The 72,089-nt window shown below is 33.8% G+C and overlaps 2 long non-coding RNA genes across 2 annotated transcripts; one reads left to right on the top strand and one right to left on the bottom strand.

Annotated features, from left to right (window-relative positions):
* Positions 1–17,556: 17,556 nt before the first annotated feature.
* LOC309860907 lies at positions 17,557–58,541 on the bottom strand. Its single transcript, XR_014309700.1, has 3 exons — positions 58,459–58,541; positions 38,573–38,731; positions 17,557–17,592 (listed from the first exon to the last, which is right to left on the bottom strand). It is a non-coding gene; the product is annotated as an uncharacterized lncRNA (long non-coding RNA).
* On the top strand, positions 51,605–66,578 carry LOC309860906. The gene is made up of 3 exons (XR_014309699.1): positions 51,605–51,805; positions 56,127–56,318; positions 66,150–66,578. It is a non-coding gene; the product is annotated as an uncharacterized lncRNA (long non-coding RNA).
* The last annotated feature ends 5,511 nt before the right edge of the window (positions 66,579–72,089 follow it).

The raw sequence follows: 72,089 nt of genomic DNA, 5'->3' as shown, positions 1-72,089 counted from the left end.
TCTCTTTGTGCACATATACCCAGAACTATAGAATCGAGGTAACAGGTGACAAAATAGATGTTACTGCTACAAACTGGGTTTTCTAAGACAGCTAAAATAGGACCAGTCTTGCTAGGATTCAAAATGATGGTCACTTTCATTCCCAACTGCAAATAGGAGAAAATCTCACCGCTTGTGCTGTTGTATTTTCACCACTGCTTTTTCTGTCTCTGTATTAATAATTCAACATGAATACATTCAGTAGGATGTTTAAAATTTTGTTGCAGTCAGCAAGTGCAAAACTAAGACAAGATGAAATAATTCTCATAAGTTTCTCCTACATCTAACAATCCCTAGGCAACATTCTTCAGACATTTGACCTTATGCATTTGAAGAATATGTTTAAACTACAATTTCAGAAATTTAAAAAATTGAAAATTGTATCCTACCATTTTGTGATCATTTAGCTGCAAAACAATGGCAAACAGTTATGAATGAAGTCTTGAGTTGGTAAGAAGTTAAATTTATTTATGCAAAAGTCACTTGTGAATTATTTATGAAAAGTAGGATCAAAGAAATAGATATTTTAGTTATGACGCAGGTGCTAGAGTTCCAAGCAAGTAATTCCTAGCTAGGTGGTTAATCAAGGCGAGGTGACTAAATTATTTTAGGAGATGATTTAAAGAAAATATACCCATATGTTTACATGGACTTGAGTTTGTCCTGAATTAAAAATTACTTTGCCAAAGAAAAACCTCTATCTACATTATTGTATTAATAAAAATTGCCAATAGAACACCTTCAATTGAACTTTCAATGTGTTGTTTTCCTAATTTTGTATTCTGTATATCTCTACTGTATTTGTTGTCACTTATATATTTAAGTCAAGATTATTTCCTGGGCCTATGGCAAGAAAAGACACATACCAAATTATTGAAATTAGCTCTTAACTTTTCCACTGAATAAAGGGTTTTTTTAGGAATTATTAAATTCTCAAATTTAATAAAATAAATATATCATAAAAACAATAATTTATATGTGATTTTGATATAACTATTTCATATAATATACTTTCTAGTTATTATTACTAACTACTTGAAATATGAACTAAATTGGTCCAATGGTATGTTATGGGAGTAACCTAAAAGATCTAGAGACTAACCATAACTCAGTAACTAAGAGGTTAAGACACAAGCATGTCTCTCTAAGTAGCTCTGATAATCATATTTACTGGAAATTTCATAATTGTTTCTTACAAGAAGAGACTTTGTAAAAGATTCATAATTCTTTCCAAAGGAAAATTTTATGAAGCAAACTAGGAAATAAAAATAAAAACTATTGAGTTTTGTTTGTTTTTTGTGTTAACCTCTATAGAGTATTTCCATTTGGTACTTACTGTCTCATTCAAATACTGTTCCCTTATGAAGCTCCTGACTTCTATCTTTACCTCCTATTATGACAACTATGGCTAGAAGCAAGAATAGGAATAACAAGAGCAATACTATATATACAGATTTTATGTATATACATGGATGCATGTACACATATTTGTTCTCTATCACTACAGGTTCTATACTTTCATTTAGAAGCAATCATTTTAGATTTTAGCTGGTGTCCTTACTGAAAGTCAGATTAGGCCCTACACTGATTTGCTCTTCATTATAATATAGATTTATTATTAAAACAAGTTAAAGAAATGATATTTCTCACCAAGCTTTAAAATATTAGTTTCCATTTTGCCTCAGAATAAGATGTTTTATTCATTGGCAAAATTCCCAGTCCAATAATATAAAGGGAATAAATTATGTACATTTGGATGGCACTTTAGTGGATTCTTAATTAAGAAATGGTAACCATCATCTAAGGGGACACATTTTATTTAGCAAGTAAAAGAACACATCCATTAACCCCCATAAATTCCAATATTTAGCACTAGGGATGAATTTAAAATTAATGTTAATTTTTTCATTGTGTAAAAAAGATATAACCTTAGGATATTAAGAATAAGGAATGAATAAAGTATCCTAGCTATATAGATATAACAAACATTTTGAATAGTTAATATAACATGTAAACATAATCTTTATTTAGCATGTTTTGTTATTAAAGAAATAGTGGATTTCTAGCATTTTAAAGCAGCTTAACACACTGTAGTTGTTTAACAGAGATAGCTTCTGAATGGGCAAGAATTTCTTTAAGGACATGTGCCTCATTGTAACTATAAATTAGTTAATCGACTGGATATCAGGTGCTAAAGAAAACCTCTAAAATCAATGGAACATGTTAAAATTTTACTCCAAACATTTTTTGGGTTAGATAAAGGTATGTTTTTGAAAAAAAGGAAAACAGAGAAGTAAGGAAATATATTCTTGAACGGGGAAGGAAGGAAGCAATCAATAAAATACTCTATATTTGTTATGTATCAAGATAGAATTAAAATGAGTAGAAACTGATACTTTCCTAAAATAGTAATGGATTAAAATCTCTGTGTGTTAAACACATACATAGAAAAGATTAAAAATAATGGCAAGCATTTTTGGAAATTTCAGAAGAAAAAGCTCTTTATAAGTAATACTTTCAAATTGAAAAGCCAGGTGCGTGTTTAAGCCAGCATGTGAAATATTTATTGATTTCTGAAATTCTGGTACAAATGATTTCCTTTCATTTGTATTTGATAAAATTCATTAATATTTCCACATTTTCAAAAGATATGACAGCTATTTATTTAATAAATTGATGGTTTTAGGACAAATGGCATGGTATATTCCACAAATACCAGCCAATTATTTAAAAGCAGAGATAGTCACTTTTGATGATTTAATAGTAGTACTATCACTGTCAGGGAAAAGTAAAGAAAATGACAATAAAGATCAATTGTATGTGATTTTTTTCCTTGGTAATGAAAAGTATATTGACTTCAGAGACAAAGTATATTTTAAAAATAAAACCAGCAATACCTATATTCCCAAAACAATGTAAATTATATGTAAGCAATTTTTTTTTAAAGATTTTATTTTATTATTATTTATTTGACAGAGAGAAATCACAAGTAGGCAGAGAGGCAGGCAGAGAGAGAGAGGGAAGCAGGCTCTCTGCTGAGCAGAGAGCCCGATGCGGGACTCGATCCCAGGACTCTGAGATCATGACCTGAGCCGAAGGCAGCGGCTTAACCCACTGAGCCACCCAGGCGCCCATATGTAAGCAATTTTTATATGCATATTTGGTTAGTTAGAATAATGGGAAAGAACAAAATTGGTTCAAGCAAGCTACTTTGTTTGTATTTGCTGCATTATAATTGCCATTTTTTTTTACTTACAGTATATAAAGGCTCTCAATCTTACTGTTACTCTCGTAAATAATGTAACACTATTATAGCATCTTTTCAGATTTTCTTTTCATATCTGGTATCTTCATTTTAATCATGTTCTACTTGGTGTGAGTTTATTTTTTGTATCCAGTGAATTAATTGGATGTGAATTAATTTGAATTAATTTGAAAAAATACTCATGTTTTTCTTTTACTTAGAACATATCCTCAACTGCTATTAGCTCAAATAATTTTTTCTTTACTATTTACTTAATTATGTATGTCTGAAATAATAATGCTGATGTACATGTTTCATAATAGTTTTTGATACTTTATTGCTTTCAACTCTCTCTTTGAAGAGTCGTGGAGTCCTAAGTCCTAAATTCTCTCTCTCTGTCTCTCTCTCTGTCTTCCCCATTCCTCACTCCCCCTGTTCATTTATTCTTCTCCTTAGTTGGCTTTGTGATGGTTTCATTGAGATACTAAGACCTCATAATAGTTCACAGTTCAGATAGTCACAGCTCAGTCAACATTTACAGTGTTGACTTCTGGACCTCACACAGATCTGCCTGATTTGGATGTAATGCTCACTGTAAGGCTCAGTGGACTTCTCAATCCCTGACTATGTAATCTTACGGCAAATATGGTCACACATATTTTGAAAAGATTAAAAATATCCAATATACAGATTATTTTCACCTCCTTTGTTAAATTTATTCCTAGGAATTCAGTTCTTTTTGATGCAGTTGTAAATGGGATTTTTTTTGATTTTTTTTTTTTTTAATTTCTCTTCCTGGTAGTCTATTATTAGTGTAAAGAAACACAATATATTTATGTGTCTTGATTTCATATTCTGCAAATTTACTGAATTCACTTATTAGTTCTAATACTTTTTGCTTGAGTTTTTAGAGTTTTCCACATATAATACCATGTCATCTACAAAGAGTGACAGTTTTACTTTTTCCAGTCCAATGTGGATGCCTTTTATTTATTTATTTATTTGACATGATTGTTTTGCCTAGGACTCCAGTACTATGTTAAATAAAAGTAGCTAGTGGACATTGTTTTCTTGTTCCTGATCTTAGAGGAAAGCACTTTCTACTTCTTACTATTGAGGATGCTGTTAACTGTAGGCTTTTCATAAATGGCCTTTGTTATGTTGAGGTTGGTTCCTTCTATATTCATTTTGTTAAACTTTTATCAAAAATGGATGTTGAATTTTGTCAAAAGCATTTTCTACAATATCAAACGAAAAACTTTAAAAAGGTCTTGGGTCTTAGTTAGACTAATAATACTGACCCTCAGTTATTCTCTAGAGCGAAATGACCACCTCATGGTCCATTCTCCAACCAGAAGTAAAGAATGTTACCAATATCAGCCTGAAATTTTTACTTTGAATTTATATTTGATTTTTAGTTTATAGAGATCTGTTCCTTTGTTTTTCTTTTTTTCTTTTTTCTTTTTGACAGTGTAACTGTGGCATTTATATCTCTTGCTCTGTACTTATAATATTATGGAGAGTTAAAATAGTCAATGCCCACATTGCTAGATTACCTTTTTATAGGTATGTTTGTAATATATTTTTTGAATCGTATGTGTTCATGTATTTTTCCACTTATCAAATGTGTATATTCTTTTTTTTTTTACTTTTATCATCTTCTCTTTATATTTATTAATGTCTTGAGATTTTGTCATATTTCACAAATATTTCCAGCTGGTTTGATGCCTTCAATTATTTCTAATGTTTATGTGGAAAAGTAGGTAGGTAAAAGCACACAATAACTGATCTGCATCTTTATCTGGTTCATTTTATGCAATCCCTATATGACCTTATGTTTTATTTGTTTGCTTGTTTATTTGTTTTGCTATGTATGTATACAGGCAATATTCTCCACACTGTGTACTGTCTGGGAGTTTTGTCATTAAGACCATAGGGATAAACACTAGGGAACTATTGAACTTCTGAACAAGCAAAGGAAAAATGATCCATAAAAAATTGCATTATTATTACAATTGTAACCTCCAGATATTTTGGAGTGAAGCAGACCTTTTAAAAACAAAGTTAAAGCAATCTGTAGCATTTCCTGAGAGTCTAGGACTTTGCACCATAGTTAGTAAATTGATCCATGTTTCCTTTGTTTCTCTGGGCCAGAGAAGTCATAGAGCTTATTCTTGCCTAAGGGATAGATTTGTACTCATTTCTCCTCTGCTAAAGCACAATGAGTGATAATGACATACATTGCTCCCATGGTTCCTGCTAAAATGTCTTTAAGGTATAGTTCAAGAAAAAATGTCTTTGCCCATACTGATTTAAACTTTGTGTCACCCAGTCATTTTGAGTCATTCATGAAATTTAAACAGTTTTTATTTTCTGAAACTTAAAATTATCTTAAATTTTTAATACAGTACAATAATTAAAACCATCTATAGTAGCTCTGTTCTATTAAAATGACATTCATTTTGCATATATTTTTCACATATTTGCATCAAGCTTTACTTTTTTCTTTTTCTATTATACCTATTTTATTGACATATAATTAACATAATGTCATAGTAGCTTCAGGTGTACAATATATTCAACATTTCTATGCATTACTCAATGCTCACTACAAGTGTACTTGCCATCTGTCACTGAACAACTTTATTACAGTATTATTGACTATACTCTCTATGCACACTTCATCTCTGTGATGATTCATTTTATAACTGGAATAATATAACCTCTTAATCCTTTTTACCTATTTCACCCATACCCCCCCCCAACTCTCTAGCAACCATCGGTTTGTTCTTTGGGTGTAAGAGTCTGTTCGTCTTTTCTTTCTTTTTATTTCTTTCTTTCTCTCTTTTCTTTTGTTTTTGCTCTACTCTACCTTTTTTCAAATAATGTTAAGACAGTATGTGTGAAAAGATCAACCCCCATCAAAACTTACACCTTCAAAATAAAGCTTACCTCAGTATTTATATTTCTAATGTCTATCATGACATATTTCATGCCATAGTGGCTTCAGAGGTTATAGTATAGCTCCGTGTGAGTTTACCTTTAGCTATATTTCTATACAAAATGACTCTGATTCTCATGCAACACTTTACAGCTTCAATATGCTTCAATACTGCACTTGGCTTTTGTGAAAAATTAAAATCAAATACCTACTTCTTAAGTAAGAATAAGTTTAAGAAGCCTTTTGTTTTCTAACTTCATGAAAGAGAACGAAGATAAATTTAAGTTGTCTTATTTATGAAGCTCATATTTTTTTGCAAAGTAAATGTAAATTACACTTTGAGTTTATATATATATACATATGTGTCTGTGTGTATATATATATATATAATTTTTTGTTCTATTAGTTAAGGTAAGTGGAGTTCATGTTTAATATCTCTACCCAATACTTAGACAATTTTTCTGTGATCTAATAAATTATTGTTTAGAATATTTAGATTATCTGCTTCAGAACATAAAGATTCTTACTAACCAAAATCAAATGTTAATGAGTAAAAATTTTGCCATTACATATCTTCTAATACAATATATTATTGTATTATTGTATTATCTAATACAATATATTATTATTTTGTTGATTGAATGTATATTACTTACTTGTTTTAAAATGTGTATACTTATATATAATTCTTGTGAACACATATATTCCCATTTTTATTTAATATATATAATAAAACATTTTAATAAGTGTAATGAAAATAATTAGTATATTGATAATATTATTCAAATTTACATTTGAATTTCAAGTGTTTAATTACTGACATTTATTTATTATTTTTGTTTTTAAGATTGTTTATTTTTAAGTAATCTCTGTACCCAATGTTGGGCTTAAGCTTACAACTCTGAGATCAAGAGTTGCACGTTCTACCCATTGAACCAGCAGGCCCCCCTGACATTTGTTTTTTGTTTTCTTCCTTGGCTTAGGTGGGTTTTTTTATTTTTTATTTTTTAATTTTTACTTTCATTAACTTAACTGCTATATCAAAGAGCTATTGGTCTAAGTTCACCTGTAGAAAAGAAAATCTCCATTGTCATTGGTCACATATAATAAGATGATACACAATATTTTTTTAAATGTTTATTTTTTATCCTTTAAAAGTTTTAATTAAATGTTTTTATTTTAATTCTAGTATAGTTAACACAGAGTGTTATATTAGTTTCAGGTATTCAAAATCTGTGATTCAACAAGTCTATACTTTAGTCATTGCTCATCATGATAAATGTATTCTTTTTGTTTTGTTTTGTTTTTTTAGTTTCAAGGTTTTTTTATATTTAGATTCCAGCTAGTTAATACATAGTATAATATTAGTGTCAGGAGTGGAATGTAGTGGTTCGTCACTTACATATAACAACTGCTTGTCACAAGTGCCCTTCTTAATGCTTACCACCCATAAAACCCATTCCCCTGCCCACTTCCCTTCCAGCAACTTTCAGGTTGTTCACTATAGTTAAAAGTCAGTTTAATGGTTTGCTCTCCCCAACTTCTCTGCCATGTTCATCTGTTTCAATTCTTAAACTCTTCATATGAGAGAAATCATATGGCATTTGTCTTTCTCTGACTGACTTATTTCACTTAGCATAATACACTCTAGCTCTATCCACATCCTTGCAAATGGCAAAATTTCATTCTTTTTGGATGGCAGAATAATGGTACATTCTAAATATATACCATTTTTTCTTTAGTCATTCATCAGTTGAAGGACACTGGGGCTCTTTCCATAGTTCGGCTATTGTTGATAGCGCTGCTATACACATAAGGGTGCATGTACCCCTTCAAATCTGTATTTTTGTATCCTTTGGGTAAATACCGAGTATGGTGATTGTTGAGTTGTAGGGTAGTTCTATTTTTTTTAGCTTTTTGAGGAATGGCTGCACCAGTTTGCATTCCCACCTAGAGTATAAGAGGGTCTCCCCTTTCTCTGCATCCTCACCAACATCTGTTGTTTCTTGTGTTGTTAATTTTAACCATTCTGACAGATATGAGACAGATGTGAGGTGGTATCTCATTGTGATTTTGATTTATATTTCCCTGATGATGAGTGACGTTGAGCTTCTTTTCATATGTCTGTTAGCCATCTAGATGCCTTCTTTGGAAAAATGTGTGTTATGTCTTCTGCCCATTTCCTGACTAGATTATTTGGGTTTTGTGTGTGAGTTGGTAGGCTGTTTATAAATATTGGATACTAACCCTTTTGCAAATATGTCATTTGAAAGTATCTTCTCCTCCATTCCATATGCTGCCTTCCAGTTTTATTGGTTGTTTTCTTCTTGTGCAAACACTTTTTATTTTGATGTAGTCCCAATAGTTCATTTTTGATTTTGTTTTTCTTGCCTCCAGAGATACATCTAGTAAGAAGTTGCTATGTCTGAGGTCAAAGAGGTTGCTGCCTGTGTTCTTCTCCAGGATTTTGATGTTTTCCTGTCTCATATTGAGGTTGTTTATCCATTTTGAAGTTATTTTTGTGTATGGTGTAAAAAGTGGTCCAGTTTCATTCTGCATGTGGCTGTCCTATTTGTTGAAGAGACTGTCTTCTCTACATTGGACATTCTTTCCTGCTTTGTTGAAGATTAGTGGACCATTTAGTTGTGGGTCTATTTCTGGATTTTCTATTCTGTTCAGTTAATCTATGTGTCTGCTTTTGTGCTGATACCATCCTGTTTTTGTGACTACATCTTTGTAATACAATTTGAAGTCCAGAACTGTGATATCTCCAGCTTTGTTTTGCTTTTTCAAGATGTGGAGACAGTGTTTCTTTCCACACCTAGAGAAACTATTGTAACTATACTTTCCTAACAACAGTAAAGAAGTGTCCCAGGAAAAACAAACTTTTTGTGTGTGTGTGGGGGGGGTCTTTTGCAGCTCCATACAAATTTTAAGATTGTTTGTTCAACCTCTATGAAAGATACTTGTATTATTTTGGTAGGGATTGCATTGAATGTGTAGATCGCTTTGGGTAGTATAGACATGTTGACAATATTTGTTCTAACTGTGAGTGTAGAATGGTTTTCCATGTATTTGTGTCATCTTCAAATTTTTTCATAAGTGTTCTATAGTTTTCAGAGTACAGATCTTTTGCCTTTTTGGTTAGGTTTATTCTTAGGTATCTTAGGGTTTTGCTGCAATTGTAAATGGGATCACTTCCTTGGTTTCTCTTTTTGCTGCTTTATTATTGGTATGTAGAAATACAACAAATTTCTGTATATTGATTTCATATTTTGTGATCTTGCTAAATTTGTTTATCAGTCCTAGCAACTTTTGGTGGAATCTTTCAGATTTTCTACATACAGTATAATGTCATCTGCAAAGAGTGAATGTTTGACTTCTTCATTTCTGATTTGGATGCATTTATTTCATTTAGTTGTCTTACTGCTGAGGTTAGGACTTCAATTACTATGTTAAATAGCAATGGTGAGAGTGGACGTCCAGAACTTGTTCTTGACCATAGAAAAGTTTTCAGTTTTTCCCCATTGAAAATGATGTTAGCTGTGGGTCTTTTGTATATGACCTTTATAATGTTGAGTTATGGTCCCTTGATCCCTACTTTGTTGAGGGTTTTTATCAAGAATGTATGCTCCACTTTGTCAAATGTTTTTCTGTATCTTTTGAGAGGATCATATGGTTCTTATTCTTTCTTGTATTAATGTGTTGTATCACATTGATTGATTTATGACTATTGAATCACCCTTGCAGGCCATGAATAAATCTGTATGACCATGGTGAAATATTCCTTTAATAGCACATTAATGTGTTTATATTGATTATGAAAGCATAAACTGGAAAACTGACATGATAGTTCTAAAGGGAATAATCTATAATTCAATTTCAGGCAACAACATTTTTATTATGCTTCCTTTCAGGTTCTTTTATATTTGTATCTGCATATAAATAAGTATTCAGTGTAATCATAAAGTTCTCATATTTGTGTAACCTGCATTTTCCTTTAAGAACTTATATACTTTTCCACTATATTAAATCCCATATTTTAATTGGTTAATTTCTTATTATGTTTAAGCTGTGTTTTTGAAAATATATTGCCAAATTTTACTTCAGAAATTTTGCATAAATTTATATTTCAAATATATATGGCAGAATGGATATGTTGCTTTTTTACCAACACATTTAAAAATATATACTAGGTAGGTCATATCTTATTTGCATTTAAATGATTTTCAGCAGCCATAGGAATGGTGGCAGGAAAACAATATGAAAAATTCACAGATACCATCTATATAAGAGAAGCAGACTGAGGGGATTTAGGAAGAATACAGAGAAACACCAAATGACTATAAGGCCAAAAGTCTTTCTAAACTATAATGAATTTTCCTGTGTAATATTCAGATTCCTCACTCCCTCCCTCCTACTTCTGGTCTGACACATTCATTCTCCTAGTGCTGAAAATGTGGGCATACAAAACTCTCTGCTGAGTTACTTCCAGGCTTGGCCATGGGCTGAAGAGAGCTGCGTAGGCAATGTCATTACACCCTGCTCAGAACAACCCATGTCCAAGGACTGATTGGGTCGACAGTATAAAGGCCCAGATACCTTGCTCCAATTTGATTCCACTCTGAGTGCCATTCCAGTTCTAGTGCTCCTTTGGATGGGATCTTTGTTAGTTGAACTTCTACTACTACTCAATTCTATTTATTTACACTTACTAGAAATGTTGATTCTTACAGTGTTTGCCAGTACAATTCCTGCATGTAAATCTCCGTCTCAGAGTCCTCCTGAGAGAAACCAATTTGTGATTCTATAGTAATCCTAGCACAAATAAAGGAAATGAAAGCAATATCACCTTATTCTCTTTTCCTTAGGTGACAGTTAGGAAGACACTAATTAATCCTGAATCAGCCTTATTCTTCAGGTGTTACTAGAAAGTGGCAATTGTATAGGGAATAATATAGAAAAAGAAAACTGAGAAGTTCAGTAACTGGTAGACAGAGAAAAACAGACATTTTGCACTCTTTGAAGTTTCCCTTCTTTACTACAGATTAGCGATTTTATGTACAACAAACACTGGTGCTTTAACTAGTTCTTGGCATCAATCTGAAGTAGAAAAAGCTATTCAAAAGCTTAATATACCCTGGATAAGGATAAAATATTATCCAAATCAGAAGTGATTTGAGGATTTTTAACATAAATACGCTTTTTTTAATTAATTTTTTTATTTTTTATAAACATATATTTTTATCCCCAGGGGTACAGATCTGTGAATCACCAGGTTTACACACTTCACAAATACACTTTAAAAGATCAAACACTAGTCTATGGCAAATGCAGAATACGGAGACTAAAATTCTATAAACTTAGCCCTCATGTCTAACCTCTGGAAAGAAAAAAAGTCTCAGACAAAGTGCAATGAAGCTAGGAAGAATCAATTACATATTCTGTACGAAAAATATCTAGTTTAGGTAAGGCTGTCCATGTTAAAATTAGAAAGATGGCAAAAACTGAGGAGGAAAAAATAAAAGAAGGAAAAAAAGAAGAAATCATGACTTATTAAAAATAAAGTAAAAAACATTTTTTCACACCTAGGATAATAAAAGAAACATTAGTATCAATTAAAATAAGTTATATTTCAAATGCTTCATTAAGATAAACAAATAATGCAGAACTAAACAAACTGAGAGAAAAAGCAAAATTATAGGAACAAGTATGAGTAAAAAAATAGTATCAGTTTTCCCTTATATTAGTATCCAAATCAATAGACTAAATGAGAAACTTGAAATAATTACTGAGGAATCAGAGGTAAATTAAATAAAATTAATTAGAAAGACGATAATAATTGTGAAGTACACATTATAAGAATATTTAAGAACTACGTAATCAATTCACCTAAAGTAGATAATACAAAATATGGAAGAAAATTATTTTAAAATACAGTAGAATAAAAAATATCAAAAGTTAAGAAAAAATGGAACAGACAACTTAAGGCAAAAATTAATAGCCAATGATTAATTAAGTTATAATCAGTGCTTAATTATGTGAAATAATTATATAAAATATAATACATATATTGTGCCTATTGAAGTACTCACAGAGAGTGGATAAAATTCAAGTAGGTTAAGAGGTAAAATTAGGATGGTTTTAAAGGTCTCCCTTATAGCTTTCAGTGGCAGAAAGTCTTCAAGAATAATATTTACAGAGCAATGAAGGAAATCCAGCCAAGATGTCATACAAAATCAGAATTACACTGATCATATTCCTACTCTACCTGAGCTAACTGCTTACATGCTCACACTCGAGATTCTCAGCATTGATAACTGCCTTTTCTCTGAAATGTGTATTTTAAAAAGATTGTCCCCCAGATAACGTGTTTTATCCCCCTAGTTCACCTATTCCAAGTGCTATTTTCTGTAATCCTTTGACTCCACTGAGAACTCCTACATATCAATGTTACAGTTTTTCACTATGTATGATTCCTTATCTCTTTTTGTAACCATGGTATTGCCTAAATTCTTATGTTACTCTTCCCATCTTTCACTGCAACTGGACAAACGCATCCCATTATTAGTCCATTCTGGGTTCATACCCAACTTGGAATATTAATAGGAAAAGCACATTACAGTGTTACATGATCCCACTTTATTTATGTGCACAAATCCCAAATGGAATTACTATATGTATCTATTAACTTCTCATTCCCATGTTCCTATATAGCTTCTTTATATCTCATCTTCTTATTTAAAACTTTATCCCTTTTACACCCTGTACCCATATACTTATCAGAAAACATTCCATAACATTTCATTTGAAAAAAAAAAAATTAAAGCAGTCAGAGGAGAAAACCTCATACTTCCACAACCGGGTTTAACAATGCTCTTCATTTGAAGGTTTATATTGACTTTGTCCATATCACAAATTAAGAAATGCTCTTAAGGGTGCCTGGGCGGCTCAGTTGGTTAAAGGTCATACTCTTGATTTGGGCTCAGGCCATGATCTCATGGTCATGAGATAGGCCCTGCATTGGGCTCCACACTCAGCGGGGAGTCTGCTTGATATTCTCTTTCCCTCTCTCTCTGTTCCTCCCCCTGCTCTGTTTAAATAAATAAACAGATAAACAAATAAATAAATACCTCTTTTTAAAAAGAATAAATTCCCCCTTTTTTAAAGATTTTATTTTTTAGTAATCTCTATACTCAATAAGGGGCTTGAGTTTACAACCCTGAGATCAAGAGTCATATGCTGAGCCAGTCAGTCACCCTAAAATGCCTTTACTTTTATCTAAGTTCTTTTATTTGTGATCTGGATGCCATAACCCTCCATTAACTCCAGGATTTCAACACCAAAATCTTCCTCTCTCACCCTTTATGATCAAGAATTCTTTCTCTTGTATTTCATTGGTTTTATTCTAAAAATCCATATTAAACAAATTCTCTTGATCCAATTCCCTCTAGGAAATTCTTAGTTCTCTATTGTCTATTGTAAAAATAGTAGTCTAAAAGAAGTGTCTACATTTATATTCCTTTCTATTTCCCCACACATTCTTCTCATGTTTTTTCATGTGGACTACTATATCCACCTAGTTAAAAAAAATACTTCTAAACTAGATACTAACATATATTTGCACAACTATTTTTTAGCTGATAGTTATATATTGGATTATGTTATAAGGATTGCCACAAGTTTTCTACTCTGAAACTCTCATTTAGAGAATACAGGTAACCAGATTCTTAAAGATATGAATAAGGAAAATAAATTTTAATTGGATATCTTCATTTTTAATCTTCATAAATATAAAAGATGGAGGTACAACACACAATATTCTCAAGAGAGAATATTAATTAACCATAGAGTTTAACTATCGGTGTAACTTTGCCCTAACATCCAAGCAGGTGGAATTTGGTGAGTTCCTGTTTCCATACAAACATTTGAAAGAGATGAAGTAGTATTAGTCATAGTTTCCCATAGAAATACAATCAATAAGATGTATGTATCTGTGTCTAGAAAGAAACTTCTTCGAAAGTATTGCCTGACATGATTTTGGAGGCTGAGAAGTCTTACAATCTACCTCTGCAAGTTGGAGGCTGAGAAATGCCAGGGATGTAGTTCTAAGGCTGGAGAACCATAGAACTGATGATGTAGATTTCAGTGTAAGTCTGAACGCCTGAGAACCAGGAATTCTAAGAGAAAGAGAGAATCACTGTTCCAGGTCAATCTGTCAGGTCAATCTGTCAGAGAGAAAGCACAAATTCTCCTTTTCCCCAAATTTTTGTTCTACTCAGGCCTTCAAGGGAATGGATTATGCCCATTCACTTAGAGCAAAGAGTTGATCTTTGGATCAACTTTGGATCTTTGGATCTTTGGAGGGTAGATTCACAAACAGATTTCTAAGCAGAAGTGTTTGGTCTTTGCAGGAAGGAGCACTGCTATTCTAACACTTTCTGAAAATGGGACTGTCTCCATGTTTGCAAAGGTCTTACACTTTCTCAGTCCCAGAGACACCTATCTGTTCCTGAACTGAAGTAAATTATGTTGGGACTTAATAAAAATAGACAGTAAGAGTGTCAAATGTGACAGTAAAAGAGAGCTGGTCCATTCTTAGCACATTAGTCGTGGTTTTGAAAGACACATGCTTACAGGGTAGTACTTCCATGTTTGATAAGTTCTAATCTTTTGAAGCAGGTTTGCTTTGTTTCTTGTTACTTGTTATTAAATACTGCATTCAACGTTTCTTAGAACACTTCACCATTCTGTATATTTGTAATCAACAATTGCCAAATGTCAAAATAAATAAATAAATAAATAAATAAATAAATAAAGGGCAATCTATTTAATTCATTCTACTAGTTGAAATGCTAATCTCTTTTGGAAACATTCTCACAAACACACTCAACAATAATAACAATAAACAATCCAGATATCTGGCTATCCTATGACTCAATCAAGTTGATACATAAAAGTAATTGTCACAAAGTCTATGTTCAAATGACTGACAAGCCTTTATATATATGAGCTAATATAGGAGAAACCCATGAAGATATTAGCTACTATCTATTTCAATAATACATATACTATTTGACACATGTGAAGCATACCAAGTTATAAAATAGAGTCTTCTAACTGAAGTTTGTTCTTGGACTCTGAACCTTTTCATTCATTAAAAATAAAAATCAATAGATCTATTAATTGAATCCTAGCACAGTAGAAAGTGTTTATCTCCTGATATTTGAACATATATATTCTTCATTTGAACATATATATTCTTCCAAAAGAAGGCATATTTTTTTTTGAAAAACATCAAGACAGTTCAAGTAATTAATGTAGAGTTATCTGCCTTACAAATAAGAGACCTAGCCAATAAGGTTTACTAGAGAGTTGTTTCCGATATATTTAAAGAAATAATAGTTCTGATCTACATTATTACAGAACATAATCAAGAAAGAAACTTTAATGTGTTTACTGAGAATCTAGGGAAATTCTGATCAGAAAAAGAAACTGGCAAACAGTGTAGCAGCAGGAAAGACCAATTACACTTCTGAATATTTACTCACCATTTAAATAGTAACAAATGTAACTCAGTAACACAATAAAGAAGCAATATAACACAGCAACATTTCATCTTTGAAGTAAATCATTTTTTAATATAGGATATAAGTATATTTCATTCCACATGTTAGGGGAAAAAAAGTCATTTCCTTTAGAGATGTTGAACCCTCATTCATCTCTGTGTGTTTGTCTTGGTCACCCTACCTGTATTTGCGACCTTCCCTCCTATCCACTCTCCATTTTCCTCCCCTGGTTTATTTTTGTCTTTACCACTAAACACAATTCACCATAACACACATTTTAACTATTGATTATTTTTACCATTTTTTTATAGTCTTTCTTACCCTAGTAGAATGTAAGTCCACAGGGCAAGGAATTTTGTCTGGTTTTTTTTTTTTTTTATTGTTTTCATTTCCCCCTACAAATATAGATTTTAGTAGGCCCTTAGTAAATACTGATTGAATAAATGAGTGCATGAATCATTCCAATAGTTTTCAAAAACCATTCAATAATATTTAATATCTACTCTTCATAAAAATCCTCTGTAAAATATAATTAGATTTTCTCTTGATATGGAAGATATCTACATAACAACCTACGAGAAAAATAGAGAATACCCATGTATGTAGTGAGAGACAGACAGACAAAGAAAGGTTCTTTTTTTTTTTAAAGATTTTATTTATTTGTCAGAGCGAGCGAGAGCGAGCACAGGCAGACAGAGTGGAAGGCAGAGTCAGACGGAGAAGCAGGCTCCCGGCTGAGCAAGGAGCCCGATGTGGGACTCGATCCCAGGATGCTGGGATCATGACCTGAGCCGAAGGCAGCTGCTTAACCAACTGAGCCACCCAGGCGTCCCCAAAGAAAGGTTCTTATTCTAGTCCTACATTTGAGGGAAAATATTTTAGTAACTTTCATTCCTTTATCTTCTGCATGGGGACAATGAGGGAGCTAGGAGAAAAGGATAATTTTGGGAGACGAACAGATTGAGAGCTATAAGAGAAATTTATTACTGACACTAAATTTTTATCCTTCCTGGTAACCATGCATCCTGGCATGCGATTTTGTGTCCCTCTCACCAACAATAAATGTATGTATGTGAACCTTAACTTGGGCTTCGCCAAGTGACCTGTTTTACCAGTGATATACGTACTGAAGTGATTGTTTTGATTTTGAGCTTAGGTCTAAAAGAAACCTCACCTCTCCCGTTTGTCTTCTTGCAGCTGTCTTATCTGCAGGAGACTCTGTCCCACGTAGGTCTGTGATCTCAGAAGGAGAATGAGATCCAGCACAACATGGAGCAGTTGGTCTCCGGCTAGTTGGTAGACTATTGTGGTGAATTTTATGTGAAAATAAACTATAGAGAGATTGACTTGAAAGTCTAAGAGATCTAAAGATAGAGGGGAACAGCACATGATAATAGAATACACTTTTAATAAAGTGGAAAAATGGCTATTTAGTGACAAATGTTAGAAGGTTAGCTTTTTTTCACTTTTTTTTTTCACGTCCTTTATGATCCTCTGAAAAAAAATAAAACAAGAGGAAATCAGAGAGGAAGACAAATCATAAGAGACTCTTAATCATAGGAAACAAACTGAGGGCTGCTGGAGGGGAGGGGTGTGGGGGTACGGGGAAACTGGGTGATGAACATTAAGGAGCACATGTGATGTGATGAGCACGGGTGTTATATAAGACTGAGGAATCACAGACCTGAACCTCTGAAACCAATAATACATTATATGTTAATTAACTAAAAAAAAAAAAAAAAAAAAAGAAGGTTAGCTTTACCTGAGTGTGGGCCTTTTAAGCTGCACTTGTTGCATGCCTGGAAAAAAAAATGATGAAATTAAGTACCAAGTCCTTATCTGTGGAGTCCTCTAGACACATAGTTCTCACACTTTGGAGCAAATAAACAAGAAAATTCACCAATAGGCTTACTGGTTGTCAATTTTCTCATAGATAAGATATCATACCTGAAACATTATTTTTTTCTTGATTTCCCTAGAGTGTTGTTAAGAATCTAAAGAGTGGTCAAAAATATGAAAACCAGTGTAAGATATTTTCTCACATCCAAGCTCCACCAGACTTCCTACAGCTTTGTGAGTAACAAACGGTTCACCCTTTGTCAAGTAATAGAGAAGATTCTGGGGTTTTTTGTTTCATTTTTTTGTTCTGTTGTTTTTTGTTTTATTTTTTTCCCAACCACTGCATCCTCTGAATAGCTCTCCTTATAAAAGCTTGTTTATTACAAATCTGTTTCATATAATTCAAATGGCATATAGGGCAAATTAAAAGTGGTAGAGAAAATAATCTTTTGGTGCAGCTATTATAGTCTCATATTGATCTTTTCCAAGGCACGAATTAAATTCATAGAAAGATGCCCTGGTGAGTTTAGAACTGTGGGAGCTCTAAATCCATCGAAAGGCTATGTTGGTGGGCAATCCTTCAAGCTGCTAACATTACTGCAAAAAACTGGCATTCAGGCTGAGATGTTATATCAAACAAGCAGTATAGAGAAAAGATATTGGAGCCTATTACACATTTGGTGATGGTCTTTCTGAAGTTCACTATGCCATATATCCCTTGGACAAATCTGTACTCTCTCCTAAGAGTGTCAACTCTGTCTACTGACTGTTATCTATTTGAATGCATTCCACAATCCAACAGATTTTATGCATCATTCAACCAACTCCAAAACCACATTAGATTGTGATGTTCTCGCTGCTCATATTGGAAAGTTAAGGAAATCAAGACTTTGACTCGTAAAGACTTTTCAGTTTTTCTAAGTTAAAGTTTAATATTTTGTACCTACTCATTTTTCTTTTCATATTCTAACTTGCACATACATTTTTACACATAATATAATGACTGTGATCCAAAAAGGAAGAAAAAATTAAAAAAATAAAAACCTGAACTGTATCTATTTCAAGAACAATTAATCCAGGTAATTCAGTAACCAAGAGGGGAAGTTCATACAGGGAATATCTCTACTTTGTTGGTCTATTGCTATGTTAATGTACTAACAGTTTTATGACATGTGATCACTTAAAAACTTTCAATTAACTTGCAAAAAACAAATTTTAAGATACATAAGTTTTGTCAGAAAAGATTAAATAAATGAATTTTAAACTGTGACCTTCAAGAAGGAGTGTTATAACCAGCTGCTCTTCATTTCCACTGAGAGTTAAAGACATGGTTTTTTTTTTTTTTTTTTTTTTAAATCACAGCAGGAGTGAGTTAGATTGGACAACGGGAAAATACACTTGTCAGAAATTCATACTAGACCCTAAAAAAATATTAGCAAGGGAGATTTGTAAACTTCTTTTCCATGAAAGTCTGCAAATAAATTAGATTCTACAACCAATGTGATGACCATGAATTCTTGCAAATGAGTCAAGGTGGTGAACAGTGGAATGCTAAAGTAACAAAAAGTCTTTTACTATTCTGTATTAAGATGGTAGAAGTCAAGTAACACAAAAGTCATTTCCTTTACCCCATACATGGCTTCCTTTTTTTCTCCCTATCTCCTAAGAATTCATAATAAGTAAGTCAGTTGAAACTGATGAATTCTCTGTTCCCAACATGGTGTTTTGCTATGAACAATAAAGGCCTATCCCACAACAGAAGATACAGACACAACTAAAATTATGTCATTTTTTATTTAATTATCTCATACTTCTCTCTTCATGCTGAAAGATGCCACATATTTTCTACTGTGAATGTTATATTTTCTTGAAATTATTTATTAATGCCTGGATATCCCTTTTTATCTGTAGTTGCAAAAAAATAGAATGAATCAATAAGATCTTTGTATTCAGAAAACATTCTGCTCTATTTTTGAAAACATATTTGAATGACTTGGGAATAAAATGTCATCATGAAAAAGAAAAAGCAGTCAAAAGGGTACTCTCCTCTCATTGAAATATTCATCTAGGTTTTATTTTACAACCTAATGTACACTTAATAGAATAAAATAATTTTTTGTAACTAAATGGACCATTTAGGGGTGTCTGGGTGGCTCAATCAGTTAAGCATTTGCCTTCAGTTCAGGTCATGATCCCCAAGTCCCAGGATGAGGCCTTGTGTCCTCGGGTGGTGCTACTCCTACCCCTGGTCTTGGTCTTGTACTTGCCCCTGTACTTGGTCTCTAATAAAGAAATAAAATCTTAAGAGTAAATAAATTAACTATCTATATTCTTTTTTGTCTGAGGCATTGGGGTTGATTTTTTTTTTTAAATGGGCTCAATGATTCTTCCTAATGCTATGTTTATGTTCTTTGGCAATATCTTTGCCATTCTCCATCAAGAGGCAGGATATATTTCCTCATCCATTGAATCTGGGCTGGAAATATGACTTCCATTGACCCAGAAAATGGTTCACAGATGACATCTTGAATATTCAGGAGATGATCCAAACTAACTTCTTTCTTTCCCTCTTCAAACATTGCTCTGGGGCCACTATCTAAACCTCACTCCTTGCAAGATGAGAAACCACATGAATGAGAATTGAGGAATCATAGTCCCCATGTAGCACCCACCAACCACACGTTGGCCTTCTTCGTTGGTTCTTTATCTGTTGGCCATCTTTCAAAGCCATGAGTAAATATCATTCAGTAGGATACAGTGAAGTCAGGAGAGAAAATTAACCGAAAGTGGTTTAGTGGAGCTGTCTAGCCACCAGTGTTCTAAAGCAGTGAACATGTAGCAATACTGGCTTAAACTGTTTCTGTGGAACGAATTTTGCTGTGCCTTGTCTTTCTTAATTCCTGTGAGATTCTGGTGTTTCTGCTTTCCACTGGTTCAATGAACTTTTTGATGAACTTACGTTGCCTAATCAAAAGTGGTTTCTATTGCTTAAAGCCAAGAAGTAACAATGTCACAGTACCTGACTGACTGGAAACCACAGATTTTCACAGAAAAGGGGAAAACCTGTGGTGGACACCTAAGTTTGTCAGCACTAAAGGGAGTGAAAAATCAAGAGATGAGTATCTGGTTATGCATGGCACATAATAGGCAAAAACAGCTAAACAAATTCTTATCTCTCATCCTCTGGACAGTAGTTCTTACAATGTAAGGGGGTCTTTTAGGGTGATTAAGAAGCTACCTCTATGAAGGAAATAAAAAATTCAAGGTATATATTCCTTTTAATGGCATTGGATACTTTTTATGAAATAAAACTCAAGTACATATTAAGTATTCTACATTTTAGTCAATATAAACTATAGCTTTGTGACAAACAACTTACCAAATTTTTATTTCTTCATTCTTCCTGCCATGGCCCTTTCAATCATAGCTAAGTACCTATTCACTTAAATTAAAAGGATCCACAACTTAGTTTAAAGAATAATTTTGATTTTTTTTTCTGTATACTTCCTAATGACATCTCCATGTAAAAGTAAGTTGACCACCATCCAGGTAAGTTTATAAGAAGTTCCATAAGGTCATAATAGCCTAGCCTCTTGTATTGTTCTATAACAACAAAACAACAATAAGATGTTGCTCTTTTCAATCATCACTGTACATTCTGGTGAATTCCTGAAAAGCCTAGTTTTTAAATATCTGTTATTTCAGAGAAGTTAGAAGTGCGATTGAGAGAATGTGATAATTAAGATACTCTTAATTAGGGTGACAATATCATTTATTGTTTAAGCAGTGACAACCTTATAGTCAAATGGGCAATTATTAATAATTATGCCTGGGTAATGGACATAAATTAAACTGTTCCAGGCAAAATGGGATGTACAGTCTCCTTTCCTTACACCATATTAGGGATGCATTCCTCTGGGTTTTCTTAATTCAACTTGTGGTATTCTTTTCTTCAGTAATGTTCAGCATACTTGTAAGTATTCTTTTCAAGGTTTAATCTTACTGCCTTATTCAGCTTCTAGTGTAGTATATGGCATGTAATTCTCTCAAATATTTAATGAAGAGGTTATTAAATTCTACATTTCCAGCATTAAAGGTAGAAACAAGAAAAAGTCCAAATTAAATTGTTCCAGAAAAAAATAGTTCCTTATTTTGTGTAACCATATTATAGAAGGCATTGTCTATTATGTTATTTTAAATCTTTATTTTAGTGACAATCATTTTATAATTCTGGAATATAATCACAGAAAGTTACATTAATTGAAGAACTTAATAATTCCTCCCATCCATAATGAATGTGGTACAGCTCTTGTATTTCTAAATTGAGTTTGGATGCAAAAATAGAGAAATATCATAGGTAAATGAAAACATTAATATCAGTAATTATTTTACTATATAATTGTGTGACAACGTTTTTCTTTTCTTTTCTTTTTTTTTTTAAAGATTTTATTTATTTATTTGACAGAGAGAGATTACATGTAGGCAGAGAGGCAGGCAGAGAGAGAGGAGGAAGCAGGCTCCCTGCTGAGCAGAGAGCCCAATGTGGGACTCGATCCCAGGAGCCCGGGATCATGACCTGAGCTGAAGGCAGCGGCTTAACCCACTGAGCCACCCAGGCGCCCAACTTTTTTATTTTCAAATTATGGTTTGGGATCTATTGATTTTATGGATTTGGGGTATAAACATAATTACAACATATGTATAATTTTACAAGATTTCAGATTACCTAAAATGGTTGAGTATGAACATATATGAATTAGAAATATAATCAAATGGTAGTCATTTGTCACTCACTGTACTCCTTTTAAGTATTTTAGTCAAATATGCATTCACTGTTTCTAATGCTATATGTGATGTAAAAGTTATTCTTTCAAAGAAGAATTGTTTATAGATAGCTCAATCAGTAAATGTTTTATTTTTCACAAAAATCATGGAAGATAAATAAGTGCCTTCTTTGCTTTTTTTATTTTCACACTTTTCACTATTAAAATTCATCTATAAATTATTTTTATAGTTTTTTTTGCAACAGTTTGTGACCATGAAGTAGAATCTTAAGAAAGAAAAAAATGCAAATAAATTTTGAATTATTACTTGAAAAGGTAATATGAGAAGCTCTTATTTAAAATTCAAAGAGTTGCTTGCAATGCTATTGATATGTCAACATTTTTATGCCTTCCTCTTTTAAAACACACACACTATTACATTGTAAAAATCCCCAAATATTTTAAAGATATTTTATTAAGTAAAGAAATAGGTTAAGATAAATATGTTATAGAAGGAAGTGTATGTTTCATATTTAGAAATACGTATCCTTGCTATAGCTATGTTATCAATAATTAAATTAGAAGTTAAAATAATATGAAACATGAAATTAACTCTCCATTCTGTTCTAGTTTCTGTGATGTGGAACTTTTTTTTTTTTAATTTCATTACTTTTGAAAATACTTACACATCTTAGTCAAAATAGTATTTTAGAATCCTCACTTGCTTGGCTTCATCCAATTTAGAAAACAAATTTAATTATCAATTTTGAATTCTCAGTTTTATCAGATATAGAAGACAAATACATTTTCTAATATACATTCTGTTTTCAGCTACACAAATCTTTGACAGCATGATTGAGTGTTTTTTTTTTGACACATCCCCTACCTTGAAAAATAACCTTTACAATCTTCTTGAGTTTTGAGATAACAAGATCTTTCTGCAAAACAGACACTGAGGAAATAATCACGGTGGCTCGCTCTGCCTGGTACCCCCCGTTTTATCAGCTCCCTGCTCCTGCTGTCCTCGTTGACCTCCAGAGTAGAAGCTGAAGAGCATCTTAAGGCTTTTTTCAGAATTGATTAGAAAATAGGCAGAGGAGTAGCATGAAAATTAAAGCCTGAATGCACACTTTCCTTTCCATATATATTTAGAGTATACTTATTAATGGAATTTAATAACAAGTATGAATGCAATTATAGGCAATTTACTTGACATTTGTGTCCTCAGAGCATTTTAAATTAGAGAACAAAAAGTCAACACAAGGAGGGAATGTTATTAAAAAATAGGGTTAACTATAGAGAAGTTTACTTGGTGCTTCATAGAATATATATGTATTTTAAAGCTTAATAGATACTACTAGATGTGGTCTTTAGAAAAATAACAAGCTTACTATATAAGAGGTCTTATCAATTTCTATCTCAAAATAGGTTATGCTGTCTGTGAATTATTATTTTTTTTAATTCCAGAATTCAGTCATTTTGTAATCACTCGATAGGGAAGGTGAAGGTGAAAAAGGAAACCTATAAGTCATTTAATCTTAACTTTAAGATTTTAAAATTTGGATATAAATTATTTAAACTAAACATCGATATTTAGTTTGATTTATCAATGAGTCCTTTCAAGTGAGTGAGACAATTGTGAATCTTAAAGACAATCAAAGTACAATCAAATGCATGCGTGCACCCAATATACATTTGAAAGTGCACATACATACTTAGATGACAATTATGAATATATTGTCTCTAATACTACTGAAACTGACTTAAACTGCAAAAAGGAGTAGTCTGCAAAATTATAGAAAAACAGCCTCATTATTTAAATAAATGCAATATTTCTGGCATCTTTTTTTAATTAAAATAACCCTTAAGATCTGTTAATAATGATAGCACAGATAGGGGATATAAAATAAACTATAATTCAGAAACAACTTGTATGAAATTGCAAGAATGAGTAACACCAACACACCTCCTAGATCAGTTCCTCTGCTGTCTTCTTTCCCTCAGTTCAGATCTATTTCATTCTTTCAATTGTTATGACAAAACCAAAGTTTGTGCTGGCTGTCTCCTTTCTTGCTATCACATTTCTTATCCACATTATGACAAAACCCAGTCTGTTATGCCTTCAACAGCCAATGTTTAAATCCCTCACCACCTTGATCTAGAAATTACTTCAAGCAGGACTAACTTCTGCATGAATGACCTATGCAGTAGGTCCCTGTAAATAGAAGGACCCTAACCTTGATTTAATGCTCTGTTCTTTGTTTTCTTTAAATTCTTAATGTTTTAATTAAAATTGAACATGTGTTTTCCTAGGCATGCACATACTCCAATATAATGGATTTCAATTTTTTTTTTCATTTGTTGTTTCTAAGACTAGAGAACATATTCTTAATATGGTCGACACCCCCACCCCACAAGAGAATAAGAATAGACTCTTCAATGATAAAACAATCTCAGATATTAAAATTAGTTTTACTCCTCCAATGTTCAGCGCTACTGGTCAAAATGTTATTCTTTGGATTGGATTTCATGTAGTGGGACAGCTAAGAAATGTCTGAAAAAGGCTCCTAAGAAGGTAGATAATGATATTAAAAAAAAAAAAAGTTGAACTTTAGTCTACAATATTTTCCTACCAGATACCTTAAATTATGTTAACTTCACTTTTTTTACTCAATGGGGTCTTCCCTGACAAAGTAGCTCAATGTTCAAAATTTGCTCTCCTTTCCCCCATCTCCCAATAATTAAATTATTTCCCTATTACAGATACACATCACAATGCAATCTGTTTTATATTTTATTTATCATGTATAGTGTCAGTTTCTCTCACTGAAACATAAGTATCAATAGAGGTGAGCTTTTTGTCTGTCTTATTTGCAATTGTATCTCAGAGCCTAAAATAGAACTTTTCACACAGTATGAACTCTCTGGGCAAATCTGTGAATGAATAAGTCGAACAACTTGAAAAGAATAAACTGCCTAATGTGCAATGAGTTTATTGTAAATAGTTAACATACAGTTTGCATCAATAAATTTTATCTGTAGTCCTTTAAATATTTGGAAAAAACATGAAAATGTATTATACACAGGGATAAAGCCTCTAACTGGTAAAATATTCAAGTAAAGAATGTATTTAGTTTAAGCTCTGGCTTTCAGACAAATGACAGGAAATCAAAATATTTTGGTACAGAAACAGCAAACCTCTTCATGCTGGAAGCACTTTTCTTTTACTGACAGTATAAGATATCTTATTATACTTCAAATTCAAATCCACATAATAAAATTGTAACGTTTCATTCCAAATGAAAGTCATTATTGGATGCATAAGACTTTTATAATAGACTTGTAGGAACACAACTAGTCCATAAATATGTTTTGACTACCCTCATATTTGAAAATCAAAATACATATCGAAATCTATTAAAAATCAGAATAATAGGTAATACCAGGCTGTTCCTCCCTCATAGCAGCAATGACCTGAAGCTGAGTAGCCTCTTGAACTTTTAGAAGAATTACATGTTTCTCAGTTGACTTCAATATCTGATACTCTCTAGACAATTTTCTACCTCTGGACAACTGGTACTAACTCTCCCTCTCTCCTTGACTCTTTCATCCATCACCTTTATCATAAAGTGTTTAATATTTATCTTCAACAATTAATAGCAAAACCATTTTCTTAAAGGTATTAGTCTAAGAAAAGACTGAGAGGCACGTGAGATGTTGATTTGGAGCAAAGGTTAAGTACAAAAACCTTTCCAAAAATTTAATTAAAAAAATACAACTGTGTCCTCATATCAGGGAGATCATATTCACAGACCTGTACCCCTGGGGATAAAAATATATGTTTATAAAAAATAAAAGATTAAAAAAAAAAGTATGCATCTCTCAAAAAAAAAAATACAACTGTGCACACATATATTCTAAATCTCAGAACCACATTTTACCATATTCTTCCTCTACCTGTAAAACATGCATCTTTCACAGTTAGTAGCAATATTTATAGAAATGTTAGTATACTCATTTTTTCCTATTAATATTTGATCTCAAAAATACCTATAATCCTAATCAATTATATTTAAAAGTATCATTAACAAGTGTTTTAAAGCTACTTGCTAATAACAACAGCTTTTATATATTCTTTTAAATAATATTTTATATCCATAGGTTATTTTTCCCTTTAATTATTAATTTTGAACCAACAATATCCTGAAAGTTAATTAAAATCATAATGTTGGCTGAATGTAAGTGTAAGAAATGACTTCTCCAGAAATGTGATATCTCACTTCAAAAACTATGATATTTATATTACCCTATTAAGGTTCACAGTATATTGCCATAACATATATTTATGATATGCTTGCTGATTATTAGTAAATAGATTAATGATCATAAAAATATCCAATAATCTACTTTTCTTATTGTTTCTAGGATATTTCCAGTAAAAGTCACTTATTATAAACTAAATGTTACATATATATGCATTAAGATGCATGAATGCATATGCATACAAATAGATGATGCTTAAGATTTAAGGCTTATCCAGTGTGGTAAGTATGAATTATTTTATTTTACTTTTCAAACTGATAATTGGACATCAGAGTACCTGAATATTTTGTCTCATTTAAATGCACTGCAAATACAAAAATAGTACTTTGATAAGTAAGCCCATGGATTATAATTCATACGACAATCTCATGTAACCTAACCTGCAGGCATCTATAAGCCAATGATATTTATTTGGAAATTATTGGGAATCGGAGCAATTTAAATAAATCCAGGCAGTCTTCCAAGGCTATGTGCAAGAACAGAAGTCTTTACTTCTGTGAAAAATCATCTTCCTTGCTGCCAATTAAAATTATCAAGTATAAAGAATAACAAGACTATATTTAACTATGTCAAAAATCTTTAACTAGGTAAATGAAATTGTATGTCTTGCATATTTGTCTAAATTCTTGTTAGGAAATTCTGTATATAAATGCACATGAGTGAGAAACACTTTCTCTTGGGAGAAAAAATTCTCTGTTTTAATATTTACTTCATTTAAGTTCTACTTGATTAAAGAGCAGTTTTAAATCAAACATGTATAAAGGTGTAATCAAATCTCCTTTAACTCTCCATGTGCTTCACATAATTCCAAGTGATTTAATCAATATTTGGCTGGGTGACAGATGTTAGCATCAATGGGCCATATGGTGTTATAAGTATCTACAGACAACAAAATAATAAAAATTCTATACTGATCTCCAGTCCTTTAAATTCTAACCTTATGATTGCTGGCTTTTAAGAGAAGTTATTAAAAGTAACATTTTAAAAGAAAACTCACTATACAAAAGTGGATTTTTTTATATATATAGAATGCCTACTTTAAAAATGTTTATAAAGGGGCGCCTGGGTGGCTCAGTGGGTTAAAGCCTCTGCCTTCGGCTCAGGTCATGATCCCAGATCCTGGGATCGAGCCCCGCATGGGGCTCTTTGCTCAGCAGGGAGCCTGCTTCCTCCCCTCTCTCTCTGCCTGCCTCTCTGCCTACTTGTGATCTCTGTCTGTTAAATAAAATAAATAAAATCTTTAAAAAAAAATAAAAATGTTTATAAGCATCATGATATAAACTGTGAAATATTTCATCCTGTATTGGTGCACTCATATTGGTAATACAAAAATTTACTCTGGGGTGCCTGGGTGGCTCAGTCTTAAACAGCTGCCTTAGGCTCAGGTCATGATCCCAGGTTCCTGGGATCTGGCTCCCTGCTCAGCAGGAAGCCTGCATCTCCCTCCCATGCTCTTCCTGCTTGTGTTCCCTCTCTCTGTGTGTCTCTCTGTCAAAAAAATAAATAAGATCTTTTAAAAAAATTATTCCAAAATTCTAAAATCTTATATATGTAAAATATCTCAGTGTTTCCTTAATGCACAGAAACAAACAAACAAACAAACAAAAACTTTAATTCAATCCACTCTTTTTAGAACATCCAATGTTAGCATAAGTACCTTGAGGAAATTATCAGGGCATAAAGACACATATAATGTGTATTCTTGCACTTATTATTCCTGCCAGAATAATAATCACTGAAAACCAAACAGGAAAATATTTTGGAAAAGATTTCCTCATGTATCTGAACTAATTTATAAGTTCGAACTAGTCAATAAAGGACAGTAAGTGATTTATTTTTCCCCTCAAGCAACGTGCACCTTAAATTTTTTATTAATTTTAAATTTCCACAATTTAAGCCCATGTCCTAGAGCACAATCATCATTCTAAACACTGCCACAAATCAAATTTAATAAATCGTATTTTCTTTCCCTACCAAATTGGAAGAAATTGGAGACATGAATAACTTGATTTTCTTTCCAGTGATCTTGGAAAGTAAAGTGAGGGGAAGAAAATGTTCTTTGCTCTTTTTCTGGAATTGAAATGTCTTCTCTGTCAAACTTATACCCCATCTTTCTATGAAAGTTTTATTTACCATCTAAACACTTCACTTGAAAAGTACTTTACTATAATTTCTTTGTTTTAACTCTAAGATGTATTAATTATCAGATATTTTAATATTTATGGTGGTTATGTAAAGAACTTCCATCTTCCAAATTATATAGCAAGATATGAAGAATATTTAAGACCTAAGATCAAACTTAACCTAACATGATCCATAAAAAAAATGGAACTTGTAACCAGAAAACCCTCATACTCATTTGTCGCAAAAATTGTAATTAAACTGATGGATATGTAATGTTTTAAATAAATTAAGTACAGAGATGTTGAAAGATATACATGCCATTTAGTTATAGAGTCCAAATCACTCATACAGAATAAAATGTTAAAGGCATTACTTTAACATCTTGGATATTGGTTTCTAGGAGTTAATAAATAAAGCATAAGTTTGCTTTGAAACAATGTAATCTTATTTAGATTGTGTGTGTGTGTGTGTGTGTGTGTGTGTGTGTGTGTGTGTTCCTAAACTTTCCATTCTTCCGTATTTGTTTACTGAAGCATATGAAATCAAAATAAACTTGATAAGGTTTAGGTCATTTGCCCTACTGAAAGAATTCTCTCACCACTTCCCTTTCTTCACATGATCCTTGATGTGTCCAATTTAATAATGGTTTTCTGAGAGAATTACTGTCCAGAAGAATCTTGGAACATGTTGCCAATTATTACCACAATCTATCAGATCTTTTGTACCACATATTTGCCATCCCTGTTCTTTTTTTGTTTAGATTAACTTTTTTTGGTCTACTAAATATCTAAGAAATACTTTTAAGAAAGTTATATGTGTGGTGTATCTCCAAAATTCTTTGTATCTGAAAATTTCTTTCTGTTGTTTCAATTCATGAAAGAAAAAGCATCCTAATTTTATATTCTTGGGCTTCATATTTTTCTTCAAACTCTGTAGGTGTTACTACAACTGCCTTCTCACATTTAATATAGGACAGAAACAGACCTACATCCTAATAAGTTTACTTTTGTTCATATTTTTCTTCAAACTCTGTAGGTGTTACTCCAACTGCCTTCTCGCATTTAATATAGGACAGAAATAGACCTACATCCTAATAAGTTTACTTTTGTTCCCTCTTAACCACTTCTAGATAATTGTACCAGGATACTTAAAGAATTATATTTCCAGGGGCGCCTGGGTGGCTCAGTGGGTTAAAGCCTCTGTCTTTGATTCAGGTCCTGATTTGATCTCAGGGTCCTGGGATCGAGTCCTGCATCAGGCTCTCTGCTTAGCAGGGAGCCTGCTTCCCTCTCTCTCTCTGCCTGCCTCTCTGCCTACTTGTGATCTCTCTCTGTCAAATAAATAAAATCTTAAAAAAAAAAAAGAATTACATTTCCAGCTTTAATTGTCACAAAATTTATGACAAAGACAAAAAAATCTCCTAGTGAGAAACGCAATGTTCTGTTTTACTTCCTACTCGAAGACTTCTCACAGGCTACCACTTTTGAACACTTTCTCCTCTACTTGTTCTTTTCGTTACTCTGTGTAACATAATTATGGTATTATGTGTGTATTATGTGTGTATAGATATGAGACATTATCTACTGACCACCCTTGAGGCATATAATAATTTAGAATATCCTACAACTTACTGCCAACACTTCAAAATTTTTGATATATAATTAAATAGTGATGGTGATTGTTGTATCTTTAAGTAGCATGTGCCAAGAATATGAAGGGTCTGGATTTTTAGCTTACTTGCAAACTAATATGTTAGCTTGCAATAAATTCATAGAAAACTTTGCCAGAGACAAAGGGAAATGTATTAGTCGATGTGATAGCGATAACTCCAGACACATCATTGGGTTGTTCCCCGAACTGCAATTTTTATAAGTTAACACAGTGGGGATCAGATGATGCCTGGACGTGCAGGAGGGGCCTTTTAAAGAAGAGGAGGCCTGACATGAGGAAGCCCCATTCTGTGAAAGGAGCTACCAGCAAACCTGTCCAATCTTTGTCTCTGTGAGAATTATTATCTTTACTATCTTAGAGAGTAAAATCTGCTCAAAGGGAGACATTATCTTCCAAGGCTGCTTTCTACAAAAACATCTTTGAAAAGATAGTTCAAAGCAAAAATTAATAGTAATGATAATGCCTTTATTTCAAAGTTATGCAAAAACACGAGAGACTCAGGAAAATTTTCTCCCTACGTATACACTTAAAAGTCTGTTTCTTGTTCAAGCAAATTGGAACATCTTCTGGTTAGCACAGTTAAATGAAGCAGTTGGCACCCTTATACATCTTCCACCATTCCTCCTTTCTCATATGTTCTGTCACTTTTATTTTTCCTGCCATATTATAAAGATTTATTTTACAGTCCCTTCTTCAACTATATTTAAGTGTGTTATGATTTTGTTAACAATTCAAGAAAATTTAGAGATTTCAAGAAAATTTAGAGATAATAAACTAAACGTTTTGCTTGTCTCCATTTCCTTGCGACACCTCATTAGAATGGTAGAACTAAATCTCTTAATAGTTAAGAGGCTCCAAAGCATTTCTAGGAGAAACAAAAGTAAATGAAAACCTATTGGTGGCTAAAACGAAGCAAGTCATCAGCAGCCAAGATGATATGGGATTTGTAACTAAAGAAAAACCCAGAAACATAACTGCAGTCTAGACAAGTTCAGGAATGGAAGGGGTCCAAAACAGTAAAATAAATGAAAGTTCATCTCTACAGCAATTAGTCCCTTCATTGTGCCAAATGCTCTCTCTCAACCCTCTCCTCCATTGCTACTAAAAATGAATAAGGAAGGATAATTCTTGTTTTCCCAATCAAAGGAAAACTTTACACAGATGCTCTTTTCTAGATGAAATAAATGACTTTGTGGAATTTAGGATTTTAGGATACAATTTATAGTAGCAGATTGCCCTTTTCTTTCCTGACATATCAGAAATATTGATTTATTTTCATTAGTTTTTCCTAAAGGGTTATAAGCTTCTTACAAAAGAGAGAAAGAATGAACGTGTGTCTGTACACGAGTGGGAGTGGGGAGAGAGGCAGAGGGGAAGAGAGGGAATCTTAAGCAGGCTCCACGCTAAGTGTGGAGTCCAGTGCAGGGTGGATCTCATGACCCTAAGATCATGGCCTGAGAGGAAATTAGGAGATGGATGCTCAACCAACTGAGCCACCCAGATGCCCCCAAATAGTTACATTTTAAAAATTATGTCCTCCATTATTTCTTTGAATAGAACTTCTGTTCATTCTTTCTAATGTATATATTAAGTACATAGATTTGTCTAAAATCTACATCCTATACTTCAGTGACCTCTATTTCCTTATCTTCTCAAATCTAGGATTGCTTCTCAGATTTTCCCTCCACACTGCTATATATTTTTTTGCATTGTAAGTTATCTTCTATATCATTTAAAATATTATTTTGGTTTTGTTCTTTTCCTTTTTTATGCAATTCTTTTGAATCATGTTTATTTCCATTTTTATTCATTCATTATGTTTTCATTTTAACCTATTCTGTGTCCACCAATTTTTACTCACGTTTCATGGAACTCTTCCTTAGAAAAATGTTTTCCCATTTTTATAAAGCACATTTCAGGGCTAAAGGCTTTTGGATCTTCAGGTTGATATTTGTATTATTTTACAATATTTTTTATTTCTCTTTCTCCCTCCTCTCTCTCCCTCTGTGTCTTCCTCTGTTGTCTGTCCCTTCCTTCCAACCCTCCTACCCTCCACTTTTTCTTTTTCTCTTCTTCGTATCTTTATCTGATCTTGACTTGAGAAAGCTCTGTCTGAATAAGGATGTTAAGTGACATTGGAGCTCAGGTTTTTCTTGGTCCTTAGGAAATAGGTCAATTTCTTCCTCAACACCTCTAGCTGGAGGGTGGGGTGACTACCCAGTTTTGGTGTATAACACTGTTTCATTTATCTAAGCCTCAAGGAACTTGATATTACATTGTATTCAGTCTCCAGATGAAGCATGTAAAAATTGGACTGCTGCGTGCCCTCTGCCAATAGTATTGTTAAGTCTCTACCTCCAGACCCCTTGGGCATTGCACATCTCAAGATAGGCAGGCTCAACCATCAAAAAAAAAATTATTTTTGCTCAGTGGTTTTCTGAAAACTTCAATAATAGCATCGATTTTCTAGTTGGTAAACATTCCTGCTGAATTAGGAAATATAAAGCTTGATGAAAGACAAGTAGTCCTCCTCACCCTAGCAAATTATCAATAGGCCTGTGATTGTGTCTTACCAACGTGATTTTACCAGTTTGTGTAGATCTGGGAACGTTCAACTTAGTTTCACCATTTGCTGACAAAATGTTTAAATAGTTTACATTGAGTGTTTTTAAGTAAATTATTAACTAATCTATATGGGGGTTTGTTTTCAAATCTCATTTTATTTATTTAGTTGTTTGTTTATTAAGGGAGATGAGAGAGACAGAGGGGGAGAGAGAAAATCTTAAGCAGGCTCCACGCCAGTGCAGAGCCTGAAGTGGGTGGGGCTCAATCTCACAATCCTGAGATCATGACCTGAGCCAGAATCAAAAGTCGGAAGCTTAATTGACAGAGCCACCCCTCAGATACCCTCAAATCTTATTTTAAAATAGTATCTTTGAATATCAATTTAGTAATATAAAATGGAAATGAAACCGCCAAATATTTCAACCTTTGGCTAGTACATTATATTCCCAGGGTAATATATACTGCAATTGAAATGAAAACCAGAAAATTCCTTAACAATGACAACTGTAGAACCCTGGACACACGATGATTCCATCCAAACCCTTGCCCTAAGAGGCTTGACCACACTCTAGCCTGGATTCCACTAGCGTGAAGCCGCACCCCTGAAATGATCCAGCTTTCCTAAAATCCTTGCCTGAGAAAGTTCAGTGCCACCAGGATAGTTTGCTGTTCATTCCAGCCAAAGCCCGGTGATAAGCAGATAGGCCCCTCAACTCCCCCACTGAGAACTGTTATTTTAAATAGCCTGCAATTATGCATCTTTTGACCTTTGAGATGCAAATCTATTACCCAGTACTGTTTCTTCAATGACTGGAGAGCCCACCCTTTGACAAGGAAACATTCAGGGAGATAATTCTGACCCTTCTGGCCATGTGGGAGGAAAAGGGCCTAAGTGGTGGGAGCCATGCTCCTAGTTGCACCACTGAAAGTTTGTGTCTCCCCCCAGATAAGTGCCAGCTAGCAAGCCAGGTGGCCTGTCACATGGGCCAAGCCCCTGTATTCAACCTTGGTGCTTTTCCCCTTGCACACCACAACCTTTTAACCTTTTTTGCCTTTTCCTTCAGTGAAGTTGAGTTCAATTCATGCTGGACTCTCTTCCCTATTGCAACGGTGATTACTGAATAAAATCTGCCCCTACTTCTGTAACCAATGCCCAGATTTGTTTATCTTTGACAGTGAACATAAATGATTATAGGAAAGTGAGTGATACTGGTAAAGTGACTATGTTATAAGAATATGTCTTTAAAGGGAAGGGGATTCAGAAGTGGGCAAAATGGGTGAAGGAGATCAAGAGATACAAACTTCCAGTTATAAAATAAATAACGCATGGAGATAAAATGTACAGCCAGGTGATTCTAGACAATACATTTATTACAAAATTGAAAGTTGCTAAAAAGTAAGTCTTAAAAAGTTATCATCACAAGAAAACAAATGTTATGAATTTGTATGATGACAGATGGTGAATGGACTTAATATGGTGAATAATTCACAATGTATACAAATATCAAATTATTATGCTGTACAGCTGAAACTAATATAATGTATCTCAATTATACTTCAGTTAAAAAAAGTGACTACATTATAGGAATATAGTCTGTAAGTATACAGACTGACTACATTTTTTTTCTGCTTTCTTTTTACTTAAGAACTACAGTCCTGTACGACTAGATGCCTCAGTGGGTTAAGCCTCTGCCTTCAGCTCAGGTCATCATCTAGGGCCCTGGGATCAAACCCTGCATAGGGCTCTCTGCTCAGCGGGGAGCCTGCTTCCCCCCCTCTCTCTCTGCCTGCCTCTCTGTCTACTTGTTCCCTCTGTCAAATAAATAAACAAATCTTAAACAAACAGACAAACAAACATACAAAAAAACTACAGTCCTGACTTTTTCTATCCACATTGTTCCTATAATATGTTAAAGAGATTGACTAAGTGGCAGTTTTAGATACGTAAATGAAGCTTAACTTCCATTTTGGTTACACAAACCAAAAATATCTTGGCACACAACCACTGTACCTTTATAATTTACTTCTCATGTTGGGAAAATCACCAGTAGACATACTGTTTTGACTTATTTATTTCTGAGAGTTCTAGGTGCCCTAGTATTTCTTTTGAATCTTCTGCTAGTAGGGAAATGCCTGGATAATTTAAATTGAAATATTAAGTATAATTTACCCTGCTTTTTCTTTATCCGGAATGAAGTCAAGAAGATAATAATATTATGAAACTACATACATGGATAAAACCACCCATGTAAACATAAACACATAAAACAAATAGGATGAAATGTGGGATACTGGAATAGCCTTCTGCCTCAAAACCAAATGATCAAAATACACACACACACACACACACACACACAAATATATGTACTACTATGTGCATATAACTCTCCTTTTCCTACTCTATTTTCTATGTTTGTCAAGTTTATTGAAATTGCATTATTTCAGATACACTTCCTTAGTTATTATGGCCATTTAAAAAATATATATATATAATATTTAGATTAAAAACTCATCTAAGACAAAATATGGGGAAACATTTATTAAATAGAAAGGTAAGCAGAAATGTAACAAAATTTGGCAAGTGTAATTTATTATTTTTTCTTAGGCCGGAGTACAGAGATAGAGGATGGGAAAAAATTTTATGTCCTTTTACAAGTTATAACTATTACAAAATAATTCAAAGTTGTTACAGCAGGAAATGTTTCATAGCTTTAAATATTTTAAGCAAAGAAATGGTCACTTACTCTAGCTATTTGGTATCTTAAATAGCAATAAAGATGTTTTGGGGACTACCTTGTGAGTTACAGTTTTAATGTTTTTATAAAACATAGACATAAATATAAAACCTGTGTTCTGTCACAAGTAAATGGCAAACACGGATACCACTATTTTTAGCAAAGGGTTTTTTAGAATTATATATTAAGTATATTTGCATCTAGTGCTAGGACCATGAGAAAAGTATGTGGAGAGGAAATTATTACTATAAATTTTTATGCATTAACCTATTTTAAATTCTTTATTGGATGATTTTATAGAAATGTGCTTGGGCATTATCTAACTCTTCCAGTTATGGTGATTGAAAGTTCCAATTGTGGAGTTTTATAAGGCTGATAACCACTGAATAAAGAAAACAAATATTATACTATGGTAATAATTCAAATAAACCATAGCCCCATTTAGAATTTTGTTCTTACTAATATTTTAATTGTTTTATTAGCATAATGTTAGGAATATTCACAGATGGTAATCTTGCTTTTATGCCTTACAATTAATGGTAAGTAATAGAGAAACTTGTAATCTTTTATACCTTCTCACTTTGGACAAGTTTATTAGCATAGTTGATATTTTTATCATTTCTATGGTGCTGTACAAAAACATGTATCAGTGAATTTGCATTAATTGGTTACAGATAAGAAATCTTATATTAATAATAATGATAAAGATAATACTTTTTAAAGTAAAATGTCCTACATTTATAATTTTTGAATCTGCTACATCTGATCTGAAATGCTAAGCTTATTTCTTTGCTTATCATTACGTCTAAGGAACATTCCAGCAGAGAGAGAGAGTGCATAATGCTATGCCGTACTTATCAGGTTCTTCTTCAAAGTCACTTTTAAGACTTTCTTTTGCCCCCCATGCTTTTCACTTAGCTTAGTAACCATTCAACAGATGTAAACTTCAGGAGGAGTGTGGATAGTGTATCTTAGTCATGTTGGCGTCTCTATACTTTGGGGAGAGTAAGGCAGCCGAAGAAAGCTATATTAAGGGGTAGACTCATAAACAAGGTTGTGCATGTTAATTATATCTGATAGAGGTAGGTTTTCAAGCTGACTCAGTCTGCGAAATAACAATATAAGAACTCTTGAAATATTGTGTGAGCCCAAGACATAAAAATTATTTTACCATATCTTATGTAGTTATGTCTCAATTTTATTTCAATTCAATGCAGGAAAAGAAAAAAAACAGCTGAATTTGTTTCACCTCATCTACATGATTCAGAAGAACTTAACCTTCAAAATGATTGATAGTGACCCAGTTTGCGTTTTTTTATGCACAGTCACCTAGTCGAAGCTTTCCCGTGTAGCTGTGATACTGAAAGGTAGGTCATCCTCGAGAAAGAGAAAGAAAAATTTGCTCGACTCCCACTCTTGCACTAAAAGAGGCTGCTTGGGGTGCCTGGGTGGCTCAGTGGGTTAAAGCCTCTGCCTTGACTCAGGTCAGGATCTCAGGGTCCTGGGATCCAGCCCCACATCGGGCTCTCTGCTCAGCAGGGAGCCTGCTTCCTCCTCTCTCTCTCTCTCTGCCTGCCTCTCTGCCTGTTTGTGGGTCTCTCTGTCAAATAAATAAATAAAATCTTAAAAAAAATAAATAAATAAAAGAGGCTGCTATCTGCAGGTTCAGACAGGGCAGGGTAAGGACTAAGTTAAATGCTGAGCAGCTAGTAAACATCTTAAACATCTGGAAGGGGCTCATTGTATTGGCAAAAGCAACACCGGAGAATATAAATATGAGACCGGGCTGCCTGGATCCTCTGATGGCCCCTATGTTACTTTTTATAGGGTGAAGTCCTTTGCTATCATTGTGACCTGTCCCTTTCAGACAGTGAAGGATTGGTGGGATTTAGAAATGAACTTGGTGACCTTTACATCACTGCTTCAATAGGGCAGTTACTTCCCAAAGAACACAATTAGCGATCTAAAAGAAGAAGGGATTCGAATAATAAGAGAATAATGGGCTTTGTTTTTCCTCTTCTAATGTTCTTCTCCTGCTTTAGAAAATAGGTGAGCGTTTTTTGCTGCTTTATCCAAAGATGGAAATCTTTGAGGGTTTGGGGAAAGGGAGAAAGGGACAGCAGGTGTTTTTCATGGGATACACAGGTAAAGGAGTGGAGGAGGTGGCCAGCTTAGACTGGAACAGAAAAAAGGTGAAGTCATCCCCCCGCCGGGGGGCGTTCACATTTTAAATCCAAAAATCAAGAGGAAACAGTGTTATATCCAGGAAACAGAAGCTGTCAGGTAAGCCTAAGTAAGACCTGCTGCTTTCCTGGGGCCAGCTCTGCCCACAACAAAGCCTGGAGCAGGAGCTCGTCTTAGCTCAGGGCATCTCCTCCTCCATCAGGAAGGACCTGGCTGAGAGCGGATTCCCTGTCTGCGCTTTATAATGAGCCACCACAGTTCCAACATTCCCGTTGCCCTCTGATAGCAAATATTGTCTGTAACCTTTTAAGCTTTGATATTTCTCTCAGAGCTATAAATTTGTTTTCTCTGAACTATAAATTTCTTCTCAGATATTGAGGAGCAGCAATATATCAGAACAAAATCTCTCTCTAAAAACAAAACGAAATAGGGCAGTCAGTACTGAACAACACAAAACACCCACACAAACACCCCACAACATCCACCAGTCTTTTCAAGACAATTCTGTGAGCAACGTGAGTGGGAACATAACCGAAAGTCATTTTCCAGCTTAATCATATCAGATTATTGAATACCTTCATCGTCAGTCCAAGGGGAATGAATTTCGAGAGAAGCTTGGGTCAAGGGAGCAGGATGTGGGAGCAGGGTCCTGCCTTTCTCTCCTCTGTCGGGTCCTTCCTTCACATTCCATCACACTTTCTTCCCTTGTCCCACCTCCCTTATTTTCAAATAACCTAGAAATAAATTTCAACATTTATGAGTATTTAAAATTCATCTTGATTTTCTTCTCTGATAAGCAAAGTGTAAAACATTATAAAATAGAAATCAGTATCAGCAAAAGCAGTATTCTCAATAAAGACCACACATAATTGTAAAGATGAAAAGTTAAAAAGTACTCACTAGTTATAAGGGTGCATATATTATTAAAACTGTAAGATTAGGGGCGCCTGGGTGGCTCAGTGGGTTAAAGCCTCTGCCTTCGGCCCAAGTCATGATCCTGGAGTCCTGGGATCGAGCCCCGCATCAGGCTCTCTGCTCAGCCGGAAGCCTGCTTCCCCCTCTCTCTCTATCTGCCTCTCTGCCTGTGATCTCTGCCTGTCAAATAAATAAATAAAATCTTAAAAACAAAACAAAACAAAACAAAACAAAAACAACAACAACAACAAAAAACTGTAAGATTAGCCACACATTTATGTTAATGAGCCACAGACTGAATAATTACGATAATAGATATGTCTGAAAGATCACGGTCTTCCTATGATAATCTGCTATAATTTGGTTTTAAAATAAAGTTACCTAGTTTTAAAATAAAGTTACCTAGTTACTAAAATAAATTTACCTAAGTAAATTTCTTATGGAAGTGGCAAGATTTTAATAAAAACAAGCTGGTTTAAAGACATTTTCTGAGTTGAGGTTGAGGGTGATTTTTGGATAATCATGAATTTGTAAAATAATTTGTATGTAAAGGTGAAGGTAACTAAAAACTGTTAAAAAAAAAAAAGGTGAAGGTGGTGGTGATTTTTCAAATGAGGGAAATGCAGAGACTAGCACAGGATGAGAGCCCTGGCTGGGTGCCCGTGATCTTAAATTTCTAGAGATCACTCAGGTAGTTGTTAACCCTGCCCTGATGGTTCAAGTGAGGGTAGGCTTATTCTTATTAGGTTAGATGCTCTTTTCCACATTTATGGCAATAATGAAGAGTTGCCACCTAAATTTGGTAATATGCAATGGTGCCTGCCTTGGTACACAATAAAACATTATTTGGATAATACAAAAGCAATTGTGAATGGGTTTCCTATAATGTCTGATACTTTTTCCATAATACATAAATATTAGCTTTTAAATAAAAACAAATCCAGAATGCAAACATTTACCATTAAGACTCAAGTAAACACGGTATTGCCCTGGACGCATGTTGCAGCATTGCTCTATTGTCAGGTTTTCCAAATCCTAAATCCGATTACCATGATTGCAGTTTGCAGATAACAGCAGTAACTAAGAAAGCTCCTGATCAGAAATGACCAGTTACAGAGTAATTTGATGACAACAAGGAGAAAACTATGCTCAGAAGAGTGTAAATAAATGTATATCAGTGATTTTATATACCCTCTCTAAGTAAAGTGCCCTGAAGAGTCTCTGTGTGTGTTTATCAGTGCACCTATATACTTGGTTATCTTTCATATATTAGAAAGCAGACATAGGGCAAGTCTTATGCATAGTAGAGAGAAAAAAAAAAAGCAAAGACCTTGATATTACGTCTTAATCGGACAATAATAATCAACTTAGTCATTTATTTTATATTATCCCACCAAGAGCAGAAATCTTAGAAATAACTCTTCCCAGATTTAGGTAACAATTTTGTAAAAATTCTAAGAGCGTAACATTGCTGTATTTTATTGATGTTCTTAACTATGTTATTAATTTAATAGAATGAGAATTCTTCATCCCTTTCCACAAACCAAACTGGGTTTTATTTTTTATTTTACCTTGCATTTTGCTGTCTACCAGTGAGGTGATCACCTGCTTGTATGTTTAGTTATTCAGACTTCACTTTCCAACAATTACGTATATATATAGCCTTTGCTCAACTTTTATTGGATTTACTTCTGTTTTGTATCTATTTCAAGTTTTTACCTATATATTAGACAGCTGTCCTTTGCCAATGTTAGATGTTGCAAATGTTTGGAAAATAATTTTTCAAATAATTACAATGAATAATTAAGTGATAATGTATGTAGTATTAGTATTAAGATAGAGATTTGTGATTAATTTTGGAGAGAGAAAACACAAATATTCAGGTAAAAACAAGATGTCTGGGAAATATTATTTATTTATCTAAGGCAATATCAAATAATGTTACTAATATGCTATACAGTTACTTAACTTAAATCTCCTAAGTTAATTAAAAAAATCAGTAAATCTCCATTGGTTAACTAAACAAGTAGAATAATCATACTATTATTTTATTTTTAAATTATATTATCTGAGGCAATCCTAATTTCCATATAACAACAACAAAACATCTTTTTTAGCTCCATTGGTGATATTGTTTCCCTCTCATCTTTCTTTCTTTCTTCTTTTTTTTAAGCAGCAGTAAATTAGATTTGTAGGAAAATAATTATTTTTCCTATAAGTTTTCATAAGGTAATCCATTACTTCTGTTTTAAGTAGACCAGACCTTTTGGGTAATGCTCCCTGTCATCTTTCAATGTTTTCTTTAGAATCTGAAATTTTACTCTTAAGTAGGGTCAAATAAACAACAGTCCATTTAGAATGCAGCTATCTTTTTCCTGTTGATACTATTGCCAAAATAAAATCACTCATCTTTAATAGATAATAAGTTGTTCCACCTGATGTCATTCTCACTACTGTGCAAGGGTACTCAATTTCCTATTTTTGAATAGCACGTAATTTACACAAACAGTAAAATCATTCAGTGAATAGAAACTTTTGCTGTTTAGAATAATACACTCTTTCTTCCCATGAAAACTGAAATAATCTAGTATTTAAAACCTTCCAGAATATATTTCTAATGATAACATAATCACTTCAAATTTGCTTCATACCAAGGATGAAATTTTTTTTTCTGAAAAAAACTTCCCTCAGCCAATATTATAAAACACTGAATAGCTTTAAAAATTAGCTGCTGCTGCACACTTGGTCATGTTTCTTCATTAATCCAAAGACCAAACAGTACTTGTAGAGGAAACAGAAATAACATTCTTTGAACCATGAGTAATGTCAAGCTGCTTTACACACTGTGGTGTCAACAGCTAAACAAGCAAAATCTGCAGGTGCACACATCTTTTCAGGTGAGCTCAAACTACCATTCCAGCAGTGTTTGTCAAACCTCAACAAAAGTACAAAGGATATTTCTATATTTCAAGATGCCTTTAATTATAAAATGGAGAAACGACCCTATAACCTTTGATTAGAAGTGATTACATGTAAGGACATCATAAAACACAAATATCAAGAAGCTATTCTAATAGGGCTCTAAAAATATGACCAATTAAAGGCATATACTTGTGGAATGATACTAGCATTTGGCACTACTTATCTCCATAAAAAAAGTTTTTTAAAGAGGAAATACACGAAATCTCATCACAGAATAACATTAACAGGTAAACATTTACTAAAGATTTTGACCATATGGAACACAAACTTTGAAACTCAATGAAGCAAACAAACAAATAAAAGAAAATGGAAAAAAAAAAGAGAAAAAGAAATCCCATTACTCTCATTAGCAGATGTTTATTCAGTAGTATTCAATAGTTCATGATACTCCATCTTTTTTGATCCTTAAACCCTAAAATATCTCTTTCACCCTTTTTCAGAAAGTGTTTGCTGACTTCACAATTTGAGAACCACGTGTATTTTTTAAAGATTTTAAACATTGCATTTCCCAAGTATGACAATCCATTTTTTCTAGAAATTAATAAAGATGTGATGGTCTTACAGAACACAAACATTTTAGAAACACCTTCAGCAACATTTTTGACTGTTATATAACAAGTTTTAGTATACAACCAAGTTTGTTTCTACTCTCCCTAATTTATCTTTATCAACATGCTTATACTTAATCATTATAAATACATACAGATTCTTACCATAACTTTGATTGTATATGTACAAATATGTCATGTGTACTTATCATTAGTCACATGTGTACTTATCATTAGTCACATGTGTACTTATCATTAGTCACATGTGTATATAGGTATATATGTACAAGAGAGCTATTTTGAATTTTCATTTCAATTTGCCAATTTTTATTTTTAAGATAGATTTTTATATCAATGTTTAAAAATCATGTTCACATAATTTCTTAATTATAGTTAATGTTTATATGTAAGTTAAATTGTATATAAATATATTCTTATGAGCATTCTGTTTGTAGTTTGTTTTTCAATTTTCTGGAAGAGATTTCTTGATATAGAGATTAGCTATTTCTTGAATATTATGCAAAAAACAACCCTTGCAAAATTCTCTAAGCTTGAAATTATTTTTAAGGTTAAATAATTGTTAAAATAGTTTTATTAAAGGTTAACTTTCTAATCATAGCCTATGAATGCTTTAAATATTTCCATTTCTTTAAAAAAAGGAAAATTGACCAAACACAAATATACAACTCAGTGCATATGTACAAAATGAAAAGTCATGGAATAGCCACACCTACATCATGAAACAACATCACAAAAGCTCTTTGTACTCCTTCCCAATCATTACATTTAATCTTTCCATGGGTAGTACCATATTGACCACTACAGTATAGTTAAGTTTGCCTGTGTTTAAAGTGTATAGATAAAGGGAATAAATCAGTATATATTATGTGTGCCATGTTTCTTTTATCTATTATTATACTTAGGAGTTTCATCTCTGTTGTTGATGTAGTTGTATTTTATTAATTTTCTTTACTCCTTGAGAATCAATTTTGTGACTATATCCCAATTTATTAATTTACTCTGGCAATAACTGTAGATTAAGGAGTTAAGAATCAGGTTTGTGGTGTGTTCTCTCTCTTTCTCCTGAAAAGGAAGAAGACACATGTCCCTGTCTAATCTTATAAATGTAACAATGATAGATCTCTTGGCAAAAAAGTCCAAATTTCTTTTTCCCTGGCAAAAGAATTCTTATCTATGAATGTTTTTAACGATTGTTCCAGATTATCTAGGATTGCTTACTGTTAACACATCTGAGGTCTATGGATTTATAAGACATGGCTCCCCTGACAATGTCACATGGCTATAAAACTATCTGCACAAAAAATGTAGATGTTCCATGACCTAAATGACTATGTTTGTGCAACTTAGAAATGTTATCTGTTTTCTAAAGCCTGAGTATGTCTGACACTAGAAAAAAGAGCCTAGGAAATCTTGCAGGAGATCCTGAATTTCTGCCTTCCTTGTTTCTACATCTTGATTCTTTGTATTCTTGAAATAATGATAAAGCTTAAAGTAAGATCTCTAATTCATGAAAGTGTAACCTGACACTCTGATCCTCTCTGTTCTCTCAATGGACATTCAAATTGTTTTCAGTTTCAAGCTTACTTTAACTTGAGAACTCCTGAAGCAGACTGAGCTCAAAATTTTCATGCAGAGATTTATTGGGGCAATATCTGTAAAAGAGTGAGAATGTAGGGCTGGGCAAATATGAAACTTTCACAGTGAAATTGTAGCCTATGACACAAGAGATCCCTTTGGAAGCTCTGAATCTGGGTGGGCTTTTGGAGATTGCCCAAGAGAGCTGGAGATTTGCACTACACATTGACTAGCCATTGGAAGAGGAATTTTTCCAAGACCTTGGCAAACCATCTTCTGCATGAGGGAACATGAAGAGATGAGAGCTCAGCCCCCAGATGCTTTAGCATTTTTTTTTTTTTTTTTGTCTTGCTATAGAGTTTTGAAGAAGGTGAGGAGGTAGGCCCCTGAATAAGGTGAGGAAGATAAGGCGGGGGAGGGTATGTCTTTTAGCAAAGGGGATAGGGAAGTGCAAAGGTCCTGAGCAAATGGGGGTGGGGGGTGGGGGTGGGGGCTAAGGTGGCTAAAGCCGGCAAGCTCCTGGTCAAGCGGCAGCAGATGGGTGGAGAGGTGCTAGGGGGCAGTTCCAATCCTGTAGTGTCTTTTTTTTTTTTTTTCTTTGAAGATTTTATTTATTTATTTGACATAGAGAGATCACAAGCAGGCAGAGAGGCAGGCAGAGAGTGAGGAAGGGAAGCAGGCTCCCCACCGAGCAGGGAGCCCCATACGAGAGTTGATCCCAGGACCCTGAGATCATGACCTGAGCCCAAGGCAGAGGCTTTAACCCACTGAGCCACCCAGGTGCCATGAATCCTGTAGAGTCTTGTAGGCCAATGAAAGGAATTTGGTTTTTATTCTTTTGTCAAGTGGGAAGCCACTGGGAGGCTTTGGGCACAGAGACATGATCTGATTTAGGTTATAATAGGATCCCTCCTTTTGTTCTGGTGATAAAATATTAAATAAAAATATAAATATTTTAGGGGGCAAAGGGGGGTGCAGTTAGCAGACCAATGCAATAATCCAGGTAAGAGATGATGATTTAGCTACAGAGACGGCTTAATCTCTATTGTATAGAAAACTCTGGGATAGAACTTCCCATCCTCACCATACCTACAGATCAGCTGAATCATGGTATTTTTTTTTTTAATATAAACACTGATAACAACTGTTTTTATGAGATTCCTGTCAAGATTCAGAGCCCCTGGTTTCTTCAAGGAAAAAATAAGAGAAACAGAAAGATGAGTAAAAAAAAATCATCAGAATCCTTTCTTCCTGTGTACCTCTGAATAGATAAAAAATCCTTTACTATTTCTTAAATCTTCCAGAGAGACCCAGAGCACCATGCTTAGTCTTCAGAATAATTTTGACTATATACAGGTTTGTGTTTATACTTCTGTGAATAGGGTCCTGAATATTTTCTTACCTTGAAGAAAATCTAACATCAAATATAAATAATATGTGAGACTTAATCACTTTCTATTTATGACAAAGTTACTTTTTGAGTGATAAAATATTATTTGAAGATATTAACAGTATAATTGTGAGAAGTACACCATTATGAACTTTTTTTTAAAGCATTATCTTTAACTAACATAACCAGCAATTGGCCAATATATAGATTCTTGTTTTCAAATGTCTATTATTCAGGTCGTACATTGCTATAAGCAATATTTTTAAAAAATCAGCAAACCAAGAATTTCATATGGACAACCAGGGATTAAAAAAGAATAATTGAGTCTATTTTGTGAAATAAGCTATATATTCCTTAGTAATTAGCATTTTTTAATATAAACAAATTAAGCTATTAAAAAAAAAACCTAAACGGATACATGTTCTGTGTCTAGCTTCAAATCTTTGTTAAATGACCATTGGTGAAGACCTTAGCCATGAATTGTCTTCTTAGTTTTAAGCCATCATGATTTTGTACCTTGCAAATAAAACTTTATTTATAATTTGAAATTGCTCTCCTGGTCTTATGATAGTTCATTTGTGGCTCGAATAGATTATCCTTAATGTCTAAATTCAGTTTTGAATGTTTTTTCCCTGATCTTCTTAGAATCTATTAAATGGATCTCCATTAGTGTTTGTCTTTTTTCATAGTTCCTAATGTATACCCCTAACCAGTGCTGGGATATATGATATATATGACATATATGATATATATGTCTCCGTGAGTAACTCCTTGATTTTACTGTGGTCATGGCTTTCTTCTTTTATAATATTAATCAAAGAATCCGGTGTATCTATTTTCTAAATGCTTTCTTCTTTTCAGAAAATTAAAATATTTATTATATAGTATGGAAGAAAATAAAACTTTATCTCTATCTCTCTGTCTCCTGATACACTGTTTTACATGGAGCATATATTCACAGTTTTCTTAAATCTCTCCAAGAGAGTCACTGAGAGTTGGTTCTTACTCTTTAAGTATTAACAGTTCTTTTTGTCACTGCACTGCATTTGATAATTGTGAATTTGCAAAACAATGTTACCAAATTGGGTATTGATATTATAAAAAAAGTTATATTCAATTCTACAAAGTGAAGAAGTCTGGATCCCTGATTTATGAGCAGTCAGCTCAATGAGTCACAATGATAAAGGTCTATACAGCATTTAGGGATTTACCTGTTAAATTAAATTGTGTTCAATTTAGAGACTAAAACCTGACTATAGTCTATTTGCAAGGGGTTGCAGCATGCAAGGTAAATCAGAAAAGGAAATGCTCTGTTCCTTGCCAGGGCCCAAGGGAGTTGCACAGGGTTCTTGAGTACTCTGAGTAATGGAAGGTCAGGATAGTAGTTTTAGATATGCAATACAAGAGTAAGCATGTGATTTGACTTATTCAGTAAAGAGAGGAAGAGGAGAAATCAGAGATAATATCAGAGTTAAATATGGTCTCTCAGGAAAAAAGTCAGCTTCTGGTACTGGGAGAGTGAGTGAAAAAGTACTGGACTTTGAGCATTTTCTAGAGGCTTGAAAAAAGTGACTTACTGGCTCACTTTTATTATTTCCTATTTCCTTGTCAAACAATGAATTTGAAAATAAAAATATATTAATGTGAATCTGCATTAAATTTCATGACTTTGCTCATGTTTCATGATATCTAACAATGTGGTTTCTCAAACCATATTATGTTTAAGTGTTTCATGCTATTTTTGTAAAGCAATCGTAGTGTTTTTTAATAAAGATACCTTTTTAGCATTTGTAATGGGAAATACCATAATATATTTCATAACTAACACATATTCTCAATTCAGTTACATTTTAGGTAATGAATGGTTTCACAAAGGAGATAAAAAATAGTTTGCATAAAATATACAAAGTATTATATATTCTTATCATTTTTGATATGGAATTGTATCTATTAAAATAGTTAAATTAGAGAATATAAAACAAAATGAGTATTTGCTAGCCATTCAATTATTGTGATGACCATGAAGAATTTAAGGTGATTTGATCGACATTAACAGATTGTGTTTGGCCTCTCTCATTTGACTTTTCTGTTAAAATGAAGTCATACTGAATTTGGGTGGCCCTAAATCCAATGACTCTTGTCCTCATAAGAAGACTATATGAAGATACAGGCACAGGAGGGAGAACCAGAGCTGAATATGGAAGCAGAGATTGCAGTGATCCATCTACAAGCCAAAGAACATCAAACGTGGCTGCAACAGGCAGAAGCTAGGAAAGAAGTGTGGGACCAACCCTTCCCTGGAGACTGCAGAGGGAGCATAAGCCTGCCAACACTTTGATATTAGACTTTGTGGCTCCAGAATTGTGAAAGAAAAGATTTCTATTGCTTTAGGCTATCATTTGTGGCATTTTGTTACCTCTGCATTAAGAAACTAATACGTAGGTACTAGAAATTCAATTCAAAGCAAGATCAGAATTCTAAGATGTTAGAATGACAGACAAGTATGCAGGTCATTACCAGGCATTGTGATATATATTATAATAGGGTGTTTTGGAGTACTAAATAGTACATCTAACTTAGAGTATCGGAAGACAAATGAGGCTTCCTGAAGCAAAGTATGTCTGAATAGAAACCTGAAAGATGGGGCGCCTGGGTGGCTCAGTGGGTTAAGCCGCTGCCTTCGGCTCAGGTCATGATCTCAGGGTCCTGGGATCAAGTCCCGCATCGGGCTCTCTGCTCAGGAGGAGCCTGCTTCCCTTCCTCTCTCTCTGCCTGCCTCTCTGCCTACTTGTGATCTCTCTCTCTCTCTCTGTGTGTGTCAAATAAATAAATAAATCTTTAAAAAAAAAAAAAAAAAAAAAAAAAGAAACCTGAAAGATAAGATGCTAGAAAGAAAGGGAATGGAGAAGAATTCTTGCCCTGAAAAGTTGTGGCTATGGCAGGAATAATCTTAGCATATTTGGGGTATAAGTAATGTAGTAAAGGAAACAAACTAGTTTTTACAAGGTCTCCCTTGTATGTGGAGATACATAAAGCAGGAGATGTAAGCAAGATTTATTAGTCATAGAGGGAAGGGAGTGGGAGGGTAACAGGGTGATGGATATTAAGGAAGGCGCATGCTGTGATGTGCACTGGGTGTTATATGTAACTAACGAACCATTAAACAGTACATCAAAAATTAATATGTACTATATAGTGGCTAACTGAACATAATAAAACAAACAAACAAATAAATAAACAAATAACACTTACATACTGGAGTTAAGGAGACTGTTTAGTTCTGAAAGAATTGAGAAACATAGTGATAGATATTAGTTTTACTGAAGTGGATTAACTGATTTGGATAAGAATCTAAAGTTTTCTTACTCTTTGCCCAATAAATTGGATTTGCTCACCCAATCTAAGACAGAGAAGCTTGCCACTTTCCAACTGCCATCCATTAAGACAGACCCTGCACAGACAGATTTGCTTAACAAGCTTTCTACAAGATGTGTTTTTTCTTCTTCCTGAACACAGTTAGAATACATTTTTCAGCTTTCTTTACTGAAAGAAAGACATGGCCACATGACTGGGTTTTGGCCAAGAGAATGTGAAAAAAGGGAACTACAAGGCCTATAAACTTAGCGTGTTAAATCTTTCCTCATAAATGTTCTCATTCTCGATCTCTTTCCTGGTGATTTTAGGTGCAATGTTTTTTTTTTTTTTTAATTTTTTATTTTTATAAACATTTATTTTTATCCCCAGGGGTACAGGTCTGTGAATCACCAGGTTTACACAATGTTTTGAAGATATAAGAGCCATAAAATAGAAGGGATTCTCTTCTTTGATTTAGGGATATGTTCCTAATGGATCACAAAGATTTAGACCTGTATAGGATTTTTGGATTTATTTGTTGTAGCAAATATAATTGCTCTAAATAACAATATAGAAAAGCAGAGAGAAAATAGGGAAAGCATTTATGAGAGAGAGAGAGAGAGAGAGAAGTCTAGGCTGCTTATGACCTGTGACCACTTCCCATAGAAATTTGGAAGGAGAGAGGAAAAAAATTAATTTTCAGAAGTCAAGAATTTGGAATAAAAAAGAGATAATGAGTAAAAAGAACCACTTATATTTTCTCTCAATATTGACTTCTCCTTACAGAAATGTAAGATAATGAATGTTGTTTTCCTTTACTCACATACATGATTTAGCATTGTACACTATTAAGATTTATAATAAAAAATCACTTACATTATAAATAGTTTGATATTTTATGATAATGAATGTTAGAAAACATCTAAAAGATTATACTAGTAATCTAAGTTATACATTTGGTGTTGACAATACAAAGGGAGAAAACCTTTGCTAATTCAAAATATATTTAGAAGAAGAAATTCAAATAAATTATTTGTAAAGATAGGACCAAAAGAGTCATTGAACAATATACTAAATGTTATGAAAAAAACCATGTAGGTTTTGGTTCAGGACTCACAAGTAGAATCATCAGTCTGTAGGATGTTGTGTTTCATTGTCAAAGAAACAACATCTTGTAGGATGTGGGTGTGTGTGTGTGTGTGTTTATAGTGGAAGTACTTATTCAGAGAAAGTAAATAGATGGAGAAAGAAAAACACTAAAAATGAAATGCTAGCTAATTGTGAGATTTAGAAGAACCACTCACAGAGAATCACAGAGAATAGAGAACCCCATACTTTTCACATAGTTGATCTATCTGAAGCTGGAGTGATCACCTAACCTTTTTTTTCTCATCATTTCAACATGACATTTAAGCATATTTCCAAAACATGCTTAAAAGTTATTTTATAGAGCATATTTTCATCTTAACCACTTCTGCCTACTCCAGGCGGTGATATCATTGTGCATATAATTGAAGAAGGAAGTCATTTTGGAAAAAAAAAAGGACAAATGTTAATTAGTTTTCTTCATTTGAATTTCAGCTTAATAGAAAATACTTCACTTGAAAAAATGAAAACATTATGGTGCTATACTTGATTTGTTGCAAGTATATCTTAGCTTTCTTATTAGATTACTAAACACTCTCTACCTTTCTCCATATAGGTCAGTGGTACTCAGTACAAGGAGTATAATAATGTGGCCAATGCCAAAACAAGATTACACGGCATACCTGATAGAAGTGCAGTCCTTTCAAATGGAAAATGGAGTCCCAATCATGATAATATGGACTTGAAGACTAACATTCTAAATAATTCACTTCTGAACAAAGAAACTTAATCTACGATGCAGAAACGTGTCAACTTAGGAAGGAAAGTTTTATGTAAAAACATTGCAGTTTGTAAGTATGGGTAAACTTAATGTTGGAACTTCCTTTCCAATTTTATTGAAATTTGGTTTGTACTAACTGAAGAGAGATGATTCTCAGCTGTATTGTAAGAGTTTATTCTCGTGTGTCACCTTTTACACCAAAATCCTTTCCAGTTCCACCTAGCTACGAAGGTGGTGGCATCCACTAACATGGAGGGTGTGAGGGTGATTTGTGTAATACGCTACACACAGTGTAGCTTAGAATAACCTGTCTTTTATAAATCCTGGCAAGAAGTAAGGATATACGAAAGAGAAAATTAATAGAATAAGCCTTTCTATGTTGCTTTGTCTTTCAGTTTTAGTGAATATGTGGTATTGTATTTTTATGCTTTCGACCTTTTTATATTATCCTGCATGTCGTCACATGAGAGATCATAAACAAGGCAATGCTTCTGAAATATTGTGAATGTGATGAAGTGAACTGAAATGGGCATTTCAAATTATACTGTCTAGAGATAAGTGAAAGTCTCTTTCCACATAGCTCTAATGGTAATTGGATCACTAACCCTTGGGAAAATGCATGTTCTAAATCTCTCTTTGATATTATTTTCTGTTCTTCATATGGTTTGGGTCTAAATCACGACTCACACATCTGTGTTTTTAAGAGTCTGTTGAGAGGTCATTAAGCTTTTCTGTACCAAGCAGTAGTCCTCAGAGCTTTGTTTTCTTTGTGCATGTTATTTAGAGTTTGTATGAGTGCTGAACAACCTAAAAATCTTGAGTCTGAAGTAAACATATTTCTGGGTGGCCAACTAGTGCAGAGCAGTTCCTTGACCTTTCCTCTCATTCACTGAAGCAAATCAAAGTGTATTTCAAGTAGTGCTGCCTTAAGTCATTCTCAGAGCAAAGTCAGAGCATAAAAGTAGTTCACCCCTGAATGTCGTAAGTTGATGATTCTACTCTTGAGGAAAAAAAAAAAAAAAGGCAAGCAGGAGAGAGAGAGAGAAACAGAGAGAAAGGAAAGAAATGCTGTGGATGGCACTATTCTTTAATAAAGTCCAAAGTCCTTGCTGACATAGCTTGTCTCATGTTGTGTGTGGAGTGACAGCTTTGCAAGGTGTGTCGTTAGACTACAGCAAAATAACTCTAGTAGTTACCGTATTCTGAGACTTTGAAAACTTAATGTTATTTCTGGATATGGTTGATTGGGAATTCATTAAGTACAGAAAGAATTAGCTTTAAAGGAAAATGATATATAAAATAAGTGAGAGGTAGCATTTTCCCACAGGCAATATGGTTTTATCTTTACCCCACCTGGAAATCCCAATGTAACTTACTTCAGTATAGATTTTGATTGAAAGAAGGACCGAAGTTATTGGCTTGCCTAATCATATTGATAAATAAAGCTATATCCAAGCAGATTGAAAATGAATTCAGTTCCTAAGATCCTGGAAAGTTTTGAGATAAAGGGCATAACCTATATTGCTTTCTTTAGTAAAACTGTAACACTAATGATGTAAATACAGTTTTAAGTTCCATTAAAACCTTAGAAAAAACCTTAACATTTTTGTTAGTAATCTAAATCCATTATTACTTTTAATTCAGAGCAGAAAGTACTGTATTTATCAATTTATATTGTACTGATTATTTTAAGTATTTATTTTATCCCTACTATTTTCTAATATTTCCTTAACACATTATACATCTCTGAAAATTACTATGAAATATAAGGTTTAAAATTAAAATTCATACAAATTATGCCCAGTTAAAATCATTCAACTACAGAACGAATACTACAACTGCTTCCTGTTGAACTCTTGAAAACTGAAGATTATCATTTTAAATAACCATTAATGTTTTAATGAATTAAAAACCCAGTTCTATCTTAAGAAAACTAGCTATTCCTTGTGAAGTATATTTTTCTCTTATCTAAAAACACAAATGTGTTCAGTTGGTTGGGCGGTCAACTCTTGATTTTGACTTAGGTCATGTTCTCAGGGTCATAGGTTTAAGCCCCGCCACAGCCCTCAGGTTCAGCTTGGTGTCTACTTGTTCTTCTCCCTCTGCCCCTCCCCTGGACTTTGCTCTCTCTCTCAAATAAATAAATAAACAAAATCTTTCTTAAACACTCCAAAAATGTTTTCCACCTTTATGACATAGATTCGCAAAGACTAATCATGTGGTTGACCACATTACTGGTCCTGATTTTTCACCCTTGCCTGGGTTCATGCCCATTGATTCATGACTTTTCACTTCCACTAAAGACGTGCTTGAGAGTCAATATTTCCCCTGGCTTTTGAATTTTGTTTTTTCTATGCGACTTGGATAAGGTGAAACTGATCATCAGATTTATGTATAAATCTGATATATTATATTATATATGGTGCAATTTATAATATATAACCCGATATAATTTATCAGATTATACATTTAGAATTAGTGAAAAGGTCCAAGGCAAATATGGGCATTGTGCCTATCTCTGAAAGAAATCATAGTTGATTAACTGACAATAATGCCATTTGTGACAACATGGATGGAACTAGAGCGTATCATGCTTAGCGAAATAAGTCAAGCAGAGAAAGACAACTATCATATGATCTCCCTGATATGAGGAAGTGGTGATGCAACATGGGGGCTTAAGTGGGTAGGAGAAGAATCAATGAAACAAGATGGGATTGGGAGGGAGACAAACCATAAGTGACTCTTTTTTTTTTTTTTTTTAACTTTTTATTTTTTATAAACATATATTTTTATCCCCAGGGGTACGGGTCTGTGAATCACGAGGTTTACACACTTCACAGCACTCACCAAAGCACATACCCTCCCCAATGTCCATAATCCCACCCCCTTCTCCCAAACCCCCTCCCCCCAGCAACCCTCAGTTTGTTTTGTGAGATTAAGAGTCAAGTGACTCTTAATCTCACAAAACAAACTGAGGGTTGCTGGGGGGAGGGGGTTTGGGAGAAGGGGGTGGGATTATGGACATTGGGGAGGGTATGTGCTTTGGTGAGTGCTGTGAAGTGTGTAAACCTGGTGATTCACAGACCTGTACTCCTGGGGATAAAAATATATGTTTATAAAAAATAAAAAATTAAATAGTTTTCAAGTACAGAATGAAAATATTATACAGGGAAAAATTGACTAATTATATAATAAAAAATCAATGACTTAGAAAATAAGCATCAGTCATCTAACATGCACAATAGGAATTCTAGAAAGAAGAGACTTTAAAAAGTAATGAGAGTTAAATCTATTAAGACTATTCAAAAATTTACCATGGTACAATGTGTAGACAATAGATGCATTCTTTTAAGTGCCTACACTTTGGAGATAGATACAACATGAGAATAAGAAGGAAATTAAATGCTATAAAATTCTGTTTGAATAACTTTAATGTAAATGTTCAAAATAAAAGTTTCAAGTAATGTATTCATAACTCACAAATAAGTCACTTGTATTTCCACGTGTTCATTATTGTGATTTTAATACATGAAGAAACTGAATTTCAGTAAAACATTTTGTGGAAATGTTATTTAAACAAATTATGCACAGTTATATAAAGAACATTATTAAAACTGTCTCATCTCACGTATTTTCAATATTGTGCTTTTTTCAGATTTTATAACCTTTATGAAATATTATGGAAATATCCTAATTTTATTGTTATATATCTTGAATTTTCCATTATAAGCATCTTTAGAATGTCATTTGTATTTTTTATCTTTCATAGATGCAACAAGTATAGCTATTCACAGTTTATATTTTGTTTCTTCAGTTTTAAAAAAAAATATTTAATTTATTTGAGAAAGAGAGAGAGCATGAGCACAAGCTGAAAGAGGCAGAGGGAGAAGCAGGTTCCCCACTGAGCAAGGAGCTCAACACAGGGCTCATTCCATAACCCTAGGATCATGATCTGAGCTGAAGACAGACACTTACTTAACCAACTGAGCTACATAGGCATCTCCCAATTTATAGTTCAAAAAACTGATAATGATGAAATTATATTGGACGTAAGAACTCAATAAGGCTATATTTGGGGGTTTAACATGCTGAATCTAAAAGTAAGCAACATCTGTCAAAAGCTTTTCAGGTTTTCTTGTAGCTGCTTCAGATATATCTGCTTTGTTCTCTATATTGTCTTCTAGGAAAGCAAGGCTTCTCGCCATCTGTTTCAATCCTGCCCATCTTGCCTCTATAGTATTCATAGATTCCAGAACGCATCATATAACTCTTCTCTAAATATGGATCCTCAATGAACTGAACCTCCCGATACTCATGGCCTTATGTGGCTTTCTTTCTGCTGAATCTGGGCTGGAGTGAGGTTTTAAAATAATATAGAGGAAACTGACATTCATTTCAATTGCTGTTATATAGTAATGGAAAGTTGAAAACACTGTCATCTGTATAATGGGAAAAGTAAGAATATAAAAATAGATTCATGGATTTAACTAAGGATTTGCCAGGCAAAATGTTGAAAATGTCAACTCTATATAATATATAATGTAGAATCTATAATATGCAATGTGTATTATACAAGAAATAGTGCAATATATAAAGAATAATAAATATATCATACACCATATATAATAGACAATACATCTATAAATATACACATTTTCACATTTATATATGTATATACATATATACATACAAGACCATGTATATCTAATTTTGAACTTTTAGTTACATCAGAAAAATATGTCTATTTGCTTAATCTTCTGTTAGGTTTTCCGTTTCATGCAGCAAACCTCATTCTTCCATGATAAAACTGTCGAAAGATTATTCCTTGCTGTATTAAGTGAAAGCTCACTAATACATATTCATAAGTTCACTACTACATATATCTCCAACCATAGGTTTCAAAATTCTACAGCTGATTTTCTATCCAATCCACTTTCTAAATTATATAGCAATAGAAAATCAGCATGTGGGGTGCCTGAGTGACTCACTTGGTTAAAGCCTCTGCCTTGGGCTCAGGTCATGATCCCAGGGTCTGGGATCGAGCTCCACATTGGGCTCTCTGCTTGGTGGGGAGCCTGCTTCCCCCCCCCGCCTCTGCCTGCCTCTCCGCCTACTTGTGAGCTCTGCCTGTCCAATAAATAAATAAAAATCTTTTAAAAAAAAGAAGAAAGAAAATCAGCATGCTCTTTTAAAGGTATTATTTTCTTTAGATAAGTTTAGAAAACTCTGATTTCATATTCCTCTGGAAATGCAGAATAAATATTGGTACATAGAATCTGGGAAGTTTTCAGTAAAGACACCTGAATGCTTTCAGCTATATGTTTTCTAAATGTATTTGACTACATAATTCTTATTCAAGTGTAACCCTTTGTTTCAATACTCAGTATCAACATAATAGGAGAAATGTTTTGTAAAATGTTGTGTCTAAGTGCATGAAATTTCTCACAGTCTCCTAAACATGCTTTTTCTCTTCACAGATTTTTTGAGTGTCATTGCTCCATCGGAATGCCCAATTTTACTTGTCCACACCTGGCACACTCCTCCTCATCCTAAACAAACTTGTCCTGGTGAAGACATAGGATTGAGTCTATCCTCAAGCGCCAAGCCTAATTTTACAAATAATCTTGGAATTGTTTTAGAAACGGATTTTCTGGTGGACGTTACATAAGGTACATAAAAGCGGATTACAATTCAAAATTCCTAAAACTATACGGGACTAAGCAAGGAATTTGAAATTTGACTCGAAGTATATTAGTACAAGGTATGTTTGTGTGAGTGTGTGTGTATGTGTGGGTTAACACACATATGTAAACATGCACACAAACACAAAGTTAAGCTTTGTTTTATACTTTTTCTTCAGACTTTTCAATCCCAAACAGATAGATACATATTGTTTATTAATAGTAACCTGAACAATCTTATCACTAGACCAATTAGACCACATGAATTCTGCCTTTGATGAATGTTCACTCCAGATAATTATTCAATGTGTCTTGATAGTAAAATGTTACTTCTTGTGTTTTTGTGGTAGAAAAAAAAATTGTTACCATGTCATATTTGATTTTCAACCTGAGGTAAGCTGATACAATTAAACACACTACATGGTCTTTAAGCAGAAAACTTCTTATTCAAATGTGACCAAACAGGAAATATTTTAGTCTTCACACTACGTTATATTGTGGCTAAGTATGAGAAATAAGATTAATCTCATAATTAAAAGAAGAAAATTATAGGCTTCTTCTAAGGAAGAAGCAAATGGATATATGGGAAGTTACTTATTTTAGAAATATCCCAAAGAGGGGACTTCAGTGGCTCTGTTGGTTAAGCACCTGACTCAATCTCAGCTCAGGTCTTGATCTCAGCATTGTGAGTTCAAGCTCTGCATTGGAATCTACTAGTTATTGTATTAAAACTTATCCTGGCACTTCTCATATTTAGCTAACAAAGATATTTAGAATTTTTTGTTCCACTTTTATATACAACTTACATATACTGTTCTGATTTGATTAATAATTTATTCCATATGTTGATCATTTGTAAGATATCTTGCCACAGTAAGTAAACAGTTCAGAATATATGCACAGATACACACACACACACACATACACACACACACACACACACACACACAAGTAGGTGGACTCATATGAGAAATGATCAATTAGTGTTTTACTCAATTCTATCCAAGTATGGAACAGAGTATACCTAGAAGTAATTAGGTTGTGAAACATTGTTGCTTGTCTAATCTTTGTCTTACACATTCTTATAGATTAATAATATCTACATGGTGAGCTGTACGATTCTATATATGAAACATTTGTTATAACATTGGATTCATTTGTGATTTTTCTAGAAAGGTAATTGATACATTATCCAGATAACTGAAAATCTTGGGCTTTCCTTGTTTAGAATCTACTGGTTGTGTAATTCTATATTATGTAATCCATGGGTATTTATTTATAGGTGTGCACTGACAGTGCTATTTTACTAAGTATATGAATCCCAGAGAAATTATGTATCTTGTCAAAAGTAACATTGCTAATTCCCCTCCTCTGGAATTCTGCTGCTCTCCTTGGTATTATAAAAGTTTTTTTCCTTTCTGCTTGTGACATTTCAGTGAGAAGAGGGCCATCTAGGAAGTGGGCTCTTACAGACTCCAAACCTGCTAGCGCTTGATCTTGGATTCCCCAATGTCCAGAAATGTGAAAAATAAATTTTCTGTTGTCTTTAAAAAAAAAAAAAAAAAGTAACATTGCTAATAACTCTGAATTCAATATTGGACTACATTTCTGCCTTAAATGTAATCTAGTATAATCTTAACTCATGTGCTCTGCTTTTTAAAATAAGTCACAAAATATAATATATTGAAATTAGTACCATATCATTAATAATTATAACAATTACTACTGTAATTTTACCATGTGAAGACATTGTATTAAGTAATTTATACATAGTCTCTGCAACCCATTTGTGTACTCTGGAATTCAATTTTCATGAAAAAAGGAACCAACGCTGAGCCTTCTCCAGAGGATTAACAGTTGGTAACAAGTAGAACTGAGCTGAATTCTAGTATCTGGAGCCTTTGTTCTATTTCATATCAAATTTCATTTTCTAATAATTATCTCTTTATTTACTGTAGAGAAAGGAAACATTTTTCAGTTCTGCTGAAATAATCAGAATGAGTTTCTATTAACATGCTTTATTCTTTATGTTGCTATTTGCTATTCAGTTCACATTTACCCTATATAAATATGATATCTGGCATAGAAGACAATTTTTTATAGGTCTGTACATTTCTAGTTTTCTTACCTTTTCCAATTGCTTTGTCTTTCCCATTTATTTTCGGCTCTTTCTATATCTGTCTCAGTCTAACTCTTGCTGTCATTTGCCTGCCCTTGTTCTCACCTTCTGGCTCTTCCCTTCGTGTTCTCTATTTTGCTTGGATTTATAGATTAAACATTTACATGTTTACATGACTCTTTCCCTTTCGGGGTGAACAACTTAATATCCTATAATAATGGACATTACAACAAGCAGTCATGATTTACAGAAACATAATACAATCTAGAGATTGTGGTTTTATATCTCAGGTCTCACATCAAAATATATACTTAGCAAAGAGGGTTATGTAAGAGCAGGATTCCTGGTCTCTCTTCCTTCAGTCCAAAACCCAGAAATTTTGGAGGGGAATATGAGGCCTGAAGGTGAGCTAAAATTCAGAAATAAACAAATGAGAGCAAGAGTGGGGAAATGGAGGACTGGCCGAGGAGGATGAAAGAGTTGATTCTGCTGGTAATCGGGGTATTAGTGAATTTATAGTCACTGCAGAGAAAAATTTTGTTTTGTGGGGCAGCTAATGTCTGTATCATTTCTATTTGGTAGGCAAATTCCTCTAGGTTTCCAAATACATTACAGCCCACTCTGAATGCTGGACAAACTACTCACCACCATTGATCAAAGCTGACTTTGAGGGCGTCCTTCAGGTGCCTCCGACAACGATTTGAAACAAGTGCCACATCCTGGTTCCCTTGTGTTTCTTATGGCTGCTAGTGAACATCAATAATATGAATTCCATTTTAATTTTTCTGTAAGGGATCTTATTTATAGGGCAATTTCCAGTGCGATGTCTTGTCTCTATGAAATGATTGCCAACTCAGGCAGCCGTTAAAGTTTACTGCTTAGGCCTTCCTTCAAGGTACAATATGGATATTACTTTCAAAAGTAATTTGGAATACAGAGTGAGAAGAGTGTGTTAACTCTTTGCAAACACCCAAACTTAGGGAAATTCTTGCCTTTTGGAATGATATGGTGCTTTTCTAAGGGAACAGAAAATGCGGCATTAAAACTTACTTATTACTTACCTATGTGTAAATTAATGATGTCCCACTTTCAAGCGAGCATTACCTCACAGAATTTCGGTTGTTAATTGAAGGAATTGATCATTTTACTTCAGTCCAGCTTTCATGCCAGTACTGTAACCCGCACCCACACACTGTGATAAACTACGTAAGCTGTCATATTTTTATGTGCTCTCTCTTCTTGAGCAGCGGCATATTTCCCTTCAGCAGCCTGTCTCCACACTCCTACACACAATTAAATAATGAGATTCTGCAGCTATAACCTAGTTAAAGGTTCTATTCAGAATGGAACCTGATCTTTCAGAGTTCAAATCTGCTCATCTAAAGCTTCAGGGAAGTATTGCTACGTCGAACTAATTCCTAAGTACAATTTTACCCGGATGTTGTATTGTTGTCTCTGCATTCCTCTTTTTCCCTATTACCATTAGGTGATTGATGGAAATATAGTCTTAGAATGACGGTGTGGTGGAGGGAGTTTTATCTTGTCCATTTCTAGATGCAGAAAGAACTTCTCTAGCCCTTGGACTTAGAAGAGAAGAAATTTCACACTGAGGCCAGTTTAACTGTTAGATCCATATCAATAGAGTTAGACCCATTTCAATCTTTGTTCTATTAAACCGAATCCCCCATCATGCTAACATCATATTCTGTGATGCTTGTTCTGCCTTTTGAATTGTAGGCTGAATGCAATGATCATTTTATATCATAGTTTTTTTAAATTTATTTTTTACTCTTCTAAAAGATTTTATTTATTTATTTGACACAGAGACATCACAAATAGGCAGAGAGGCAGACAGAGGGAGAGGGGGAAGCAGGCTCCCTACTGAGCAGAGAGCCCAATGCGGGGCTCGATTCTGGGACCCTGAGACCATGACCTGAACCAAAGGCAGAGGCTTAACCCACGGAGCCACCCAGGCGCCCCATCATAGTTTTTTTTTTTTTTTTTTTAAAGATGTCTAGGGGTGCCTGGGTGGCTCAGTGGGTTAAAGCTTCTGCCTTTGGCTCAGGTCATGATCCCAGAGTCCTGGGATCAAGCCCCGCATCAGGCTCTCTGTTCTGCGGGAAGCCTGCTTCCTCCTCTCTCTCGCTTTCTCTGCCTGCCTCTCTGCCTACTTGTGATTTTTCTCTGTCAAATAAATAAAATATTAAAAAAAAAAGATGTCTAAAATATGAAAACATTTCCACTTAATTATCTCTGGACCATGTCTGTCATCTTACCAACCATTCCTCATGGGCCATTCAGATTCTTCCCAGTGTATTTGCCCTCTTCTGTATATTTTACCTAGCCAAATATTTATTCTAAAGTGAATTGTCCTTATTTTGGAAAAGCATCCTAATGTGGCCAAACCACAGCTACTTCTATTGTCAAGAGCTTCTGTAAAAAGCTTTATTAATACAGAGACTCCACTTCTCTTTCAAAAAATCTTTTCCTTACAGTATCAATTCAAATAAAGTCTGTAATGTTTCTAGTTTTCAAGTTCCTTTGTCCATTCATTATAGTTTTGATCTTCCCAGAATGAAGATAATTTTCTTTCACTTTGATGCCAACTTGACTAGTTTGTATTGTTTATCATATTTAAATGTATTCTAATTAGCTGTCATCTAAATGTTTGGTAACTAAACATTTTTTAATCTATTTTCAAAGAATTGAAGGTAATTTAGACTATGACAAAGAAAGAGCATTATAAGTCAACTCAGAATCACCCAAGATGCTACAACAATGAGTACAAGATAAAAACCCCAAATAGTACTTTCCTTATTCAGTTCTGATGCCTCCATTTTATCTGCAAGGTTAATTTAGTACATTTAATTCAGATTATTAATAGAGGATATGGAATTTCTAATCAATTTTGATATACAGAGAATACCACAAATTTGTGAATATTCTTATTACTAGAAGTCTATATACTCTACCTCCCTAAAATATAAACAATAAAAACAGCAAGAGGGGTACAATTCCTAAGGATATTACTAAAAATTAGCCTACTGGACAGTACTAAAATTCACAGTTATCAGCTTTTATTTGGAGTAATAGATTATACTGTGGTTAAATCCTAGGATTTAGACATACTCGTCAGATATGTATATTTGAGTTCCTCCTCTGTAAAAGGCAGGATAGTAGGCATAGCAGTTACATCAACGAACATGAGAGAGAAAGACACTTTGTCTCTTTATTAAGGCTTTGAAGAACAGAAGATGGGGTAGACATGCCTATACATATTTCTTTAAAAAGGCTAGTTGAGAAATATATCCCTCTGTAACTTATATTTCATCTCTCATTTGATATATCAAGAAGGAAAAAAAGTCAAGTAAATATCTGTGGAATGAAATTTTCAGAAAAAAAAAGAGGTCTAAAAATAAGAATTTATTTTCTAAAGAAGAGAAGATGCAGTACAAAGGACCTGAGAAACAAAAAGAGTGGTGTTGGGAAGTGCAGAGTTGGTAGTAAATCAGGGCAGATAACAAGGCAAAGCACAGGTCATGTAATAATTTGTAGACATGGTTAGAAGTTAGAAAGTTTTATGTTTACAATGGGAAGTTTTAAATATAATACAACCTGATGTTATTCAAGCCTCTAAAAGATCATTCTGGCTATTCTAGAGTAGATAGTTTGCAGAGTACCAAGGAGAGAGGCATGGAGACCTGATAGGATATCTGGAATCTGGATGTCAATGGCTTGCAAAGATTTGCAGTGGTATAAGCAGTAAGGTTTAGATCTTTTTGAAAATAGATTTGAGAGGACTTTCTATTGAATTGGATGTAGAGTATAAGGGCAAGATGTGTTACCGATGAGTCTAAGATTTGTGGTCTCAGTGGATAGATCATGATCTATTTATCAATAAATTGTTTTGTTTATTTAAGGTAGGGTGCTATATTAATAATATGATGTAGATAATATTGTCATTATTTTGGCTATATTGTATCAAAACCCCTTTTTGTTTTGGTTCTTAGGCAATGCAGTACACGTCTTCCACTCTAAAATATACAAGAGCCAAAACTTCAATTTCCCTAGCTAACTTGTGACAGTAGTGTGGGAAGAGGACTAATGCTCTTGCAATCAGGAGCACATATTCTTGATTTTGACTCAAGAGATTATAATAAGAGAGTTTCTAGCATTAGCAGATTATCCTCTCTGGCACCGGTGGCAGCTGTATTGTGTTTAAGTTCCTTAAGTGACAGTAGAAGTAGTGTTGGGGCAGCTTCCAGGAAGGGGCTAATTGTATTCAGAGTGCATTAATAGTGGTACAAGTGTCAATATTTAAATTCTGACAAGGTTAGTTTGTTTAATTTAAGGTTAATCTAAGGTTAGTTTGGTTAATTTACTAGACACTACTTCAGTGGTTTTTCTGTTAAACCAGTCCTGTAGCGGGATTTGGGGTTTGATCCCATCATGTATCTTCTAAGAATGTTTCTCTAAGTATCCCAACACTTTTGTGAATTACTCAAGATCTTATTTTTTTTTTCCCTCTCATGCTTTGATTTACTAGAAACTATTAAGTGCATACAATTAAGAACTCTCAAAATATAAAAATTGGAATTAGGGCGCCTGGGTGGCTCAGTGGGTTAAGCCACTGCCTTCAGCTCAGGTCATCATCCCAGAGTCCTGGGGTTGAGTCCCACATCGGGCTCTCTGCTCAGCAGGGAGCCTGCTTCCTCCTCTCTCTCTCTGCCTGTCTCTCTGCCTACATGTAATCTCTCTCTGTCAAATAAATAAATAAAATCTTTAAAAAAAATTGGAATTAGAAGTTAAAGGTCCTAAGGCAAGTGAAGAGAATCTGTAATTTGTTATCTGCTTGTATTGTCACCAGGGGCAGTGATAATCAGCTAGTACACTATGGAATAGCTATGTGGAGTTGAACCCTAATGATTTCAATAAACACTAAGTGAACCTATAAATTGAATTAATACTGCAATTAATAGGTTTGCTGAATCAAATTTTTAAAGGTTTTTCTTAGCACTGTGACTATAACTGATAATAGAGATTTTAGTGAAGTCATAGAAAGACCCATATATATGACCGTGTGTGAGTGTGTGTGTGTGTAAAGGGGGGGGGGATGTTCTATGTAATATCTTTGTGTTTATTTCATAATGAGCCTCTCTTAACAGCAAGTACACGTATACCTCTTCTGTTTCATGAGGATTTTCTTAAATTGTTAAAAAAAGAAAAAACTGGGGTGCCTGGGTGGCTCAATGGGTTAATCCTCTGCTTTTGGCTCAGGTCATGATCTCAGGGTCCTGGGATCAAGACCTACATCGTGCTGTCTGCTAGGCAGAGAGACTGCTTCCCCCTCTCCCTCTGCCTGCCTCTCTGCCTACTTGTGATCTCTCTCTCTGTCAAATAAATAAATAAAATTTTTAAAAAAACAAAAACCAAAACCAAAACAAAACAGAAATGACCTGGCACGAGGGAGCTCTTTTCAAAAAAAAAAAAAAAAAAAAAACAATTCTCTAATGCTTGTATCTCCAAATATACTTGTTTGAAAGCTGCGATTCAAATGAAGCTTTGTCATTTGAAAAAATGAACAAGAGTATTTTTTTAAAGGTTTTATTTATTTATTTGACAGACAGAGATCACAAGCAGGCAGAGAGGCAGGAAGGGAAGAAGGCCCCCTGCTGGGCAGAGAGCCTGATGCGGGGCTCCATCCCAGGACCCTGGGATCATGACCTGAGCTGAAGGCAGAGGCTTTAACCCACTGAGCCACCCGGTTCCTTAACAAGAATATTTTAAAACTAGAGATCTATCTATCTATTATCTATTATCTTCCACTTGATTTCTATAATTTACATGGAACCTTCAAGATTAAGAACCATAGTCCATAATCTAATTCCCTGATTTGAGTTTTTAAAAAACATATAATCTTCAAAGAACAGTTAGTAACTTGAGGAAGGACATTAGGATAGTATAACAAATAAAATAAAATTCCTTCCTATTAGTTTGCTAGGACTTTCACAGCAAAGTTCCATAGACTCAATGACTTCTATAAAATGATAAATCCAATACAATACTGGGTCCAGAGTGAATAATACATTTTAATGACAAGAACTTCAAATATATTGAATGAAATTCTTTACGCATTCTTTTTTACTATGCTTGTTTGGTCAGCACAAAGGTAATGAGATTTTGGAAAACAGCACTATGACCTGTATTTTAAATCGAGTCTTCCTTTTCTTTTTTTTAATAAATAAAGTTTTATTGGAACATAACAACTATATTTAGTTTCCATATTGTCTATTTCTGCTCTCACACTACAATAGCAGACATGAGTTACATGGATAGATTTCTTATGCTTACAAAGCCTAAAATATTTAGTGGTTGGCCCTACATAGAAAAAGTTTGCTAATCCCTATATAAGTCAAGCAAGTAATATGTGAGATATGGATTAACAGCATTTTTTTTAACATTAATTAATGGCTTGCTGACATTATCAGGGCTTATAAGGAATAACTTTGGAGAATTTAAGACAAAACGGTTTGTGAAATTATCTCTCAGATTAGGTCAAAATATAAGTCTCATGAGACTTGCCAAAAATCCTAAGAAATAAGATCCCAAAAATCAATTAGACTAGATGAGTTACCTTGTAATTATCAGACAACTCATTTCTAGCTATCTAGTCCTTGTTCAATGGTTGTTTCTTTAACAATGAATAAAGACTAGGATCTTCTTCTTAGCCAAGTTAGCATATACAGTAAGTGTAATCTAACCTTGCAGAGGTGGACTTCTTTCTGGATTCCCTGAGAAAGTACAATACTATGGGGGAGCTCAGAAACCATGTAATAATTGTATAAATTACATAGAAGTTCTAGCATGGTTTTGACAGTATGCACTTAACAGTTTGTAGTTGTTTTCTCTTTAGCGAGTGCTACTCTCAGAACCCTCTAAGTTTGTTTCATGAAATCATTTTATCACTGATATTTTATAAAACAGTGTTGCATCTGACCAAAGAAATTTACATGAAAAACAGGGCAATAAGCTAATTGTCATGGAATTTATTTGCATTACACAACCTAGAAGCAGTAAGCATTCTAGAACCTTTTTTGTTTAAATTTTTAAAAAATTTTTCAAAATTTATTTTCAGTGTAACAGTATTCATTGTTTTTGCACCACACCCAGTGCTCCATGCAATTCGTGCCCTCTCTAATACCCACCACCTGGTTCCCCCAACCGCCCACCCCCTGCCCCTTCAAACCCCTCAGATTGTTTTTCAGAGTCCATAGTCTCTCATGGTTCACCTCCCCTTCCAATTTCCCTCAGCTCCCTTCTCCTCTTTAACTCCCCTCTTAAACCTAGTTGTGGTGGAGAGAAAACCTGAGTTTGGCGTTCTATCCATATCAATTTCTTTCTTTTCTTTTTTTTTTTTAATTTTTTTTTTATTTTCATTGAAAGAATACATGATGTGGGAACCAGAAGAGAAAAGAGAAATGGAGCTTTCTGAACATTGCACAAGATGATTTCAGTGGAAATTCTTTTCTGAAAATTATAATTTCTGAGGACAGAAGTTCCCATTTTTGGACTTAGCATGGGGCTTATGAACTAGAAATATAACTGAGGTTATATTGCTGGACATTTTTTGCTTGTTTCTCTTTCTCACTCTTTCACTCTTTTTCATTTTTTTATTTCTTTTTTTCCTTTTTATTCTTTAGGGAGAACAGGCAAAGGCAATAAAAGAAATGGAGTATGATTTTGGCTGAAATAATCCATTCTGGCTTTCAAGGAGAAGTGTGGTTGCTATTGCAGAAGGAAGAAAAAAAATGTATGAATGAACTTCAAGAGATTGCCTCTGTATATCTTAGTACAGCCTGTCTAGTAGTAAAAGTTTAAAAAAAAAATCTCTAAAGGAAGAGAAATAGAAGGTTTACAAACCTCCAAATATAAGTTTTAATCATATTATTTGATAAAGAAGGATGACTGTCTAATGAACAAACTAAAATCAAAGGAAATATGGAATAAATAGTAGAGAAAGACAATTATAAAATATAGATTCATTACCAGTAGATAATAGTAGAATTCATGAAGTTTTTGTGTGTGTGTGTGTTTTTCTTTGTAGAGTTCAAAAACATCTGTATTGTGTATATCAAATAATATTTTCTTATCTCTTATCTATCAATTCTATATATATGTATATATATATACATATATATGGCATTAGAGATAATGAAATTATAACTTAATCCATAGTTAGAGAATTTTTAAGATGAATTGTGACAGAACTAGAGAAACAATAGGGATTACTAGGATAAACTATATGTTCAGTGGAGTGCATTAAATGATATGAGTTTGTATTTTCAAATTTGTATTTGTATTTTGGAGAATTAAAGAATGTGTGTCTAATATTATGAAACATATATGAATTATGTTAGGTAAGAACCATTTTTATTTGTAAAGATGAGAAGAAGTGTGTATGTTTCCATTGGAAAGTCAATAGTGTGGAATATACTGCTTGCTTTCTCCCTTTTCCTTTTCTTGTTTCTCTTATTTTTATTTTTCCGAGGTTTGTTTGTTTGTTTGTTTGTTTTCCTCATGCCCAGTTGCAATGCTTGGAAGAAGCCTTACTTTATTAATCTAAATAGGGGGCAGAGCTTCCTTCTCACAATAGAAGCAGATCAATCCAGGTAGACACTTTTTCAAATGACTTAAAAACGAGTAGGGACACCTGGCTTACTAAACTCTGGCAATCAGGTGTTCTTAATCAAGGTTTCAATAAAAAAAAAAGGGGGCACAAAGATTCTCGGACTACATAAATTTTATTCTCACATCATTGGCAGTACTAGTTTCAGGGGTGGCTAGGTGGGTTAAAGCCTCTGCCTTTGGCTCAGGTCATGATCCCGGGGTCCTGGATTGAGCCCTGCATGGGGCTCTTTGCTCAGCAGGGAGCCTGCTTCCTCCTCTCTCTCTGCCTGCCTCTCTGCCTATTTGTGATCTCTGTCTGTCAAATAAAGAAATAAAATCTTAAAAAAAAATTCAGCTTATGAAATAAGGGTGTTTTTGAAAAAAAAAGCATCTATAAATGGTTTTGGATTCTTTTCAGCTACTGCTTCCTCCCCAATTATTTCACAGTTTTTCACACTATACCTCTTTTATCAGGGCTTACTAAATTTTAACTATCATCATTACATCAACAAGTTATAAAAAAGTTACATACATTTATGTGGGTAGCTTAACTGTAAATAATGACACATGTATAGATTGGTATAGTTTATCAGCAGATCTCTATGAATAAACATGACTATTTCACCTCCAAAAAGATAATTATCAAATTTAAATATTTTTTATAAAGTTCACCTCCCCCAAGCTTATAATACACAAATAAAAGTATCTAATACATTCTTTTTGAATGACATGGTGTAATGAACTGTTCTCTGGGAATACATTATGTGCTGCCACTGTTTTTCATGTGCTTGGTGGCAGAATATATCAGCAAACTCTCCCTCTTGCTCCCCCAATAATGATATAGAGAGGGAAACAGCCATCTTGTTGTCTCATCACACCAAGATTCTATGAAATAGTTTCTGAAAGTTGTTGACTGTATGGGGTAAAGCACTTTCACCTTTTCAAGTCATGTTGTGTCTTTTTTGAGAAATGAAATAGCATAAAACTGAGTAGTATATTCACAAACTACAATTGTGGAGGTACATGGTACTTCAGAAAATCTTGTCATCTGCAAATTATTTCTAACACTTTTCTCCAGCTTTTCTTTCAATGTATGCATACAACTAATATGGAGCATTTCAATTGCAAATGCTTACAATTTCCTCAGAATAAGAATAGATAAAAATGTAAGAATGAAAGCATATTACAGAAGAACATTGGCCTCAGTATACTGCAGATATTTTGAGTTGAAATCATTTTCATTAAATAAATGAGGAAGATGTGGTAACATATATTAAAATATGAAGCAAAAATAAATCCTCATTTACGCAACTGGAAAGGACTTGATCATGCTGAAAGATTGTATAATAATGCAAATACATTGTGAAAAAAAATGAAAAACGGGATAAACCTACTATCTGGGTGATCAGGGTACAAATTTTTTCATAAATAGAACATTTTAAATCATCTTAAAGTGAGCAATATGTGTGCCTGGGTGGCTCAGTTGGTTAAGCACCTGCCTTCAGTTTAGTTCATGATCCCAGGGTCCTTGTTCAGGCTACCTGCTCAGTGGGGAGTCTGCTTCTCACTCTGTCCCTCACCCACACCACTCATGATCTCTCTCTTTCTCTCTCCTTCTCCCTCTCTCGCAAATTAAATAAATACAATCTTTAAAAGTGACTGATACAGCTGTTTGAGTTAGACTGACAAGCATAAAAACCAATGGAATACCAATTCTTAAAACCTAAGGCTATGTCTACTTTACAACCATAAGACCATTTCAATTAATATGTGAGAGCAAAGTTCAATAAGTAGTATAAGTATTTCTTGTGACCATATATTTCCTGAAAATAGAAGTTTTATTATAATTAAATTGAAAAACATATGAATATGTAGGTATGCATATATTTATATACAATTTTAATGCAACAATATATTAAATAAGTATTTTTTTATTCAAATCTTCAAAACCAAAACTGTGTGGCAAATGTTCTTAATTTAATCTGTTGACAACCTCTGACATACCTTTAAATTTTGACAGTCTATTCTTTTTACATTTCTCGGTATTTTGTTACTCCTTCCTAACATGTGTGAACCTTACATTTTATCTGTCTTCCCAAAAAAGTAACAAATGAAAACTGAAAACAACAAAATAACAACAATAAAACAGGTTTTCAACCCTCTTTCCTTCCAGTAATATCCTATCCCTTAGCTTCCTCTTAAATCTAGAAAGAATTGTGTATGTCTGAGTAATTTCCCATCGTATTTCTTTATACCACATCTTCTTTTTTCTTTTAAAAATTTTTCTTTATTTATTTGACAGACAGAGATCACAAGTAGGCAGAAAGGCAGGCAGAGAGAGCGAAGAAGCAGACTCTCTGCTGGCAGGGAGCCAGATGTGGGGCTCTATCCCAGGACCCTGAGATCATGACCTGAGCCAAAGGCAGAGGCTTAACCCACTGAGCCACCCAGGTGCCCCATACCACATCTTCTTTATTCATTCATCTGTTGATGGACATCTAGGCTCTTTCCATAAATTGACTATTATGGATGTTTCTGCTATAAACACTGGGTCCAGGTGCCCCTTCCGATCACTAGGTTTGTACCCTTTGGGTTAATACCTGACAATACAATTGCTGGGTGGTAGAGTAGCACTATATTTAACTTTTGGAGAAACCCCCATACTGTTTCCCAGACTGGTTGCACAGGTCTGCATTCCCACCAGCAGTATGAGTGTTCCCCTTTCTCCAATTTACAACTAGAACTAGAGGGTATTATGTTAAGCAAAATAAGTCAATCAGAGAAGGACCATTATCATATGATTTAACTCATAATTGGAATTTAAGAAATAAAACAGATGATTATAAGGACCTACTGAGCCAGAGTGACTCCAACTCAGTTAAAAAGGCATTTTGTTCTTTGTGCAATAAAACTTAAACTTACCCTGCCCCCCCCCCAAGGGAACTTACTTAGAAGCAAGTCTGGGAAACCAGTAAAATATGGTTGACCAGTTCCTAATAACAGAGCCTAGAGTACAAGGATGAGTCAAGCCAAGTGGAGACATCCAATCAGTAAAAAGCACACATACTATCTCCCTAACCACAGAAGAATGTAAACCCCACCTTTTGGGCGCCAAACTTGAGCACCAATTCTGACCAGAGTAATAGGTTAGTTCAAACAGCTACTATGGGGTAAATTGTAATTCAATTGGCCACCTGCGTGTGGCCCAACATGACTATGCAACTTTCTGTGTATGTTACAATGTCATTTGCCACCTATGTGTGGCCAGGCTTTTGCTCTATAAAAGTTAGTCTGTGAGGCTGGGAGGGGTTGCTCTCTTCAGAGGCAGCCCTGACCGGTCAGTCTGTCTTCTAATGCTCGGCAGAAAATAAAGCTTTGCATAACTTTCACTTTGTCCCAGTCTCATTGCCCCAGCCTCTCAGTCTGACTTCTAATACTTGGCATAGAATAAAGCTTTGCATAAATTTTACTTTGTCTCAGTCTCGTTTCTTTGATAATGGACCCCAACAATGATCATAGGGGGATGGAGGAAAAATAAAATAAGATCAGATCTTCAATTTTTATCCCTACCAACCCAAGTCTAAGCTGATGATGTTTTTATCTTATTTTACATATTTAAATATTTATTGGTTAATTTTGTAACCACATAAATGGTATCATGTTAATATTTTCATATCCTAGTGTTTAGCCCAATCTTTTTTCAAAATTCATCTATATAAACTTTTTATGCAAACATTACATCAAGTTAAAACTTTAAAATAATTTAATAATATGTGTGTTTCAGAATAACAAGAACTCATTTCCTTAAATATTACTTGGGCAAAGAAAAGATATCTAAATTCATCACTGCTGTTACAACATTGGCATGACTTTATATTCTTGAACCTCTTTTTTCAATTCATTGATATCTATATTAATATACTTTGTAATGTGTTTCCTAAATTATTACTGCTATTAAATTAAGTTACATAGCTTTCTTTTTAAATATATAATTATAGTTTTAGAAGATTTGTTTGTTTTATTTCATTTTTAGTCTGTAATAATATATACTAGGATGAATTCTTTGCAACATTCATAGGCAAGAAACTTTATATCATAATATTTTTAGAATTAAACTGCATTACATATATCTTTTTCAATATTTCAGAGATAGCACATAGCAAAGCTCAATTGGGTTTTGTTTTTGAAACCAGTGTTGTTATTTCTTTTACCCGTTAGAACCTAAAACCTGGCATTGTATAATTAAAGATGACCATGTTAATAAGCCATCTTTATTGTGGGCTTATCTTTTAAAAGCAAAGCAAAGCAAGATAGACAACAATAAAACTATTATGAGTCTTGAAAAATATATTTGAAAAACATCTTCTCTATTATTTATAGTCTCAGTTAAGCAATCCATAGCAATGTCTTAAGGTCATGGGTACACTAACCAAAAAAGGTCATGGCCCTCCACACTTAGAAAGCTCCAGACCTAGGGAAGCTATTTTTAGACCTACTCTCTTCTTGTGGGCCAGTTAGTTTCCAAACAGGACTCTTGAATGAATCAAGCATCTTGGCATTTACTCCCTCATGTAAGCAATCTATTTGACTCTGATCTGGTCAAGAGACTCACTTTTGATCAATAGAATGGAATCAGGTGATTCAGTGTGGTGTCTGAGACTGTATCTTAAAAAAGCCTTGCAGCCTCTGTCTAGACCTCTTATCTCAAGTTGCTTGTGTGGGGGTGTATGTTCGTGTGTGTGTGTGTGTGTGTGTGTGTGTGTGTGTGTGTGAGATACCACTTCCCAGAACCTAGCTACCATACTTTGATTAGCCCAAACTAAAGGCAAAAGTCAGAAGTAGGTGCTCTGGTAAACATCCCCACTGAGGTTTCAGGCAACAGTCACCCCTGCCAAGCTTGTGACTTAACTATGTTGGACTAGCTTAGTGGAATTTTAGGATGACTATAGTCTAGCTCTTCTCTGACTGCAATC

The sequence above is a fragment of the Mustela nivalis genome, assembly GCF_964662115.1.
Source record: "Mustela nivalis genome assembly, chromosome: 3".
NCBI lineage: Eukaryota > Metazoa > Chordata > Mammalia > Carnivora > Mustelidae > Mustela > Mustela nivalis.
Note: the sequence above shows the minus strand (reverse complement) of the source record. Positions and strands in the feature narration are given on the sequence as shown.